Source organism: Sarcophilus harrisii, chromosome 4 (assembly GCF_902635505.1).
Source record: "Sarcophilus harrisii chromosome 4, mSarHar1.11, whole genome shotgun sequence".
Classification (NCBI taxonomy): Eukaryota; Metazoa; Chordata; class Mammalia; order Dasyuromorphia; family Dasyuridae; genus Sarcophilus; species Sarcophilus harrisii.
In genome coordinates this window covers 315,134,844-315,206,932 of record NC_045429.1, presented here as the reverse complement: position 1 = coordinate 315,206,932, position 72,089 = coordinate 315,134,844, and positions in this window count along the sequence as shown.

Below are 72,089 nucleotides of genomic sequence, written 5' to 3'. Positions count from 1 at the left end.
TAAATTCCAGTATCATCCTATAACATATAATATCAAATACAAAATCTGCTGATTGCCATTTCTAACCCTGTCTCCCTTTTACCTTTTTAGTTTGCTTACTTATTACTTAACCACATGTTTTTTGTTTCGATTAAAGCTTTTTGTTTTGAAAACATAAGCATGAATAATTTTTCTACATTGACCTTTGCAAAACCTTATGTTCCAAATTATTACTCCCCTTTTCCCCACCCTGTCCCTTAGATGGCAAGTAATCCAATATATATTAAACATGTGCAATTCTTTTCTACATATTTCTGCAATTATCATGGTGCATAAGAAAAATCAGGTCAAAAAGGGAAAGAAAATGAAGAAGATAACAAAATGCAAGCAAACAACAACAAAGAGTGAAAATACCATGTTATGATCCATACTCAGTTCCCATAGTCCTCTCTCTGGGTGTAAATGCCTCTTTTTTACTTGACATAAAAACAACCACAAACAAATTTTTAAAAAATAACTAAAATCTTGGCATTTGGTTTCATCACTTTGTAGCAAATGAAGTATGGAAGTAATCAGGAAATGGAAATCATAAGAGAGCTAATAAAATTTATCTGTTTATATTCCTACATGGGAAGATGATACTTATAACTCATAAAAACTTTATTTTCATAGACAGTTAGAAAAATATATATTTTCAGAGAACACATGTGTGAATTGAGTATGAAGAGCTAATATCTAAAAAAATATGAAATCAAGGAGTGAGAGAGGAATGTATCTGGAAAAAGGGAAAGGGAGAAGTGGAAAGAAGTAAGTTATATGAAATTTTTTTTAAAGTAAGAAAAAGTATTTGAATTAAGGGGAAGAGCAGACAGGTAAAGAGTGTGAGTGAACCTTACTTTCACCATAATTGGCTCTAAATGGAAATAACATACACATTGAATATGAGTGTAGAAAATCTATTTTATCCTGAAGGAAAGTAGAAGGGGGGAAGGGTGACAGAAGAGAGGCATATTGAGGCAGGCCAGAAGCTGTAATGTCTGGACTAACCCTCTGGAGGACCTCAGGATCAGCCTGAGACCTTGGTCTTAGTGGAGGAATGAAGGAGGCAGGAAAGCCACCACATGGCTAGTCCAAGATGGAGTCTGGAGCCTGATGTCTTCTCTATGGCTTAGAGCTGCTGCTGAGTGCTGCTGCTGAGAGAATGTGGTGTGAGAGAGAATCTTCTGTGTCTGTGACTCCCTTAAATATTCCAGCATGATTATGTCACTACCTCACACGTGAGCATGTGCCAACTTGTCAGGAGAGCCATTTACATCACCATATTACCTTAAGTATATGTACTTCACTAGAGTGAACACATCAATAGCTAGAGAATTATTATTTCATTAACCATACTGAGTCCTAAGTAAATGTTTTTAGAGTTCCAGCCCTCTCCAAGAAGCAAAACCCTTTTTTAAAATATGTATACATGTTTATACAATTATGGTGCTACACAAGAAAAATCAAATTGAAAATGAAAAAATAAAGATAAAAAAAAACAAAATGCAAAAAAACAACAAAAAGAGTGAAAATGGTATGTTTTGATCCACACTCAGTTCCCACAGTCTTCTCTTCCTAAGTATAGATGGATCTCTTTATCACAAGACCGCTGGAACTAGCCTTAATCATCTCATTGTTGAAGAAAGCCATATTCATCAGAATTGATCATCATATAATCTTGTTTCTGTATACAGTGATGTCATCAGTTCATATAAGTCTCTCCAGGCCTCTCTGAATCATTCTCCTAATCATTTCTTATAGAACAATAATATAACATAATATTCATATACCATAACTTATTTAGCCGTTCTCCAAATGATGGGCATCCACGCAGTTCCAGTTTCTTGAGACTACAAAAAGAACTCCTAGAAACATTTCTGTTTATATGGGAACCTTTCTCTCCTTTATGATCTTTTTGGGATATAATAGATCAAAGCGTATACACATTTGACAGCTGTTAGGGTATACTTCCAAACTGCTCTCCAGAATGGTTGGATCAGTTCCTAACACCAACAACAATGTATTAGTGTCCCAGTTTTCCCACATCCCTTTCAACATTCATCATTATTTTTTCCTGTTATCTTATTTATGCCCTAATACATGGTTCATTTTTGTATAGGTTCCATGTACTGCCAAAAAATATATATTCCTTGCTGTCTCCATTCAATGTTCTCCTAAGGTCTATCATACTTAACTTTTCTTAAATTCTATTTATCTCCTTAACTTCTTTCTTATTTATTTAGTGGTTTGATTAATCTAGTTTTAAGAGAGCAAGTTTGAGATGCCCCACTAGTATATTTTTGCTTTCTAATTCTTCTTCCAGATCTCTTAACTTCTCTACAAATTTGGAATCTATACCACTTGGTGCCTAAATGTTTACTGATGATATTACTTCATTATCTTTGGACTTCTAAGTAAATACTTAAGTACCTCCTTATGTCTTTTAATTAGATCTATTTTTGCTTTTGTTATCAGTATTACTACCCCTGCTTTTTTTTTTTTTTTTACTTCAGCTGAAGCAAAATAAATTCTGTTCCAGCCTTTTACTTTTATTCTAAATATATCACTCTGCTTTAAATGAGTTTCTTGTAAACAACAAATTGTAGGATTCTGGTTTTTAATCCTGTCTGCTATCTGCTTCCATTTTATGGGAGTGTTCATCCCATTCACATTCACAGCTACAATTACTAACTCTGTATTTCCAAGCAATTTGTTTTTCCCAGTTGTAGTTTCTCTTTTCTTTCCCCCTTTCCCTCCTCCCCATCTTCTGACTACCCCTCCTTCAAACAACCCTCCCCATCTTTTTCTTTCTTACATATGCTCTCCCTTCTATTAGCCTCCCCCTATCCTTTCCCCTCCTACTTCCCTATAGAGTAAGACAAGCTTCTCTATAAAGCTGAATGTGTCTGTCTTTGAGCCAAATCTGATGAGAGTAAGATTCACACAAGGCTCATTCCCCTCCCTTCTTGTCATCAATTGTAGTAGGTCTTTTATTTATTTATTTATTTATTTTTTTTTGCTTCTTTATGAGATGTAATTTATCCCATTTTAACTCCATTTTTCTCTTCTTCCAGTAAAAACTCCTCCTCTCCTCTAGTTTTTTTTATATCATCAAAATAAAATCAAATTATACCTGCACCCTCTACCAATCATAACAGATACATATATCAATAGTTGAACATATCCTCTTCCCATATAGGGATATATGCATTTTAAGTTTTTTTAAACACTATTTTTCTTTCCTTTTTACCTTTTTATGCTTCTGTTGAGTTCTGTGTTTGAAGACCAAATTTTCTATTCAGCTCTGGTCTTTTCATCAGAAATAAATGAAATTCACCTGTTTTATTGAATGCCTCTTTTTCCCCCTGTTGCTCAGTTTTGCTGAATAGTTGATACTTGGCTGTAATCCAACTTCCTTTGCCTTTTGGAATATCAGATTCTAGGTCCTTCAATACTTTAAAGTGGAAGCTGCTAGATTTTGGACAATTCTGATTGTGGCTCCTCAATATTTGAATTCTTTCCTTCTGGCTCCTTGCAATATTTTCTCTTTGATTTGATTATTCGGAAATATATCTACAATATTCCTTGGAGTTTTAGTTTAGTTTTTTTTTTGTTTTTTCCAGGAAGTGATCAGTGAATTCTTTTAATGGCTACTTTACCCTCTGGTTCTAGGACATCATGGCAGCTTTCCTTGATGATTTTCTGAAAGATAACATCTTGCTTCTTCTTCTTTTTTTTTCTTGATGGTTTTTAGGAAGTCTAATAATTCTTAGATTTTCTCTCCTAGATCTTTTTTCCAGTTCAGTTGTTTTTCCAATGAGGTATTTTACATTTTATTCTATTTTTTCATTTTATTTGACTAGTTCTTATTGTCTCATTAAGTCATTCATTTCCATTTGTTCAGTTCTAATTTTTAGTGAATTATTTTCTTCAGTTACCTTTTTTTTTTTTTTTTTTTTTTTTTTGTATTAGACCAATTGAATTTTTAAATAAGTAGTTTTGTTCTTTGGATTTTCTTTCCATGTCGCAAATTCTGTTTTTCAAGGAATTGTTTTCTTTTTCCATTTTGTCAAAAACATTTTTGTAAGGAGTTATATGCCTTTCCCATTTCATTAAATCTATTTTGTCAGGATTTTTCTTCAGATAATTTATATTTTCTTTTCCAAATGCTCTTGCAACATTCTCATTTCCTCTCCCCATTTTTCTTCTAACTCTTTTAAGATCATTTTTTAATTTCTCCAAGAGAGCCTTATGCGATGGGGACCACCCTTTGGGGCTTCACCTAGAGATGTTCTGTTTTAGTGTCCTCAGGATTTGAGAGTTTTTCTTCTCTTTCCCATAAAAACTATGTATGGTCAGAGTTCTTTTTTATTTTTGCTCATTTTTTTTAAATTGAGTCCTGCTTTTAGGGAAAATGGGAGATTTTCCAAGTTTCCTCTACAGGTGACTGTGCTGAGTCAGTGCTGAATAATTTCTGTTGCTGGGTGGGCATGACCAGGTCATGATATTTTTGGGTTTAGGGCTCACTATTTACTTTTGTGTGTGTGTGTGTGTGTGTGTGTGTGTGTGTGTGTGTTGGATGTCTTACAACTTCTCTGTTGATCTACTGGCTTGCCACCAGGACAGAGTAGCCAGCATTGTTGTAGATTCTTCCTCATAGATTCTCAGGTGCAAGGAGGCCACATTATCCTGCAGGGGTCTCTTGCATTGCCTGTGCTCATGTTTCTGCATGTTTGCCTGAACTCAGCCCGCCTCCCTCCATGCTCAATTGAAACAGAACTTTTCTGAAGATCTTTCAAATTATCTTCTATGGGAAATTTATTATACTCGAAACATTTGTGGGTTCTGTCATTCGAAAACCAGTTCAGAGGCTTAATTTGATGTCAATTTGAGGGATATGGAGAGAGCTCGTAAAAAGACATGTTTCCTGTCTGCCATCTTGGTTTTGTCTCCAGGGATAGAATTTATTATGTAAAGAAAATAGGGGCAGTATTCATTTTCTCAAGGATAAAACTAAATTAGATTTAATCAAGGGAGAATAATAGTAAAACTATACTATATTTCTGACATTAATTAATATTATTTTAGACTATATAAAATAACTAAACAATATAAAATTGGAATACTGCTTTGATATAGGAAATTGTGAGTTGGTGGAATTAGAAAAATATTGAAAAACTTGGACTTATGAAAGAAGATTATCTACTATCAGAGATACAGAGGAAATACAAACAGTATGGTTTACACAAATGCACATGCATGTATATATGTATAATTGTGTATGATTGTAAATATTTATGTATATGAATGTATATATGTACATATGTATTTTTATGTATATATTTGTCTACACATGCCAGTGTATATGTTTATGTATATATATATATATATATAATATACATATATACATATGTGTTGTGCATAATTGTAGCTTTCTTGGAGGGAAAATTAGGAAGGAAAAGAATAAGTAAAAAATGCACTGTAGCAAATAAAAGAAAATATATAAGGAAACACTCTGAACCCAATGTGTAATATTTATTATAGAAATTTTCTTGAAATGATACTTTTTTGCTTTATTTTTTGAATTTTCTTTTTTTCTTGCTGTGTCTGATAGCTTTTTTCTTTTCCTATTTTATATTTAAGTTTAAAATAAAGAAAATAAATTGCCAACAGAGTGCTTACAGATTTATATATTTAATTAAATAATTGTTATTTACCTTTTAGAGACAGTATTTATGTTTGCTGACCCTTCCTTGAAGTTCTTCCATTTAAGATATTTTCAAATATAGATAAATCTGAAACAGAGATTAAAAAGCATAAGAAGTTACTTTAATGCTTCACAGAGGGAATAAAAATTAAAAATATCAGGGACCACTCCCAGAATAAATAAGGGACAACAAAACTACTTGAGAAATGTAGTTGATGCCAATGATGTATATTATAAAATGCATTACATATACTATAAATGTATATAGTAAATGTATAAATGTTTACAGTATGCTATCATACAGGATAGATTCTTTATCTTTTATTACCAAGAGTAAATTGCAATATTTTCAGAGCTACTTTAAAAAATTCTGCTTTATTTGTGCATGTATGTCACAGCTGAATTTTAATGAGAACCAGCTATCATTCCTTAGAAAGGGGGACAAAAGTTCCATTCTGAATTCCCTTAGGTTTACTAAGCAGTTTCTGGAAACTTATCTTTCAAATCCCTTTAAAATCACCCCCCCAAAATAAACATTGTTTTTACTAGAGAAAATGCCCACTTGCCAGTATGTAGGCTACTATATCAGAATAACCTGGCAAATATGTGATAAACTGAAAACTTAATTCTTTTTCAATCAGTACTAAAGCAGACATACCATACATTAACTAAGTTTAGATGCTTGTCCCATCTTACAGATGTGGTGAGGGAAAGCCATCAAACTAAGATTGACAACAATTTTTCAAGTTGATGATCATTATCAGGAGTTAAATTGAAGATGAAATGAATTCTGAGTTAAAATAAATATCCAAGTTGAATATAAGGAAAGAATAGAGCAAAAGACAGTTTGCATTTTCCTTGGCATAATATTTAACATTTGAGTAGTCAACAGTTCCTCTCATCAAATATTTACTGTATAAGTCTAGAAGTAAGTTCAGGCAATGGGTATTTATTCTGATCTGTTTGGGGAAAGACAAATTTCCCATGCTAATTTGGGATCTTTATTCACAATTTGGATCTTTATGGTATCATTTTGGGCAAGTTTTCAAATTGCTTTTCATCGGTTTGGTTGTCAGAAGTGCTAGTTCTGACCTTTGTTGATAATAAAGCTGCCCTCTCTATACCATAAGATCTATTTGAGCTGTCGATGTTATTCAGTCATGTCTAACTCTTCATAAATCCATTTGGAGTTTTCTTGTCCAAAATATTATAATTATTTGCCATTTTCTTTTTCAAAATGGGGAAGTCAAGGCAAACAGTGGTATGTGATTTTTTTTTTTTTAGGGTCACACAGCTTGTAACCATCTGAGGCTGAATTTGAACTCAGTTTCTTTTGACACCTGCTCTGATGATCTATTTCCTCTGTCACTTAGCTGAACTGGCTTAGTTCTAGGATCTTAGGACCATTGAAACCAAATCTCTCATTTTATGATGAAGAAAATGAATCTGAAGGGTCACATAACTTATAAGTAATCAAGCCGATCCTATTCAGACATCCAGTCTCTTTCCTGACTCCAAATCTCACATCCTACTTACTAAATGAACAAATTTAAGCTAGTTAAAATTAAGATAAAGGTAATGATGAGTTTTTCTCCCAGTTATCCATGTTTTAACTGAGATAGTGTCCACCATAGTAGTAAGCTAAACAGAAAATATTCAGTGGAGACAGTATTAAGATTTGGAGACTACAGGAATAGATAAGTGACAATGTATGACTATTTCCTAAATTTCATGATGAGCAAACATAACATTCAAGCTCTCTTCATTATAATACATCTGATGGGCATATATTAAAACATTCCTATAAATACAAAAGGGAAATAAATCTTATTGAGAACATATACACATATGTATCCAAACCCAATTCCTCTGAAAGTCCTTTTAGCTAATTAAACATTTCATTTTAAAGACACTAATTTTCATAGTTCATCTTTGGTAAGCCCCAATAGGCTGCATTCTTTTAATCAATATAGCATTATATAAAAACCATATATGTGGATACATGACATTCTTCTCATTAGACAGTGGTGGCCATTTCTTTTGTCTTATTCAGAGCCCTTACTAGTAGTTTTGATGTCTAGTACAAATAACACAAAAAGCATTTAAGATAAGATTTCTGCATGAAACATTCAAACATTGTTATGTATAAGGTGAAAATAACAAAAGTGTAATTAAGATAAATTGAGCTGATCATAAGAGAGAGCAAGAATAGAAGTGACATTAATTATCTGAAGTATTATGATATCATGATCAAAATTCTTGAGATGATTCCTTAGTAAATTCATATAGCACATACTGAAAATAAAAATACAAGATGACGTGATAATCATACTCATGTTACTTCTTCTTCCTTAGCTTAAATAATTTCATTTTTCCTCAGAGCAAAATTCTCTAGGAAAGGGGTAGTTAGGTGGCACAATGGATAGAGCACCAGCCCTGAAGTCATGAAGACCTGAGTTCAAATCTGGTCTCAGACCTTAACACTTCCTAGCTGTGTGACCCTGGGCAAGTCATTTAATGCCAATTGCCTGGGTGGGTGGTGGGGGGAGGAAACAAATTAAGAAAATTCTTCATTCAGGAGGAGTTAGTTTTTTCATCACCAAGCATCATAGATTCTTCAGCTCTATTTCCTTTCTAATTCTCATTTTGTAGATATGTAGAATTCATGTTCTTCTTGGTTCACAAAAGTATTATGATACCAAACATTTATAGCAAAAAGAGTCCAATCCATCTTCACTTTCCAAAGTATTTATTGCATTTATTTACAGCAGCCAGTGTCTTATTATATCTACTTTTATACCAGACAATCTAACAATAAATAAGAGACATAACTTTGATTTCATTATTTGATATGTCAAAAATTAACATATTACTATTTTACACTCAATAATTCTTATGAAATATCTTAGATCCAAACACTCACACATTCAAGCATACAATCACACACACACACACACACACACACACACACACACACACACCATTGGTTATTATGACATTTATTTGGGAATAAAAGAAAGACATGCATCATATTTCATGAAAAAGCAATAAAAAGAAGTGACATCATATGAGAAAAGGATTATCTATGACTGATAGGGAAAAGCTTTCTATTTTACCTCATAAATTAAAACTAGACAGGATAATGTGTAAATATAGCAAAAAGTAAAAACAAAATAAGATTTTAGTTTAGATATCTGCCCAATAATTAGAGCTATCAAAAATATAATAAATATATTATTAGAAGTGAATGAGTTTCCACTCAATTGAGATATTCAAAGACTACATTGCAACACTTGTTGAATAAATTTCATGAGTATGATTTGATCTAGATGGATTCCTTTTAACCTTTCAACTCTCAAATTATCTTATTCTATGCTATTTCAATGACTCCTGAAGGAGAAAACATGATAATATATGCTCTTTTTAACTCTAACAACTATTGAAGGTAAGTTAGTTTGGACCATGAAAATTGTGTTTAAAATGAAGAAACATTTTAAATATTGGCAAATGTTGCCTTTTTGCAACAGGATAGATGAAACCTGGCCTGAAATTTCTTTTGTGAAAAGACAATTTTTGGGATCCAAGATGGTGGAATGAAGTCATGAAGCTGCTTGAGCTCTCCCAGTTTCCCTCAAAAACCATATAAAACCAAGCCTCTAAACCAATTTTGATGAAATGAAACAACTCTCCAGCTCAAGACAGACTGAAGAAAAAAAAAAAAACTTCAAAAAAGATCATTCTCACTGGGGTGAAAACTGTTCAGGCCAGATCCCAGTAAATCAACAACTAAGACTCTCAGTCGTGGCTCAGTAGAAAAGCAAATCAATAGGGCAGCTACCAGATCCAGCTCAAACGGCAAACTCTGAGAAAGCAGGATGTTTCCTGAACAGAAAAGACAAAGCTTCCCCTACAAACACAAGGGGCTCCTGTGCTCAAAACCAAGACTCATAACTGCACAAAAAGTTTGTAACAGTGCCACTTTTATCCCAGGAGCAGAGCTCCACCTTAGAAGTTAAAAAAAAAAAAAAAAAAAAAAAAAAGAGAGGAAATGTCAAAAGAAAAGGAAAGAAAATTAGGAAGAAGCATAAAAGAACCTTAATCATAGAAAAATACTATGATGACAGAGCAGACCAAAACACAAAAACAGATGAGGACAGAAAGTCCACAGAAAAAATGTCTAAAAATGAGGTAAATTGGTCTCAAGCCCAAAAAGGCTTATTGGAAATAATCATAAAAGACTTCAAAAGGCAAGTAAGACAGGTAGAACAAAAAATGAGAAAAGACATGAGGTATGCATGAAAAATTCAAGTTTAGAAAAGGAAAGAAAAAAAAACAAATAAAAAACCCTTAAAAAGTAGAATAAACCAAAAAGAGATACAAAAATTAACTGAAGAAAATTACATTAAAAACTAGAATGCAAATGGAAGCTAATGACTTTGTGACCCAACAAGAATCAGCAAAAAAATGGAAAAGAATGAAAAAAAAGAAAAAAAAAGAATTATCTTATTGACAAAACAGACAACCTGGAAAATAGATCCAGAAGAGACAATTTAAAAATTAGTATCCTACCTGAAGGCCATGACCAAAAAAAGAGCTTGGATAGCATTGTACAGGAGATCATTAAGGAAAACTACCCCAATATTCTAGAAACAGAAGAGGAAATACTCATTAAAAGCATCCATTATTACAAAACTCCAAAATTAATGAACTCTCTAAGAAAAAAATCTCCAGGGCCAGATGGATTCATAAGTGAATTCTACCAAGCATTTAAAAAATGATTAATTCCAATACTATGTAAACTATTTGCAAAAATAGGTGAAGAAGGAGTACCTCCAAATTCTGTTTATGACACAAATATGACACTGATACCTAAACCAGGAAAAAACAAAACAGAAAGAAAATTACAGAGCAGATGTCCATCAGTTGGAGAATGTCTGAATAAATTGTGGTATATGAAAATTATGGAATATTACTGTTCTGTAAGAAATGACCAACAGGATGATTTCAGAAAGGCCTGGAGAGACTTACACGAACTGATGCTGAGTGAAATGAGCAGGACCAGGAGATCATTATATACTTCAACAACAATACTAGATGATGACCAGTTCTGATGGATCAGGCCATCCTCAGCAACGAGATCAATGAAATCATTTCTAATGGAGCAGTAATGAACTGAACTAGCTATACCCAGAAAAAGAACTCTGGGAGATGACTAAAAACCATTACATTGAATTCCCAATCCCTATTTATGCACACCTTCATTTTTGATTTCCTTCACAAGCTAATTGTACAATATTTCAGAGTCTGATTCTTTTTGTACAGCAAAATAATGTTTTGGTCATGTATACTTATTGTGTATCTAATTTATATTTTAATATAAAAAAATTGGAACAAGAGGTTTGGCAATCGTTAATGCTGTAAAGTTACCCATGTATATATCCTGTAAATAAAAGGCTATTAAATAAAAAAAAAAAAAGAAAATTACAGAGCAATCTCCCTAATGAATATTGATGCAAAAAATTTTAAATAAGATATTAGCAAAGAGATTACAGCCAGATATCAGCAGGATAATACATTCTGACCAAATAGTATTTATCCTAGGAATGCAGGATTGGATCAATACCAGGAAAACTATTACCATAATCGACCATATCAATAACAAAACCAACAAAAATCATATGATTATCTCAGTAAATGCAGGGAAAACACAACACCTATTCCTATTAAAAAGTTCATTAATGACTTGTTCAACTTCTTTTTCTAAAATGGTACCATTTAAGTATTTTATTTCCCCTTCTATTATTCCATGCAATTTATATTTTGTAAATATTCATCCATTTTGGTTAGATTATCATACTTGCTTCCAAAGAATTGTGCAAAATAGCTCCTAATTATTGCTTTAATTTCTTTTTTCATTGTGTTGAATTCATTCCTTTCATTTTTGATGTTGGTGATTTGGGTTTTTTCTTTTCTTTTTTGATCAGATTAATCAAAGGTTAATCTATTTTGTTAGTTTTCCCATAAAATCACTTTTAGTTTTAGTTGTTAGTTTAATAGTTTTCTTAATGTCTATTTTATTAATCTATCCTTTGAGTTTCAAAATTTCTAATTTGGTATTTAATTGGGGGTTTTAATATGTTCTTTCTCTAGCTTTTTAGTTACATACTTAATTCATTAATCTCTCCTCTCTCTATTTTATTTGGAGATATAAATTTTCCCCCAAGGACTGCTTTGCCTGTATCACAGAGATTTTGGTATGTTGTCTCATTATTATCATTTTCTTGGATGAAATTATAGATTGTTTCTGTGATTTGTTGTTTGACCCACTCATTCTTTAGAATTTGATTATTTAATTTTCAATTGGCATTTAGTCTATCTTTCCCTGGATCTTTATTGAAGATAACTTTTATTGCATCGTGGTCTAAAAGAAAGTACTTACTATTTCTGCCATTTTGCATTTCATTGTGAGATTCTACTGCCTTAACACATGGTCAATTTTTGTGTAGGTGCCATGTACTGCTGAGAAAAAAGATGCATTTCTTTCTGTCCCTATTCAATTTTCTCTAGAGATCTATCATATCTAGGTTTTCTAGGATTCTAATAACTTCTCTAGTTTACTTTTATTTATTTTGTGGTTAGATTTTTTTTCTGGAGGGGTGGAGCCAAGATGGCAGAGAAGGCACACGTGACTTTCTAAGCTCTTCTCTTACCCTCTTTATCAATATTATATCAAGCCTCAAAAATAGTCTTGACTGCTACAATTCATAAAGATAAGAAGTATAACAACTCACCAGCCAAAGAAAATCTGCAGTCTTGCCAAAAAAGGTTTGTTCCAGGGCTGCGGGGAGATCAGCATAGACTGGGAGAGAAATTAGGTTCTGAGGAGAGTCTCAAACCGAAAGTGAAAGCACAGATCTCAGCACAAGCTCGCAGCCGCAACCCGCAGTGTGGGTTTTTCCTTGGGTCAGTTGCGAACCTGCAAGGCAGGAGGGCACAGCCCAGGTTAACCTCTAATCTGCGCAGTGGGGAGCTCGCCTTGGGGCCATAGAGCTTTTGCAGGGTCGATTTGCAATCAGGCAGAGACGTTGGGGCAGAGACTTGGAGCAGAGACTGCCGGGCAGTAGTCCAGTAGAATCGGAGGTTTGCTGTCAGCTGCTAATACCCACAGCCCCACAAGAGGCTCTGGCCTGGGGCAGTGACACTTTCACTCCTTAGTCTCTAGCCTAGGGCAATCGCTAACCCACACAGCCCTACTGGGCACTTTGATAGCTTGGCCAGTGCTGAATCCACCTCCTGTTGGGGGAAGGGAAAACTCTCACTCAGAGCACTCTCATACCTTGGAGCCAGAAACCAGTTTACATCTCTCCTGTTCTGCAGAGGAAGCTGGTAACCCCCTTGCCTAGGAGGCATGCCCTAAAGGCTTTAAAACATGAATAAAAAGATGAAAAGAACCATCGACAGCTTCTATACAGAAAAAGAGCAGGTCAGCAAACCTGAAGAGACAGCAAAGAGCAAACATCCACCAGACTGTCCTCTTTTACATGATGTTCTCATAGAAGAGACCATTAAAAGTCTCAAAAGAGAGTTAGAAGATAAATGGGGAAAGGAAAGAAAAGCCTTACAAGAGAGCAACAACTTCCTGAAATACGAATTGAAAAAGAAAAAAATCAGGAAAGAAGAATTGTGAATTGAAAAAATAAAGAACTACAAGAAAGTAGGATTTTGGAATTGAAAAGACAAAGAACCTGGAAATAGGATATGTGGAATTGAAAAAGAAAATAATTCACTAAAAAAAATTAGTAAATGGAAAAATTTCCAGACCAAAACAATACATTTAAAAACCCAATTGACATAACAGAAAGAAGAAAAAAAAAGCTAATGAAGAAAATAATTATTTAAAAAATTAGAATGAACAATAGAAACTAATGATTCATTGAGCACAAGAATCAGTCACAAAAAAAAAAGGACAAACTGAAAACCATGAATTATCTATTAAAATGACAGACTTAGAAAATAGATCTAGGAGAGCTAATCTGAGGATTATTGGACTTTTCTGAAAAAATGAAAAAAGAGCCAATACTATTTTACAAGAAACACCAAAGAGAACTGCCCAGATGAATAGAACAGAAGGTAAAATAGGATTGAAAGAATTCACGAATACCTTCTGAAAAAACCCAAAAAAAAACCCCAAGGAATATTGTGGCCAAATTCGAACATCAGATTGAGGAAAAATTTTAAAGAGCCAAAAAACAAAAAACAAAACAAAAAAATTTAAATACCGAGGTGCCACAATAAGGATCACCCAAGATCTGGCTACCCCACATTAAAGGACCGGAAGGGCCGGAATTGAATTCCAAAAGGCAAAAGAACTTAGATGCAGCAAGAATAAACACCCAGCTTTGAGCATTTTCTTCCAGGGAAGAAGATGGAATTTAATGAAACAAATGAATTCCATTTGTTTCTAAGGAAAACCAGAACTACACAAAAATTTGATTCCACCATAGAACTCAAGGGATGCAGAAAAGGTAAAATAACTTTAGAATTGTATTTCGTTTGGATATACAAAAAGAATAAGTATAATTTGATTTTAGATATGACATAAAAAAGGGAAGAATATGGAAAAGGGAGATGGGAAAAGGTGGGAAGGAGGGAAAAAAAAGAGGGAAACCACATCCCCAAAGAGGCAAAGGAAACTTACTGATCTGAGGGAATTTAGAGAGGGGGGAGGAACATTTGTGAATCTTCCTCATCAGAGTTTCAAAGAAAATAATTACATTTGTTTTAGAGAAAATTCTCTTGCCTCATTAAAAAGGGGAGAGGAAAAGGAAAAGAAAAGAGAATAAAAAAGGGGAAAGATTCAAAGGGGGGAGGGAGGATTCTAAAGAGGGTAAGATTTGATACAAGGGGGAATAAGTCAAAAGGGGAAAGAGGGTTGGGGAGGCAAGAAAAAAAGCATAAGCTGGGGTTATTAGGGATGGCAGGAAAACAGATTTGAATTCTACCGAAATGTGGGAATGGAGAACCACCCCAAAAGAGGAGGCAGATAGCAGACTGATCAAAGTCAGAACCCTACAATATGTTGTTTACAAGAAACACATTTAAAGCAGGAAACAAAGAGTGGTAAAAGGCTAGAGCAAAATCTATTATACTTCAGGTGAAGTCAAAAAACCAGGGGTAGCCATCCTTATCTCAGATCAAGCAAAAGCAAAAATTGATCTAATTGAAAGAGATAAGGAAGGAAACTACATCCTGCTAAAGGGTAGCATAAACAACGAAGCAATATCAATATTAAACATATATGCACCAAGTGGTATGGCATTCACCTTCTTAAAGGAGAAGTTAAGAGAGTTGCAAGAAGAAATAGACAACAAAACTGTAATAGTGGGAGATCTCAACCTTGCACTCTCAGAATTAGACAGATTAAACCACAAAACAAATAAGAAAGAAATTAAAGAAGTAAATAGAATATTAGAAAAATTAGGTATGTTAGATCTTTGGAAAAAATTGAATGGAGATAGAAAGGAATATACTTTCTTCTCAGCAGTTCATGGAACCAATTGAAAAATTGACCATATATTAGGACATAAAGACCTCAAAATTAAATGCAAGAATGCAGAAATAGTAAATACTTTCTTTTCAGATCATGATGCAATAAAAACTACATTCAACAAAAAGTTAGGGATAAATAGACCAAAAAGTAATTGGAAACTAAACAATCTCATCTTAAAGAAGGATTGGGTGAAGCAGCAAATTATAGATACAATTAATAATTTCACTCAAGATAATGACAATGATGAGACGTCATACCAAAATTTGTGGGATGCAGCCAAAGCGGTAATAAGAGGGAATTTTATATCCTTAGAGGCTTACTTGAATAAAACAGAGAAAGAAAAGATCAATGAATTGGGCTTACAACTAAAAAAACCAAAAAAAGACCAAATTAAAAACCCCCAATCAAATATTAAATTTGAAATTCTAAAATTAAAAGGAGAAATTAAAAATATCGAAAGTAAGAAAAAAACTATTGAACTAATTAATAAAACTAAGAGTTGCTTCTATGAAAAAGCCAATAAAATAGATAAGCCTTTGGTAAATCTTGTTAGAAAAAGGAGGGAGGAAAATGAAATTAGTAGTCTAAAAAATGAAAAGGGAGAACTTTCCACCAATGAAGAGGAAATTAGAGAAATAATAAGGAATTATTTTGCTCAACTTTATGCCAATAAATTTGATAACCTAAGTGAAATGGATGACTACCTCCAAAAATATAGATTTCCCAGACTAACAGAGGAGGAAGTAAATGGCTTGAATAGTCCCATTTCAGAAAAAGAAATAGAACAGGCAATTAAACAACTCCCTAAGAAAAAATCCCCAGGACCAGATGGATTTACATGTGAATTTTACCAAACATTTAAAGAACAATTGGCCCCAATGCTATATCAATTATTTCATAAAATAGGGAATGAAGGAGTCCTGCCAAATTCCTTCTATGACACAGAAATGGTACTGATACCTAACCAGGTAGGTTGAAAACAGACAAAGAAAATTATAGGCCAATCTCCCTAATGAATGTTGATGCTAAAATCTTTAAGATATTAGCAAAAAGACTACAGAAAATCATCTCCAGGATAATACACTATGATCAAGTAGGATTTATACCAGGAATGCAGGGCTGGTTCAATATTAGGAAAACTATCAATATAATTGGCCATGTTAATAACCAAATTAACAAAAACTCTTAGTTTTAATAAAGATAATAAAGATGACAATATAATAATAATAAGAGTAGGCAACTCTTAGTTTTAATAATAACTCTTAGGTTATATTAGGTTATTATTATTATTATTATATTATAACCTAATATAACCTAATAATATAACTCTAATAATAACTCTAATAATATCTTAATAATAATAAGAGTAGGCAATGAGGAAACCAAATTATCACTCTTTGCTGATGATATGATGGTATACTTAGAGAACTCCAGAGATTCTACTAAATAGTTATTAGAAATAATCCACAACTTTAGCAAAGTTGTTGGTTATAAAATAAACCGACATAAGTCATCAGCATTCTTATATATCACTAACAAAATCCAACAGTCAGAGTTACAAAGAGAAATTCCATTTAAAGTAACTACTGATAATATAAAATATTTAGGAATCTATCTGCCAAGGGAAAATCAGAAACTTTATGAGCAAAAATTACTAGACCACTTTTCACACAAATTAAGTCTGATCTCAACCAATTGAAAATATTAAATGCTCTTTGGATAGGGCGAGCAAATATAATAAAGATGACAATATTACATAAACTAATCTATTTATTTAGGCGCTATACCAATCAGACTCCCAAAAACTATTTTAATGACCTAGAAAAATAATAAAAAATTCATATGGAAAACAAAAGGTCAAGAATTTTAAGGAATTAATGAAAAAAATCAAATGAAGGTGATTAGCTGTACCAGATCTAAAAATTTATTATAGAGCAGCAGTTACCAAAACCATTTGGTATTGGCTAAGAAATAGATTAGTTGATCAGTGGAATAGGTTAGGTTCAAGGGATAAAACAGTCAACAAATATAGCAACCTAGTCTTTTGATAAACCCAAAGACCCCAGCTTTGGGGATAAGAACTTACTGTTTGATAAAAATTGCTGGGAAAATTGGAAACTAATATGGCAGAAACGAGGCATTGATCCACACTTAACACAGTACACCAAGATAAGGTCAAAATGGGTTCATGACCTAGGCATAAAGAATGAAATTATTAATAAATTAGAGGAACACAGGATAATTTACCTCTCAGACCTGTGGAAGGGGAAGGACTTTATGAGACCTGTGGAAGGGGAAGGACTTTATGACCAAAGAAGAACTAGAGATCATTACTGATCACAAAATAGAAAATTTTGATTATAAACTAATGCAGACAAGATTAGAAGGGAAGCAATAAACTGGGAAAATATTTTTACAGTCAAAGGTTCTGATAAAGGCCTCATTTCCAAAATATATTGAGAATTAACTCTAATTTATAAAAATCAAGTCATTCTCCAATTGAAAAATGGTCAAAGGATATGAACAGACAATTCTCAGATGAAGAAATTGAAACTATTTATAGTCATATGAAAAGTTGCTCCAAGTCATTATTAATCAGAGAAATGCAAATTAAGACAACTCTAAGATACCATTACACACCTGTCAGATTGGCTAAGATGACAGGAAAAAAAATAATGATTAATGTTGGAGGGGATTTGGGAAAACTGGGACATTGATGCATTGTTGGTGGAGTTGTGAACGAATCCAACCATTCTGGAGAATAGTTTGGAACTATGCTCAAAAAGTTATCAAACTGCGCATACCCTTTGATCCAGCAGTGTTACTACTGGGCTTATATCCCAAAGAGGTTATAAAGAAGAGAAAGGGACCTGTATGTGCATGAATGTTTGTGGCAGTCCTCTTTGTAGTGGCTAGAAACTGGAAACTGAATGGATGCCCATCAGTTGGAGAATGGCTGAATAAATTGTGGTATATGAATATTATGGAATATTATTGTTCTGTAAGAAATGACCAACAGGATGATTTCAGAAAGGCCTGGAGAGACTTACACAACCTGATGCTGAGTGAAATGAGCAGGACCAGGAGATCATTATATACTTCAACAACAATACTATATGATGACCAGTTCTGATGGACCTGGCCATTCTCAAGCAATGAGATCAGCCTAATCATTTCCAATGGAGCAGTAATGAACTGAACCAGCTACACCCAGAGAAAGAACTCTGGGAGATGACTAAAAACCATTACATTGAACTCCCAGTCCCTATATTTATGCCCACCTGCATTTTTGATTTCCTTCACAAGCTAATTGTACAATATTTCAGAGTCTGATTATCTTTGTACAGCAAAATAATGGTTTCGTCATGTATACTTATTGTGTATCTAATTTATATTTTAATATTTTTAACATCTACTGGTCATCCTGCCATCTGGGGGAAGGGTAGGGGGGCAAGAGGTGAATAATTGGAACAAGAGGTTTGGCAATTGTTAATGCTGTAAAGTTACCCATGCATATAACCTGTAAATAAAATGCTATTAAATTTAAAAAAAAAGATTTTTTTTTCTGATTTTAAAAGGGAAGGTTGATGAACAATTTTGCTGTCTATTTCTTCCTATAGATGGCTTAATTTTTTTTTTCTAGGAATTTGCCTGCTCTACCATTGGACTAATATAATAAAAATGACAATTCTGCCTAAATTGGTCTACTTGTTCAGTGCCATACCAATCAAATGGCCAAAACATTTTTTGGTAGAACTAAAAAAAAAATAATAATAACAAAATTAATCTGGTAGAATAAAAGGTCAAGAATATCAAGGGGATTATTTAAAAAAAATACAAAGAATACCTTAGCTTAGCAAAACCAAATCTAAAACTATTTTATAAAGCAGCAGTAATAAAAAAAAAAAAAAAAAAAAACAAAAAAAAACTATTTGGTCCTGGCTAAGATATAGAGTGATGGATCAATGGAACAGATTATATACACATGACAATAATCAAGGTTTATAGCAATCTAGTATTTGATAAATCCCCAGACTCTAGCTTCTGAAATCAGAATTCACCATTTGACAGAAATTTCTGGGAAACTGGGAAATAGTATGTCAGGAAATCAGAACAGACTTACATCTCACACCCCATACCAAAATAAGCAGAAAATGGATACATGATTTGGACATAAAGGATAATACCAAAAACAAATTAGGAGAATAAAGGAAAAAAAAATTACTTATCACATCTTTGGAGAAGGGAGGAATCTTTGACTAAAAATGAACTAAAGAACATTATGAAAGACAAAATGAACAATTTTGATTACACTAAATTAAAAAGGATTTGCACAAATAAAACCAACATAAACAAGATTAAAAGGGAAGTACAAAGCTGGGGGAAAAAATCTTTACAGCCAGTATTTCTGATAAAGGTCTCATTTCTGAAATATATAGAGAACTTTGTCAAATTTATAAGAATACAAGCCATTCCCCAATTGATGAACAGATAATTTTCAAATGATGAAATTAAAGCCATTCTTATATGAAAAATGCTCTAAATCACCACTGATTAGAGAAATGTAAATTAAAACAACTCAAAGGTACCACTTCACACCTTTGAGATTAGGTAAAATAACAGGAAAAGATAATGATATATATTGGAGGGGATGTGAGAAAACTGGGACACTAATGTTTTGTTGTGGTGGAATTGTGAAATGATTCAACCATTCTGGAGAGCAATCTGGAACTAAGAACTATAAAACTGTGCATACTCTTTGACCCAGCAGTTCCATTACTGGGTCTGTATCTCAAGACCATATAGGAGGGGAAAAGATCCTCATGTGCAAAAATTATTTTAGCAGCTTTTTTGTGATAGCTAAAAATTGGAAAAACAGTGGATGCCCATCAATTGGAGAATGTCTGAACAAGCTGTGGTACATGTAGGTAATAGAATATTATTGTTCATTAAAAAATGATAAACAAGCTGATTATAGAAAGGCCTGGAAAGATTTACATGAACTGATGCTGAGCAAAATGAGCAGAAACAGGAATGCATTGTACACAATAACAGCAAGAATGTGCAGTGATTAAAAATGAAAGGCTTGGCTCTTCCCAGTGGTTCAGTATTCCAAAGCAATCCCAATAATCTTTGGACAGAAAATGTCATCTGTATCCAGAAAAAGATCTAAGGAGACTGAATGTAAATCAGCACATGCTATGTTCAGTTCTTTTTCTGTTTTTGTTTGTTTGTTTGTTTTTAATCTCTCCCATAATTTTTCTCTTTTTTTGCTCTGTTTTTTTCTTCCAACATGATGTAATATGTATTAAAATAAATAAACTTAATAAGTTTATTTGTATTATTGTAATACATTAAAAAGAAAATTTTGATAAATGCCCATACAGGTGTGTGGTAGCCATCTCTCATCCTATATCTGTTGCAGCAATAAAGCAAAGATGACTTGAAAATATCTGCAATTTGAAAGGACTTTATAGAACTCTTAGGTAAAGAAAACAATTGCTATAGTAAGGTCAGGGGGAAAAAAATATTGTTTTTGAAAGGTAGTAGTTCTCTAATATCAGTGACACAAATCCAAAGAGGCACTATGGGAATGAAGTCAAAAGGACAGAAAGACTCTAGAGGTTATAATCTTTATTATTAAGGTCTCTAAAATGATAAGGAAAGTTGTTGTTAGTTTGGAGAATTATATTTAGAAGAGATTCAGCATGACAGAACAGAGAGCTTCATTTATTGTCAAAAAATACCTGCTTTCATTCTTTCTTTTTGGTTCAGATTAGGTTGTGTGAAAAACATAAAGGTATTTAATCTCTCAATAATCTAGGTTAACTTTAAGACTGCAAAGTGGAGAAGAGTTGGTAATTTATATAAGTGGAAAGAGTTTCCACATCAGGAATTTCCCCTATTCATAAAATCAGTAAGGACTCACATCCCATTTGTACAGAAATTATTTTATTAGATTTAGTACAATCTATCAGAGAAAACTAGACTTAGACTCAGGAAAAACTGGATATAATTTCTAACTTCAACACTGTTAATGATAGTGAAGTACTTTATCTTAAGTCTTAGTATTTTATCTGTAAATTGGAAATAATAGTAGTAGTAGTACCTGTCCTATGCAGTTGATATGAATGGCTTTTGAGATTAAAAAAAAAAAAAATTAAGAAGAAAGAAAATACCAAATAATTTTTCTACTAGTGTACCAATGGAAGTATTATAGAACATTATATGACTATTGAAGAGATATAAATGCTGAAGCTAATAAAATAAAATCTTCATAGACAACTTTATTTAATATTTTACACTGAATGTTAAATTTTAACACATTTTAGGAAGGATCCAGATCATGAATCTCTCTCTCTCTCTCTCTCTCTCTCTCTCTCTCTCTCTCTCTCTCTCTCTCTCTCTCTCTCTCTCTCTCTCTCTTTCTCTCTCTCTCTCCTTCTTTCTTTTTCTCTTTCTCCCTCCCTCTCCCTTTGATTCTCTTTGTCTCTCTGGCTTTCTCTCTTCTTTCCTGCCTTTATTATCACTGTCATCATCATCATTAATCATTTTTATGCATTATACATTTTAAAAGTGACCTTGAAGCAACATATACTCCCTAATTGAAAGTTTTTTTTTTAAAGTGAATATTCCCAGAGCTTCATTTTTCTAAAAAGTTTATTTCATAACCAAAGCTGTGAAATGTCATGATCTCTCTCACCTTCAGACTGGCTTTCTCATCTTTTAAAAATATATATTTCTTTGCCCAATCTGGAGCTCTATCAATCCCTTTAGAACATCAAAATCATTCCCTCTTCAAACCATAAATCACAAACACTCCATCTTCTTGTGACTTATAGGACTTCAACTTCCATAGCAATACTAGTTCATTATTGTTTCATTTGCTCACTGAGTTCTATGACAAAATGATTGCCCTTCATGGATTCATAAATCTTGCAGTGCTGATTCCTCTCAATATCCAACAGGAAGAAGAAATAATTAAAAATCAAAACCTAAGAGCTTCAAAATTTTCTTTACACTTCTTTAAGGGGGGTTCATGTGTAAACACATACCCATTTTTTTGTGTGTGTGTGTGTGTGTATATTAACATATGCATGCGTGTTATGCCAAAATGACTTCAGAAGTACAAATGCTTCAAAGAAAAAAAAATTTCAATGGCTAAGATTTTGAAATAATATGTTTCTTATTCAAATTCATTATAATCACAATTTTTTTTTATACTGAAATGTCAAACACATGATCTGTAGACTTCATTTGGCCCATACCATTCTTAAGTACAGTTTGAACAAGAATTGTAATTAGAAAATATTTAATAAAATAAATAAAAATACAATAAACCATAGATAATATTAATAAAGGTTTTTTAAGTTAATATGTGTATAACAAGGAGTAAGTCTTAGCTGTACCTAGATTTCTGAAGATTGGGTTGTCTGGTATCCAGAACATGAAGTTAAGAAGAGTATAAAATTTAATATGTAGCCATATGTTATTTTTTCTCTCAAAATATATATGGATACAGATACATACAGAAACTACCATACACAATTCATAGTGACCTGCCTTGTGAAATTATGCTTTATGTTATTCAAAATTCATTAAAAAATAACAAATGTATAAGAACTCCAATTAATGAAATTTTCAAATGATTTTTGTATGATAGTATCATTTATACTTATGAAATTATTGAACATTAAAAGTATAAAATTTTGAGGACATTCTGGATATACATGTATACACACATATAACTAGTTAGATTAGTGTGTGTGTGTGTGTGTGTGCGTGTGTGTGTGTGTGTTTCTTTGAGATACAGATTTACTTGCAGTATTTTTTGGTCAAAGGATATGCAGTTTTATGACCTTTTTTGGTATAATTCCAAATTGTCCTCCAGATTGATCAGATTAATTCACAGCTCTACCATCAGTGCATTGATGTCTCCTTTTTCCCATATCTCTTCCAGTATTTGTCATTTTCCTTTTCTGTCATGTTATTAGTTCTTAACAAAAATAGTTATAATAAGAAGTTATCACACAGCAGTGGTCCTCACCATTAGGGCTGTATCCAGATGAATTCCTCTCTATTTCTATTCTTTAATTAGCTATTTAGAATTTTCCCTACCTTTACGAGCAGGATTCTCAGAAGATATTTTGTTGCTATATACTTTGTTTATGGAAGCAGCATGCTTTGGGAACCAAAATTGTTTTAAGTGGTGATAGAGAATGATGGAATAATAAATTTAGAATTGGAGGGGATTTTATTGGTCATCTAATCAAACCCCTTCTTTTTACAGATAAAGAAACTGAGTCACATAAAACTAAGTGCTTTTTCTAACACAGTAAATAACAGTCAGTATTCAAATCCAGATTATTGAATACCACACCTAGTACTCTTTCTATTGTACCACAATGCCCAAAGGGAAAGTAATCTGGACTTCCATTTGTCTTTATTCATGCACATTTATGCCTAAATGATTTTTATATCAGATGCCCCAAAATCTTTTTTTTTCATTTTCCTACAGAAAGAGAAAGCAACATGGAAGGTAAACTATTCTAAAGTTGTTATATTTCTAACTCTAGAGAGGTTTTAGACCTACAGAGGAATCAATTAATTGGAAAAGCAACCAATTTTACTCACTTATTCTAAAATTTTCCTCCTAATGTTTAATCTCTCTAAATTCTCATCATGGTATCTGTTTTTAAATTTTCTCTTTCCTCACTCTAAAAAGAGGAAGTGGAAGTTGGAATTAGAATAAAAGTAAAAGATCAAAAGTTTCTGCCTAATTTGAATAGCGTTCATCACTCTCCAAATTAAGAATAAAAAGTGACATTCTAGCAAGTACCTTATCAGCAAGATTACCCAACAGAGGTCATAGAAATAAATAATTAATCTGCAATTCTAGGGAAACTACTCAACAATGAAGATACTAATTGGTGCCAACAGGAAGGAGATGGTCACATAGGAAGGACTGAATCTATGCCAAAGAGGTTGATCATTGCTGCCAAAAATATTCATAAAGGTGCGTAGAATTGATTAATAAAGGTGGTATAACAATGGAAAAGTCATTACCCTTGGTTGGTAGAAATTGGTAGAAGAATAAACTACCTCCTGCTCAGGTAAGATGCTGAGGAGTCAATGAATAAGCACTATGTAATCATCCTTCCGGATTTCTTTTTTACTTCATAAAGGGGTTAGTGAATTGAAATCCCTGAGAAACTGCTTTTCAGTTTTTACACGCACAAAAGTGGTGGAGGGAGGAATCTGCCCTTGAATACCTAATTTATGGAATTTATGTAAGGCTTAATGAGGTAATATATATAAAGCCTTAAAATATTATTTTATACCATTCATTATTAGAGAGCAATGAGCATTTATCCAGTGGGCAAAAATTCTTTTGTATGCTAGGAAGCACCTTAAACAAAATCTAGTCAAATTCTTTCAGTTTCAAGGTGAGGAAACTGAGCCCTAGAGAGAAATGACTTGGCTGAATTTACACCGTAAGTGATAGTGTCTTTGCTTTCTTTGGAAAAAGAAAGAATATTAGGAAATTTCTGGGAATTAATCAATGTAATTTTTTTAAAGAAAACATATAAGCAAAAAAATTGTGTTCATTCTAAAAACACATGCACACAAAACTAAGCTACATTTTGTCAAGAAAATTCTAATTTAATAGGAGAATTAAAACAAATAGATACATATCTATGCTTTCTTTCTGGAATACACAACCTCCCAATATGCGGTTTCAAATTGTGTCCTTTCAGATGGTTTCCACAACTCTTCCAGGTTCAAGGTTCTTTGTGAATCCAGTCTTCTAAAACTATGTTATGTGTTTGCCTTTAGTAATAAGCCTTACCACATAATCAGCTCAAAGTAAAGGTATATATTAATAGTGACATAGTAAGAAAAACATATGCAAAATATCTCCATAAATATATGAGAATAGTGGATACATACATTAAGTATACTATGCTTGATGACAATGGATATGTCCAAAGTGACTTCCACATCTGGCTCAGCAGTACCCTGATGTCTTTCCCCTTCTGTTGTTCTCATACTCATACTCATCTTCTCCCCTCCCTAATCTTGCCAAATGAAGTAATATATTGAACAGAACTCCCAACACCTTCACCTCTCATTCCATCATTTCATTAATGTTTAATTCTCTGTTATCCCTTTGGGGTTTACTTGGCAAACACACTGGAAGAGTTTGCTATTTCCTTTTTCAGTTCATTTTACAAATGAGGAAACTGAGACAAGCAAAGTAAGTTGATTTGCCCAGGGTCACATAGCTACTAAGTATCAGAGGCTGGATATGAAGTGAGGTCTTCCTAAATCAAGATCTGACACTATCCACTATACCATCTAATTGCATCTCTATAGTACAATTCAATTTTACCATTTTGTGGATAGATTATCTGAGCCTGTTTTTTTTGAGCATGTCATCTCATTTAAGTGTAATGGACCAGAACTCTGTATTTGAAACAAGGATTCTTACAAGGTGTTAACTCAGTGGAATTGATAAGACAATGTTTATCTAGTTTAGCATGGTGATTAATAGTTCTCTAGTTCAGTATGATTGAATTAATCTTACAACAAATAATGGTTCCCTAGTGACATAATGATTGGCTTATACTCAGTATGATGAATGGATTTAATTGTAATAGAGTATTTAAGAGGTCAGAGTCAGACCTAGAGAGGACTCAGAGACAGACTCAAAGAAGACAGAAGACTGGAGGCTCTCCACTGAAATCAAGTCCCATCTGAAGGCCCTCCAGAAAGCTAGCCAGGCCCCAAGTGAAGGAGACAGACTGTGAAGGAGATAATAAAGAATTTAAACTTTATCCCTGACTATTCTCATGATTAATATTCAGCTGAAACAAAGGCTGGTCCCAAGACCTACAGAAAGTTAACCAGAACATTACATTTAAGGAGTTTAGTCCTTCTTCTATATCTGTACCTTTTCTTGACTGTTAGAGAAATCTCTCTTCTTGGTGCTGACTTATTTTTTAAATGACATTTTCTTGCTGGTCCTTCAGACGGACAATGGATAATTGACCTATAATTCCATCAGGGTTGTGGAAAAACAATTGTGATTCTCTTGATATTTGTAAATTCATAAGAAGTCTGGGCTTATAAAACACTCTTTAAAAAAATAAAGTCAAAACAAAGCCAACATGGCAGAGTAGAGGAAAGCTATTTTGAGGGTATCCCAATATTCCCCTCCAAACGAACTTAAAATAAAAATTCAAACTCCAAAATCTGGCATTGCAGAACTCACAAAATGTCAGAGTGAGACATTATTCTAGCCCAAGATAACTCAAGATTCAGAAGGAGAGATCTGTGACATGGAGTTGGAGACTGGCCCAGAACACATATGAGCAAGACACTCGTGGTGGGATCATGTGGTGGCAACTGAAGTAGTAGCAACTTTGGATACTCTCATACTAGATGTAGTAAGAAATTGTGTAAGTGATTAGAAAGAGATTATAGGAAAACTCTGTGCTAATATTGGTAGCATCATGAGAAACTGTTGGTCAAATGCACTGTCTATATATCCTGTGGGTCAAAGTTCAAGGACAGAGAGGATCACTTTGTCAAAAGGAAGTAGAAATTCAGAGAAACAATATTGCTAGTAGTCAAAAAAGGGATCAGGGAGATTTTAGTATCTAGTCGCAAGGGAATTAGTATACTGAGGAAGAATATCAATTCCAATTCCAAGGGACTAGATGCTCTTCCTGGGTAAAAACCAAAGAATAAATCAGGAAATCAGTGACCCAGTTAAACACCAAAATTGAAAACCTTAAAGATAAAAGGAAAGAGAAATGAAATTGAAAGTTAAAAAAATGAAATCATACATAAAACCAGCAGGTGGTTTTGTGAAACAATAAAATAAAACAATTAGTTAATTTAATTCTGTAAAAGAAAAGAACAAATTCCCTGTATCACAATGAAAAAAGGTAAATTCATCATTAATGAAGATGTAATGAAAATAATTGTTAGGCTTTATTTTGCCATATTATATGACAGTAAAGCTGTAAATCTAAGTGAAATGGATGAATATTTTTTAAATAAGTCAATTACCCAGATGAACAGAAGAAGAAATAGAATATTTAGATGAGGCTATCTAAGGAAAAGAAGTTACACATACCATTAATAAACTCTCTAAGAAAAAAGCCTCAGCACCAAAAAATAGAAAGAGAAATTCATTCCAAATTGGGAGTCTACCTGCCAAAACTAACTCAAGAACTTTATAAACATATTTATAACATACTTTTCAAATAAAAATGGATTTAAACAACTGGAGAAGTGTTCATTGCTCAACAATAAAAATGGTAATTCTATGCAGCTAAATTTGCTTATTTAGTGTCTTACCAATCCACCTATCAAATAATTATTTTATAAATATAAAAAAAATAGTAAATTTAGCTGGGAAAACCAAACGTCAAGAATATCATGGGTATAAATAGAAAAAGGAAAAGAATGAAAGAAAAGCATGAATGAAAGCAATCTAATAGTCCTAAATTTATATTAAAACATGGTAATCATCAAAACACTCAGGTATTGGCTAAGGAATAGAATGGTGGACCAATGGAATAGATTAGGCAAATAATACACAGTAGTAAATGACCATAGTAATGTAGTTCCTGACAAATGGAAAAGTCCAAAATTTAAAATTCACTACATAACAAAAATTGCTGAGGAAACAAGAAAGCAAGTTAAAAGAAACTATAGGTCAATATTTTACACTGTATAGATTCAGTTAAAATGAATAGGTAATTAGACGTAAATTTAGACATGATATCATAAGTAAATTAGAAAAACATGGGAATATGTAACTATCTAATCTATGAGTTTATGACCAAACAATTGATAGAGAGATTCACAGGAAGAAAATTGACAATTTTGATTACATGAAATTAAAATGTTTTTGCCCAAACAAAATGGATATAGACAAAATTAGAAGGAAAATGGGAAACTATAAAAGTATATAAAATTTCTGTGATAAATACCTTATTTCTCAAATATGTAGGAAAGTGAAGAAAATTTATTTAAAAATTAAAAACAAGCCTTGCCTAGATAATAAATAGTCAAAGAATATGACAAAGCAATTTTCAAATAGAAATCACAGTCATGAATTACTACTTAATGGAGAAATGCAAATTAAAACAATTCCAAAGAGAGTTGCAAGAAGAAATAGACAGCAAAACTATAATAGTGGGAGTCTCAACCTTGCACTCTCAGAATTAGATAAATCAAACCACAAAACAAATAAGAAAGAAATTAAAGAGGTAAATAGAATATGAGAAAAATTAGGTATGATAGATCCTTGGAGAAAACTGAATGGAAACAGAAAGGAATATACTTTCTTCTCAACAGTTCATGGAACCTATACAAAAGTTGACCGTATATTAGGACATAAAAACCTCAAATTTTAATGCAGGAAGGCAGAAATAGTAAATGCTTTCTTTTCAGATCATGATGCAATAAAAACTACATTCAACAAAAAGTTAGGGATAAATAGAACAAAAAGTAATTGAAAACTAAATAATCTCATCTTAAAGAAGGATTGGGTGAAACGGTGAAATATAGACACAATTAATAATTTCACTCAAGATAATGACAACGATGAGACATCATACCAAAATTTGTGGGATGGAGCCAAAGTGATAATAAGGGGAAATTTTATATCCTTAGATGTGAAGATCGCGTATTTTAAAATCAGCAGGAGTCCGGAGTTCAGGTTAGGGGAAAATTGTCAGTCTTTATTCTCAGTGAAGAAGGATCGGAGGTGGAAGAGAATCGGCTATAGCAATGTGTGCAGCTGAGTCAAGAAGCTAGCTAGACCCGCAGCCACACGACCAGCAGCTAGGAGAATTGAAGCCAGGCCCAATTTCTACCAGCTTCTCTTCCTGTTCCTCTCTCTGCCTCCACCCACCAAAATCGTCATTTCCTGTACAACACATCAGGACTTGCACAGAGAGTGGGCAGGGACCATTCTTTATCCAATCATGTATTTAATGAGTAGGTCCAATTACTATTTAGCCTCATGTACTTGGGACCTCAGTGCATCAACTCAAACTTCAGCCCATTACACTTAGAGGCTTACTTGATTAAAATGGAGACAGAGAAGATCAATAAATTGGGCTTGCAACTTAAAAAAGTAGGAAAAGACTAAATTAAAAATTCTCAATCAAATACTAAACTTCAAATTCTAAAATTAAAAGGAGAAATTAATAATACTGAAAGTAAAAAAAAAAAAACAATTGAACTAATAAATAAAACTAAGAGTTGGTTTTATGAAAAAAAACCAATAAAATTGATAGACCTTTGGTAAATGTGATTAGGAAAAGGAGAGAGGAAAATCAAATTAGTAGTCTTAAAAATGAAAAGGGAGAACTTTCCACCAATGAAGATGAAATTAAAAAATAATGAGTTCGTTGAACTTTATAAAAATTTGATAACCTAAATAAATGGATGACTACCTCCAAAAATGAGGTTTCCCAGTTAATAGGAAGGAAGTAAATTGCAAAAATTCCCATTTCAGAAAAAGAAATAAAACAAGCATTAATCAACTCCCTAAAAAAAACCCAGGACCAGAGGGGATTTAATGAATTTCAAACATTTAAAGAACAATTAGCTACAATGCTATAAAACTTTTGAAAAATAGGGGTGAAATCCTACCAAACTCCTTTTTAGCACAGACTGGTATGATACCTAAACCAGATATTGAAAATAAAAGAAAATTATGAAATCCCTAATGAATATTGTGTAAAATCTTAAATAAGATATTGAAAAGACTCGAAAATCATCTCGGATAATACACTATGATCAAGTGGTTTATACCAGGAATGCAGGGCTGGTTCAATATTAGGAAAACTATCAAATATAATTGGCCATTTAATTAAAAATTAACAAAAACTATATGATCATCTCAATAGATGCAGAAAAAGCATTTGATAAATCCAACATCCATTCCTATTAAAAACACTTGAGTATGGAATAAATGGACTTTCCTTAAAATAACTGCATCTATTTAAAACCATTATAAGCATCATATTAATGGGGACAAACTGAAACCATTCCCAATAAGATCAGGAGGAAACAAGGTTGCCCCTATCACCATTATATTCAATATTTATTAAAATCTAGCTTTGGCAATAAGGCTGAAAAGAGATTAAAGGAATAAGAATAGGCAAGAGGAAACCAAATTATCCCTTTGCTGACAATATGATGGTATATTAAGAACGATTCTACTAAAAATGTTATTAAAAAATCCACAACTTTAGCAAAGTTGCTGGTTATAAAGGGGCGGACCAAGATGGCGGAGAAGACACCGCGACTTTCAAGCTCTTCTTTACCCTCTTTATCAATATTATATCGGGCCTCAAAAATAGTCGTTCCCGTAAAGATAAAAGTAGAACAACTCACCGGCCGAAGAAAATCGCAGTCTCCCAAAAGGTTGGTTCGGGGCCAGGGGAGATCCGGCAGCGGGGAGAAATTAGGTTCGAGGAGAGTCTCAAACGGAGGTGAAAGCACAGATCTCAGCATAAGCCACAGCCCCAACCCACAGTGGGGCTTTTCCTTGGGGCAGTTGTGATCCTGCAAGCAGGAGGACCAGCCCGGGGTTGCCCAATCTGCGCAGTGGGGCCGGCTTGAGGCCATAGAGTTTTCAGGGCCGATTTGCATCAGGCAGAGACACTGGGCAGAGTTTGGGGCGGTCTGCTGTCAGCTGCAAAACAGTCCCACAGGAGGCCCGGCCTGGGGCAGTACCTTTCCCTTTAGTCTTGGCCGAGGGCAATCCAACCCACTCAGCCCTACTAAGCCGTTTGATAGCTCGGCCAGTGCTGAACACTTCCTGTTGGGGGAAGGGAAAACTCCACTCAGGAACTCCCATACCTCGGGCGGAATCGGTTTAAATCTTTCCCTGCTCTGAAGGGCTGTAACCCCCTTGCCAGGAGACCACCAAAGGCTTTAAAAAAATAAAAAGATGAAAAGAAACAGCTTCTATGCAGAAAAAGAGGTCAAACCTGAAGACCTCAAACACAAAAATGCATCAGACTATCCTCCTTTACATAATGCTCTCATAAAGAGACCATTAAAAGCTCAAAAGAGTTAGAAGATAAATGGGGGAAAGGAAGAAGCCTTACAAGAGGCAAAACCCAAATACTTGGAAAAGTTAAAAAATTCCCGGGAATTGAAAATTGGTGAATTGGAAAAATAAAAAACGGAAAGTAATGGGAATTGGAAAAATAAAGAATTCACTAAAATAGGATCCTAATTGGAAAAAGACAAAGAACACCAAAAAGTAGGATCAATTGGAAAAAGAAAAAATTCAAAAAAAAAAATTAGTGAAATGGAAAAAAAATTCCGCCCAAAACAATACATTCAAAACCAATTGGAATATACAGAAAAAGTAAAAAAAAGCTAATGAAGAAAATAATTTTTAAAATTAAACTGAACAAATTGAAACTAATGATGATTGAGACAGCAAGAATCAGTCAAGCAAAAACAAAAAAATGACAAACTGGAAAAACCATGAATTATCTCATAAAACAACAGACTTGGAAAATGATCTGGGAGATAATCTGAGGATTGGGACTTTCCAAAACATGATGAAAAAAAGGCCTAGATTTTTTTACGAAAATCATCAAAGAGAACTGCCCAGATGTAATAGAATCAGAAGGTAAAAAGCCATTGAAAGAATTATGAACACCTTCTGAAAGAAACCCCTAAAATAAAACCCCAAAGGAATATTGTGGCAAAATTTCAGAATATCAGTTAAGGAAAAAATTTTAAAGCAGCCAAAAAAAAAAAAACATTTAAATACTGAGGTGCCAAAAGGATCACCCAAGATCTGGCTGCCCCTACATTAAAGGAAAAGAAGGCCTAGAATATGAATTCCAAAGGCACAAGAACTTGGGATCAGCCAAGAATAAACTGCCCACTAACTGAGCCTTCAGGGAAGAAGTGGAATTTAATGAAACTAATTCCATTTGTTTCTGAAAAAAACCAAATTAAACAAAAAATTTACCCAAAATGAACCAAGACAGCGAAAAGGTTTTTTGAAATTGATTTCTGTTGGGAAACCTTAAATTTGGCAAAAGGGGTTGGAAGGGATGATCGGGTGGGAAAGGAATGAAACCAATTGAAAACTGAAACATATCGGGGAATTTAGGAGGGGAGGAACATTGTGAATCTTCTCCATCAGAGTTGGCCAAAAAAATAATTGACATTTGTTTTGAAAATTCCCCTCGCCCATTAAAAACGGGGAGGGAAAAGGAAAAAAAAAGAATAAGGGGGAAGGGGAAAGACCAAAGGGGAGGAGGTTATAAAGGGATAAGATCGGATACAAAGGGGACATGTTTTAAAAGGGGAAAAGAGGGTTGGGGAGGGCAAAGAATAAGTAAAACAACTGGGGTTATTAGGATGGCAGGAAATACGTTTGAATTCAACCGAAAATGTAATGGGTGAACCCCCAAAGAGGACAGATACGACTGGATCAAAAGTCAGAACCCACAAATTTGTTTACAAAAACACATTTAAAGCAGGTATTATAGAGTAAAGGTAAAAAGGCGGCAAAATCTTTATCTTCGGTGAAGGCAAAAAAAGAGGGGTAGCCATCCTTATCCAAGCAAAAGTAAAAATGTCTAATTAAAGAGATGGAAAACTACATCCTCAAAGGGTACAAAACAACAAGAATATCAATTTAAACATATATGCACCAAGTGGTATGGCCTACCCAAAGGAAAGTTAAGAGTTAAGAAAAATAGACAACAAAACTTAATAGTAGGAGATCCAACCTTACCTGGGAATTAGACAAATCAAACCAGAAAACAAATAAGAAAAAATTAAAAGTAAATAGAATATTGAAAATTAGGTATTTTGGATCTTTGGAGAAAAATTAATGGAATAGAAGGGAATATATTTCTTCTCCATTCATGGAACCTATTCAAAAATTGACCATATATTGGACATAAAGACCTAAAATTAAATGCAAGAAAGCGAAATATAAAATTTCTTTTCAGATCATGATGCAATAAAACTACATTCAAAAAAATTGGAAATAGACCAAAAAGTAATTGGAAACTAAAAACTATCAAAGTGATTTAAAGGCAAAATTATGATACAATTAATAATTTCATAAGAAATGACAATGATGGACATCATACCAAAATTTGTGGACAGCCAAAGCGGTAATAAGAGGGAATTTTATATCCTTGAGCTTCTTGAATAAAACAAGAAAGAAAGATTAATGAATTGGGCTTGCAACTAAAAACTAAAAAGCCAAATTAAAAACCCCAATCAAATACTAAATTAAATTTAAAATTAAAAGGAGAAATTAAAATATTGAAATAAAAAAATCTTTGAACTAATTAATAAAACTAAGAGTTGGTCTATGAAAAAGCCAATAAAATAGATGTTTGGTAAATCTGATTAGAAAAGGAGGGAAAATGAAATTAGTAGTCTTAAAATGAAAAGGGAGAACTTTCCACCAAGAAAGGTTGGAAAAATAATTATTTTGTCAACCATAATAAATTTGATAACCTAAGTGAAATGGATGACACCTCCAAAAATATGACTTCCCAGACTAACAAGGAGGAAGTAAATTGTTGAATAGTCCCATTCAGAAAAAGAAAAGAACAGGCAAAAACAATCCCTAAAAAAAAATCCCAGGACCAGATGGATTTACATGTAATTTTACCAAACATTTAAAGAACAATTGGCTGTATATAAATTATTTGATAAAATAGGGAATGAAGGAGTCCTACCAAATTTTCCCTTAACGACATGGTACTGATACCAAACCAGGTATGAAAACGAAAAGAAAATTATAGACCAATTCCCTAATGAATATTGATGCAAAATCTTAAATAAGATATTACAAAAGACTGAAAATCATCTCCAAGATAATACACTATGATCAAAGGTTTATACCAAATGGGGTGGTTCTATTAGGAAACTATCAATATAAAGTTAATAACCAAAAACAAAAAACTTATATCATCTCAATAGATGCAGAAAAAGCATTTGATAAAATCCAACATATTCCTTTAAAAACATTAAAAGGGAATAAATGGATTTCTTAAAATAATCAGCAGCATCTATTTAAAACCATCATCTCATATGTAATGGAGCAAACCAACCATTCCCAATAAGTTCTGGGTAAACAAGGTTGCCCACTATCACGTTACTATTTAATATTGTATTAGAAACACTAGCATGCAAAAACTGAGAAAAGATTGGAATAAGAATAAAAATGAGGAAGCCAAATTATCACCTTTGCCGATGACAGATGGTATAGAGAACCCCAAATTCTGCTAAAGTTATTAAAATAATAACAACTTTAGCAAAGTTGCTGGTTAAAAAAAACCCATAAGTCATCAAATTCTTTATATCCTAAAAAATCCAAATCAGAGTTACAAAGAAATTCATTTAAAGTAACTACTGATTATAAAATATTTAGGAATCTATCTGCCAAGGGAAAATCAGAAACTTTATAGCAAAATTACAGACCACTTTTCCACAAAGTCGTTAACCAATTGGGAAAAATATTAAATGCTCTTTAATAATAAATTAGAGGAGCAAATATAATAAAGATGACAATATTTAAACTAATCTATTTATTTAGCCTAACCAATTAGACTAAAAAACTATTTTAAACCTGAAAAATAACAACAAAGTTCATATGGAAAACAAAAGGTCAAAATTTCAAATTAATGAAAAAAAAAATCAAATGATGGTGGCTTAGATGGTACCAGATCTAAAATTATATTATAGAGCAGCAGTTACCAAAAACTTTGGATTGGCAAGGGAAAGATTATTGATCAGTGGAAAGATTGGTTCAAGGGAAAAACAGTCAAAAATATAGCAACCTAGTCTTTGAAAACCCAAAGATCCCAGCTTTTTGGGATAAGAACTTACTTTTGATAAAATTGCTGGGAAAATTGGAAACAATATGGCAGAAACAGGCATTGATCCATATAACCCGTACCAAATAAGGTCAAAATGGGTTCATGACCTGGGCATAAAGAATGAAATTATTAATAAATTGAGGAACATGGGACGTTTACCTCTCAGATTGTGGAAGGGGAAGGTCAGCCAAAACAGAACTAGAGATCATTACTGATCACAAAATAGAAAATTTCGATTATACCAAACTGAAAAGTTTTTGTAAAACAAAACTAATGCAGAAAGATTAGAAGAACAATAAACTGGGAAAAATTTTTTACAGTCAAGGTTCGATAAAGGCCCATTTTCCAAAATATATAAGAATTAACTCTTTTATAAAAATCAAGCCATTCTCCAATTGAAAAATGGTCAAAGGATATGAAAGACAATTCTCAGATGAAGAAATTGAAACTATTTCTAGTCATAAAAAGATGCTTCAAGTCATTATTAATCAGAGAAATCAAATTAAGACAACTCTCGTACCATTAACACCTGTCAGATTGGCTATGATGACAGGAAAAAATAATGATGATTGTTGGAGGGGATGCGGGAATACTGGGACATTGATGCATTTGTTTGGAGTTGTGAACAAATAACCATTCTGGAATAGTTTGGAACTATGCTCAAAAGTTATCAAACTGTCTCCCTTTGATCCACAGTGTTACTACTGGGCTTATATAAAGAGATTATAAAAGGAAAGGACCTGTATTTGCATGAATGTTTGTAGTCCTCTTTGTAGTGGCAAAAACTGGAAACTGAATGGATGTCCATAGTTGGAAATGGCTGTAAATTGTGGTATATGAATAGGAAATTATTTTCTGTAAGAAATGACCAACAGGATGATTTCAGAAAGGCCTGGAGACCCGAACGATGCTGAGGAAATGAGCGGGACCGGAGTTTATCTTCAACAAAATACATATGATGACCAGTTCGATGGACTGGCCATCCTCCAAAAGATCAACCAAATCATTTCCAATGGAGAGTAATAACTGAACCAGCAGCCCAGAAAAGAACTTGGAGATGACTAAAACCATTAATTGAATTCCCAATCCCCTTATTCATGCCCACCTGCATTTTTTGATTTTTACAAGCTAATTGTACAATATTTCGAGTCTGATTCTTTTGTGAAAATAACGTTTGTCTTATCTTTTGTGTATCTAATTTATATTTTAATATATTTAACATCATGGTCATCCTGCCATCTGGGGAGGTGGTGGGGGGTAAGAGGTGAAAAATTGGAACAAGAAGTTTGGCAATTGTTAATGCTGTAAAGTTACCCATATATATATAACCTGTAAATAAAAGGCTATTAAATTAAAATAAATAAATAAATAAATAAATAAATTTTAAAAATAAATAAATAAATAATAAAGTACAATGCCAGAATCTATTAAAAATACATGTCATATGAGACAAAAGTCCCATATGATGCCTTCTATTAAATATGATTAAGTATGTTTCTTGTAATACTGTAGCAAGTAGAATGAAAATAATAATAAGAAAAACCTTTAAGCAGGAATGAAAACAATCCCAGAACCAAAATAAGGAATAGGGATGATTAATTGCTAAAAATCAATCAATAAACATTTATTAATATTTTATTATTATTATTGTTATAATGTATTAATGTTATTAAGCACCTTCTATGTGTCAGGCTTTGTGCTCAGCACTGGAGATAGAAGGACAGGTGAAAGGTTGTCTATGCTTTTACTTGCTCACAGGCTGGCTGGAGGTGAAACCACACAAATAACTATGTACAAAAAAGAGAAATATATATAAAAAAAACAACAAATAATATTTCTGTGTTCTAGGCTATAGATATAATTATATAAGTAGATAGATATAAATATATGAAGAAATAATGACTATTAAAAGTCATTAATAATAGTAGATTGATGGATGGATAGACATAGATATTTATATCTATATATATAGACATATGAAGAAACAATTATAATTAATATCCCAGAGCCTTATGTTATAAATTGAGACTGAGATAATATCATTTATTCATTTAAGAAATATTTATTAAATGTCTGTCTCAAAGGGGAATAGTGCAATATAATGCAGAGGAAAGAACTTCAGATTAAGATTTGCCTCCTGAAGCTTAGGGTATTAAGCGATTCATGATGCAGGTTTAGTTCAATTAAGAGACCTCATTTAGTTCATGTTCTTCTCTCTTTCCTTTTGTCCTTCCTTATGTATTGTTCTTCTTAAAGAATAAACAGTATGCAAACTAAAAGATGTCCAATTTAGACACTTTGGAGCCTGTTGAGCCTGTGGATATTTTTAGACTTTTGTGTTTCAACATTGGAAGAAACATTGTGTCATCACTGCTTTCTTCACATTGTATGACACAGTCTCTCCACAAAGTAGCCAAGAAGCATCCTGTTGAGCTTATTCTGGGCTCTGGAACAAAATGTAACTGGACATACCCCTGTGATTAGTGGAATACGGTGAAGGAGAAGAAATGTCATTTCGTCTGGTGTATCTATTAGTCTCCTGTTGCTAGGGAGGGATCTTCAACTTGTGGCTAAAGTAGGAGACTGGAAGTAATGACTCATGAATCCTATTCCTAACTCTCTTGCTGACTCACTTTATTACCTTGGACAAGTCCCTTTACCTTTTTCAGACTCACTTCTACTACTTGATGAGTTATACTGGGTTTCATTAGCCTTTTATTAAATTCTATTTCTAGTATTTGTTTGTTTTTTTGTTTTTATTTTTTGCTGATGCAATTGGGGTCAAATGACTTGCCCAGGGTCACCCAGCTAGGAGGTGTTAAGTGTCTGAGGCCAGATTTGAATTCAGGTCCTCCTGACTTCAGGGATGGTGCGCTATCCATTCTGCCACCTAGCTGCCCCCTCTAAAGTGTATTTTAATCTCACAGGAGAGAGATATTTTAGAAGTTATTCTTTCTATTAAGGACATCACCCTTTCTATCTCTTAGATTTATAATGTCTGCATAATCCCTGACCCTATCACATTATCCCACTCAATAAAACTAATTAGTGATAAAATCTTACAGTTTCTGTGCTACAACATCCTTTGCATTTTCCTTTCTCTCAGTAGTCACATAGCTACAGCTTATTGTAAAGTCCAATAAAGTCATCTATACTATGATTATGCTCCTTGATTTAAGTTTCTCTCCTTTTTTATTCATCCTTCACAAAGTTAATAAATTTATTTTTCTTAATTATATTTTGGCTTATGTTAATTCTTCTATTTGGATTTTAATTCCACCTAATGTTTCTAATTTCTTTACAGATTATGCTTTCCTACAATTTTGGTTTATAAAACTAGTCCTTTGTTTGTTTGTTTTTGTTTGTTTTGTTTTGTTTTTGTTTTTTCTTACAGTCTCCATAGTTTTCTATTGACACCCTTTTGCCTAGATGCTCTCACTGATGCATCATAAAATCACGTATTTCCTTCAATTGACTGTTAAAGAATTAATTCTACATGGAATCTCGATTGCTCCCATCACACACTGTTCTCCTTTTCTTTCCCCTTCATGTTTGAGGGGTTGGAACAGAGAGGAAGAGGAGAAAGAGAGGAGAGAGAGAGAGAGACCATTTCGTTAGATTGTCTCCTTGACCATAGTCTTCTTGCTTATAGGGACATATGTGCACACACATGCATGTACACATGCACACATGCACACACACACTCATGCACACATGCACACACACATACACAATTCTATAAATGCCTTTCTCCTTACTAGTTTTTTCCTGCCTGTGTAAAGGAAAGAGATGTCTTTGTATCTTTCTTCTTCCATCTATCTCTCTTCTTTCCTGCCCAAAAACCTCTACCTGTCTCCTGGAGTGATCTGGCCTGCCTGAGAGGGAAAGAAGGAAGAAAATTCAATTCCAATTTTTCTTTCCATTGCCATCCTCTCCAAAATTGCCTAATACCTATAAGGACTCCATTCTAAGGTCAGACTCCTAAGGAGTGTTTCTAATTTACCTGAACTCTTTCCTCATGATAAGGAAAAGAAAAAAAAAAAAAAAACAGAACAGAACAAACAAAAAACCTTTCCCACTTGGTCATATTTTCCCCATCCCACTGTTTCTGAATTCCTGATCATCATTATTCAAATCTTACTTACTGACACTACTGACTTATCCCTTATGTTCATTCACCTAAATCTAACCTCCCACAATGTCCTACTCTAAAATTGATCATCTCTTTCACTATATTCTCTGGCTTGCCTATGCCATAAAAAACAAACTTGCCCTCAACATAATTCCCCCTCACACACACACACCCTTTCATACATTTTTATCTTCATGCTTTCACTGAGACTTTATTCTTTTTTTTTTAATAGCCTTTTATTTACAGATTATATGTATGGGTAACTTTACAGCATTAACAATTGCCAAACCTCTTGTTCCAATTTTTCACCTCTTACCCCCCTCCCTCTCCCCCAGATGGCAGGATGACCAGTAGATGTTAAATATATTAAAATATAAATTAGATACACAATAAGTATACATGACCAAACCGTTATTTTCCTGTACAAAAAGAATCAGACTCTGAAATATTGTACAATTAGCTTGTGAAGGAAATCAAAAATGCAGGTGGGCATAAATAGAGGGATTGGGAATTCAATGTAATGGTTTTTAGAGACTTTATTCTTTATTAATAACAAATATTCTTTGGCTTTCCCTTTCTAATACTGATTGCACTTTCATTTTTCCAACTCACTGGAAGAAGTGAAGAGGTGGGAGTTCTCACCTGCCTTTGATATTTCCAGGTTATTTCTCTTGCATCTTTAATCAGTCACTTCTGTTTCTATGAAATTTACATAATTTAAATCTACCCTTCAGTCAAAATTATTTCTCTCTTAACTACTTTTACTTTCACATTAGGGAACTCTGAAAAATATATTGATCTTACGCAAATACCCTAAATTTTTAATTCTTTAACTTACTTCCAGTGAATTCACAAAAGAAAACAAAACACAATTTATCCCTCCCCACCTTTTTGTATGTATCATTATTAACACTTTATCAATCAAAATTTTAGCTTTAGCCTAAAATATTTCTCTGTAAATAGCTCTCAAAATATGTGCATACTCTGTGTTGGCCCTTTGTATTCAAGAAATATAAGCTATATTAGACTATTGTTTCAACTAAAACTCTTAGGATGAGAGAATAGGCATAATAGCTAATGACTTCCTGGATTTCTACAGGGAGCATTTTCAAATTACACTTGAATCCAGCTTTTTCCTCTCTATTGTTTGGTTTCTATTTATCTTATGTATAGCTTATTTGTAAAAAGGTGTTTGCCTATTTTCTTCCCTATTAAATCCCAAGGACATTTGCCATTTATTCTATTTTAGCAACATATCTGGCATATAGTAGGTACTTAAATGTTTATCAACTCATGAATTGACTTTTGATCATTTCTGTTGTTGTCAGAGCTAGTAGGCAGTCTTAAAAAAATTGTCATATATCTCTAAAGGAAACCCAAAAAATGAAATGGATAGCCTTATTTAGTGAAACTTTCAGATTTTGAAATAGTAGGTTTTAAAATAGTAGACTTAAAAATTTTGCAATTCATTGTAGGTGGCATGAAGGTCCTGAAAAGTATTGGATAGCCCCAAATCTGGATGTGATGAATAGGGAAGTACTCTAATTTCTTCTATAAGTTCTGAATATAAATGTTTGAATAACTAAAGTAAATTAATCAAATAAATAAATAAATTGCATTTTATGTGCAAATTTATAATAATGTTTTTATTTTGATATTTAACATACTGATAATCTAATTTCAATTTAATTCACTTCAACAAGAACTTAGGTATTCAGCAATTACTATATGCAGGGAAAATATGCTAGATACTGGGAATATAAAATGAGATATGAAACAATCCCTATTTTATTGCATGTATATATGTGTTACATAAGTAATTTTTTCTAACTTTGTGAAAGAATGTAGGTCATATATCTAAAGCAGTGGTGAGACCTATTTTCTATTAAAAGAGAATGATACATTCACATATATAAATCAACTGAAGAATACCATGACCAACCAGTTATCAAGACGCCCAATGATAAAGCATATGATTCAACTTTTAATAAAGAGGTGATGCTCTGAAATGAAGAATAATACATATTTTTAGATGGGGCCACTAAGAGAATTTGTTTTGCTTGAATGTATATTCATTGAAATATTTTTCCTTCTGATTCGAGAGCTCAGGAAAGAGTAAAGAAAAAAAAAACCTTTAAAATGCAATTTATTTAAAAATCAAGTGCTGGAACAGAATTCTTTTTTGAAAACTTTGTTTTCATATTTATTTTTGTATGCACATATACATAAATACATACATATATATACACACGCAAATATAAATATACACATATAAATCCCATCTGATTTTTAAGTTAAGGATAGAGAACACAAAAATTATTCAAAGAAAGATTCTAAATACATATTGTTAGTTAAAGATATGGGCAGAGTTGTTGAGTAAGGAAGAACACAAAACAAAGAATGGGGTAGATGAAGAAAGAAAGAGAAGAATAAGAATGGGAGGAAGGGACATCAATAGGAAAAATACAGAATAGGCTTAGACAATCATAGAAAAAAAGAATTGTTACAGAGAGAAGCAGAGAGAGTGAGAAGAAAGTTGAAGAGGAGATAAATCTCATTTGGATTATAATTAGAGTGATTTTTCTTGCTTAATCTAAATGTTTAGATTGATTCTAGATTCTAGATTCTAGATTCTAGAAGAATAATCTAGATGTTTAGAGATAAAGAAGACCTTATTGGTTATCCAATCTGATTTTCTCTACCCAGCTACTAAAGAAAATAAAATAACAGACTATTAGGCCTTAGGTTCCAAATTCAGGCTTTTCATGAGTCCCTCCTTTCAAAATATCACAATTCTTCAGAATTAGCTTTGTAGCAAAAAAAAAAAAAAATCATTATTTCATGACCTCTGTCTCCCAGAGCTCCCCCCCCCACAAAAAAAAAAAAAAAAGACTTGGAGAATCACTCCAGCATTATATTCTCATGGATACTGCATCAGCAGCAATATCTGCTAATAATGAACTTGTCTTTTAATCATGACACTGATTTCTGCAATATTTCAATGCAGGTAAGAAGTTTTCAAAATACTAAAAGATTGCATAAAATAATTAAAAAAAAAAAACAACATTTCAGGACTGTCTTCCACAAGTCATTCCAGTGCCCATTCCCAGAAGCAGAGAAATTGGTGGAGTAAACAAATTCCTTCTTTCCTTCCTTCCTTTTCCTTCTTTCTGTCCACCTAGGGTATGTTCCTAGTATGAGTCATCAAAGGTAAAAGTGGATTTCCTCCCCTTCTTCTGTCTCCCAACCCAACAACAAGCCCCTGGATCAGATGGCCCACCCTAAGTAGGGAATTACATAATACCAAAGACACATGCATATATGTATAGATACACAAATAATCAAAACATAGATTTATGTTGTTGTTCCCCTGGATAATTTGGATGATTATTTTAAATTTCAATTTTATTTTGTTTGTATGAATCCAGTCTGAAAGAGTGACTCTGATAACCTAAATATATTTCAGGGCTACTATCTATCATCATATTCTAGATGGACTTATTCTAAAATAAAAAGATGCATGAGAATAAACACTATCTTCATGTAGTCACCCCCAATTGACAGTACATTCATGAAACAATATTTCTACTTAATAATTTTTTGAGTGAAAGGTAGATTTTATATATATATATATATATATATGTGTGTGTGTGTGTGTGTGTATGTATATGTATATGTGTGTAGTCTTATATTGCATACAGTCTCTCTTCTTACCCATAGCATCTGCAGTTGATCCCATGGCAGCCAGGACTCTCTTCTCCTCCTAAAAAAAATAGTCATGGATGACCAGTCAACAAACACAAACTAATCACACCTGCATAACACTCATAGATGTGGCACAGCTCATCTCACTGAAGCATACATAGTAATCCTGAAATGGTTTAGGAAAATTCTTTGGTGGAAAGAAGAAAAAAAAAACCTTAGAGAAAAATGGGAAGGGGAATTATTTTTTTTTCTTTCACTTCTGTTCCACTCTTTTTTTTTCACTTTCATGATTAGAAATTGATTGTAGCATTTAACTTCTACCCATCATTTAGTCCTCCATAATAAATTCCCTGTTACTAACTTCATACTGAAATTCTGGAAATAACATTTACCAATCAAATGGTGGTTGTCAAAGTCAAAGTGAAGACAGAAAAAAAAAAAAAGACAAAAAAGGTCTCTGATTCTAAATAGTAAATAAGAAGGAAGTAGAAAGGAAAGTTGATATTGTTTAACTGTTTGAAACAGTTATAGTATATGAGTAGTTTTTATCATCTGACATTCTTTTTTTAAGGAAAGAATTTACTTAATTCCATTTTTACTAAGCCAATTTAAAACTATCTAAAGCCTATCAAATCATGCACTGCTTTCTAATATTCAATATAGTCTGTTTTAGAATTTCAAGATTTTCCAGACACTGTCAAACATTCTAGTTTTTTTAAAAAATGATGCTTAGTTTCATGTTGGACTGAATGAATTTGAGGGAAAAAAGAAAAAAAAGGAAAAGAAAAGATTGTAGGACCTTTTTTTTATTTCCATTGTGAACTAATAATACCATCTCTAAATCGTTTTGTCCCCTCTCCCCAACTTCTCTGCCTTGCTTGGCTCAGGAGAGCAACTAGCACATTTATTTTTTCTCTCCGTGGGAATGTTCAGAACCATGGGTGGCCTCTCTTGAAATCTAATGTTTAAAATAAACCTGGGAAGGAACTATGATGCTTTCTTGACTGAAGAAATAAAAAAGGGAGAGAACATCTGTTCTCTTCCATGGAGTATAAAAATTTAGTAAGTTTTAACTGAGGAGTTAATTTTCCTCTCCTTTCCCTCCTGTCTTTTTTCCTCTCACTAATCCAAAGTAGGCAGGAAGAAGGTTCATGAAAACTAAAAATTATTTTCCATTAAATCATTTTCTCTTCTTCACAGCAGTAAGCAACTTTAAAATGGCACCATCCAATCCAGTATCAGAAAACCGTCTTTTCCGAGGTCCATGGGAAACAAATTCTCCTCTTGTATGTCATGGCATCATCTCTCTGATGTCAATGCCTTCTTCAAGGTACCAATGAGAATTTGTCAATTAGGCAACACAGCTCTTTTTTTCCTTCCCTTCTTCCCTCCCTTCCTTCTTCCCTCTCTCTTTTCCTTCCTCACTTTCTCCCTTCTTTACATCCTTCCTTCTCCCCTCCCTTTCTTCTCCCTCCTGCCCTCCTTCCCTTCCTTCCTTCTTTCCTTCCTTCCTTTCTTTCTTCTTTCCTTCCTTCCTTCCTTCCTTCCTTCCTTCCTTCCTTCCTTCCTTCCTTCCTTCCTTCCTTTCTTCCTTCCTTCCTTTCTTCTTTCCTTCCTCCCTCCCTCCCTCCCTTCCTTTCTTCCTTCTGTCCACCTAGGGTATCATACCCTTATCTGCAAGTGCTCCATCCAAAGAAATGATTTTTAAAAAAAAATTAATCTAATTTAATTAATACCAAAAATCTTGGGGTTTACCAGATAGATTTCTTTCTTAAGAACCAAGTCTTAGACCCAAATCACTCCAGGTCTCATTAATTGGTCAATAATAACGTCTAGGCCAAATTCTAACTGGTCATTGTTTGGGGGCTGATTGAATCAACGTGAATGTAAATACCAATTGTTTCTGTTTCGGTCAAAAAACTTAAGGGTCTTCTCCTCCTAGATTGAACAAGTAAAAGAAGTCATTCTTTATCTCAATTCTTACTTTGCCTTTATCACTGAATGGGCCTTTTCTCAATCAAACTGAAATCTCTTAAAATCTTAGTTTAAAAAGGTCAACATCTCTCACTGCATCTAGGGCCATCTCCAGTGCTCCTGATGTATATCTTGCCATTGAATCCAGGTAGTACTGAGGGAGAAAGTGAGCCTTGGTGACTTTGTACAAATCACCCTCACTTAAAACCAACTCACTCGCATATCATAGCATAAGCTCCCTGAAGTCATGGTCCTTTTTGATAATGAAGGACAAATAACAACAACAGCCTAGGCTCAATTTCTTTAAAAGATATTGAAAGCATCTTTGAGACTTAATTGATTTAGAGACCTAAAAATCAGCTTCTTGGTAACCTAAATACAATATTCAGCACATGAAAAGTCTGGAGTTGCTCTCTTACACACTTAATGCAGAAGCTTATCTGGATGAACACAATGGCTAGAAAGTCATGCTCACCTGAATCAATGCTGTATCTTAGCCATAATTAAGTGAATTTCATTTTATCAATTTAGTTTGGATTTTCTTATATAATGAGTCCTTTTTCTCTTTACTTTATTTTGATTGATATATATCCTCATTGATTTTTTCCCCTTTCATTCTCAAACAAAATTGATGGGCATCCCCTCAATTTTCGATTCTTTGCCACCACAAAAAGAACTGCTACAAGTAATCTTCCTTTTATGAGTATGTTTGTTTGTTTTAATCTCTTAGGGATACAAACCTAGTAGTGGTCTTAGTAGATCATAGGGTAGGCATAGTTTTATAGCCTCTTAGGCATAGTTCCACAGTGATTCCCAGAATACTTGGTTAAGTTTACAATTCCACTAACAGTCCCCTAGTATTTCAATTTTCCCACTTCCCCTCCAACATTTATCATTTTCCTTTTTTTTTTTTTTTTTTTTTTTGGTCATATTAGAAAATCTGATAGATGTGAGGGGGTAACTTCTAGTTATTTTAATTTGCATTTTTGTATTCAATAATGATTCAAATAATTTTTTTCATAGACTCTAGATACCTTTAATTTCTTCATCTGAAAACTGACGGTTCATATCCTTTGGCAATTTATCAACTGAGAATATTTTCTATTCTTACAATTTTGATTCAGTTCTCTATACTTGAGAAATGTCCTCTCCCCATTTTTGTGCCTTTTAATTGATCACTTAAGCTCTCCTCTCTCATGTAAAAGACTCACCCTTAGATAGACTGTTATAAGGTTTATTCCATAAAATTTGGGGCTTGTCTCTCAAGGATCAGTACTATTTGGATTCTGCTTTAAAGATATACTCCCTTATGATTTTAAAAATAAATACTTTAAGAATCCTTCCATACTTATGGTTTTTGTTTTTCTTTAATCACAGAAGTGTTTTTCTCTTTTTAAATTTTTCCCTTTTTTTCCCCTTAGGGCAATTTTTCATTACTTGTACCTTCCTTAATTGATTTGTTTGAATACTTTTTCTGAATTTATATTGTCTAAGATGTTTGTGAGGAAGAGGAAGAAGTAAAGTGAGTAGGACAGAAAGGGAGAAAAAGAAGAGGCATAGGCAGGGAAAAGAAAAGAGAAGGGAAGAGAAAAGGAAGGAAAGGGAATGGAAAAGAAAGGAGAAATATCTCTTATTCTCTACCTCTTCCAAATTCTAAATTTATCAAAGCTGTGGTCACACTATTTTATGATATTGATGTTGACTATGAAATAAGCTTACTTTCTTCCTTTATCTGGAAGAAGCCCATTCAGCTATTATCATCTATAACCAAGATAGAAAGGGTTCTATCCTGTTTATATAGGGTGATGTGAGGTTGGAACTCTTTATCAGCCTCTTTAGCCTATCAATCCAAGTTTTGAGCATCTTTAAAATAACTTTTGAGATCTTGATTAGCATACTTTTAGACAGGCCTGGAATTTAATAAGTCAGATGCATTTTATCTGATGCCTTATTGATCCCTCCCTCTGACCTACTAACCTCTTCCCTGGTTCTCTCCTTTCCTGTATAGATTCTGCTTCTGCTTCCCTGAGGCCTTAAAATCTGTGTACTCCAAAATGTAAGCTGCTCATTCATTTATGACTGTGCATTGTAACTGATTAAACCCATGAAACTATTTTCATGTAAATAAAATAAGACCCCTTTATAATCTGTCATAGATACATGACTTGATTTCTTCAGGTTGATTGAATTGTAACCAAAACTCTATTATGCTATTTTTATAATGTTCTTTACAATTGTGTTCTGTAAATCTATTGTTCTCCCAAATCTATTATATATTATCACTACTAGTGCTTATTTTACCTCTTCAATTTGTCTGTAACTTCTCTTAAACAAAGATACCTTTTATCAAAGAGAAAGCTTTTGTGAATTTGTCACATATGTCTTGAACATTTTATTTCAAATGAGGAATTGTTTCTTGGACCTCAATAATATTGTTATGCTCTTTTAATTAAGTTTTCAGGGAAAAAAAGGTACCTTTATTCTAGGATCATCAGTAGGTACTCATGATTTTCTTTCTTAGACTCTTGGCTCTTCTGACCAGCATTTTCTACTCCAAACAAAAAATAAGGTCTTCCCAGGAAAGATATGCTATTAGGCTTTTTAAAAATTCTTTCTGACATGTAAAATGATCCCCTCAGTTAGAGATCTCACTCTAATTTTAGGATGTTTTTCTGTTGTTTTTTCCCCACTTTTCTTCTCTGTAGGCATCTATCAACCAAATTATACTTACTTGCCTAAGGGATTTAGGGTCTCAGACTTTAAACTCTGGGTCTTTCTTGTCTGTCCAGGTAAATGTGTGAGCAAAAATCCCCAAAAACAAACCAAAAAAAAACCTTACCTATGAGCTGGACAACTGCTAATTCTTCAGCTATATACTTTTACTTTTTGTCTGTGAATGTAGACAAAACAGTGTTAGTAAAAAAGAATAGTTGAGTAGGAATACCTTTGTTTGAAGGTCACATCAAAACCTTATCATCCAAGTCCTACCACTCTAACTAAGGCATTAATCTCTCTGGGCCTTTGTAAAATGAATGAAGTTAGATTCTTACATCTAAATCTGATTCTTTGAAAGTTTGATGGAACTTCTTATTCCATATTTTTATGTAAATGTGTCTACTAACTGTCTGGGTATTGGTTTTAATGAATGCAGCAAAAATGGCTATGTTTTTTAAAGCATTTTAAGATTTTCAAAGTTATATAATCATATATACACATGCATATTTCTATATGTATACATGTATGTATGTATATGTATGTATGTATGTATATATATATAAGAAATATTATCTCATGAGCTGGATGGAGTTATGCCTGTTTAATATTCATAAATGATAGTAGTACATCAATGCTGCTAACAAAAGGATCCCTTACACATTCACTTGTCACTTATATCCTCTAAGTATTGACATTCAAAGTTTGAAAGATTATTTTGCCCTAAGTTCCTGCATATAATTTAAAGAAAAGGAAAAGGAGGCAAAAGGAGGTAATATGATTAGCCTGAAATCACAAATCAAGAGAACTCAATCTTCTGTCTCAGGTTTCAAAGCTACTTGTACAGAATTGCAAAATTATAAGAGTAACATTTGCCAAATATTTGCTTTAGCAAATAATAGATATTAACAGTTAAATAAAAGTTTATAGAAGCCCCACAAAATCTTTCAGTTTAAAAATAAATAAACAACAACAAAACAACTTGCTTATCTAGAATGATGCAATTTGATTATTTAAATTATGTATAGTCATCAGATTATTCAGCTATGAGTTTTTTTTTTTGTTGTTTTTTTTTTTTTTTTTTTTTTACTAATAGTTTACAAAGGGATGTATTCTGTGTCCAAGGAAGACTAACTCCTGTCATATAAGAGCTTCTTGAGCATGCATTTTTTGTCTACCTGTCACTCAGCTCATATCTGTGACTCTAAGAAGCTGTAGCATATGCAGTGGCCATACCTTGTCAAAGTTGGGATAGAGCTAAACCAGATTGAGAGTAACCAAGAAGCTTCAAACCCATCTGTGAGTTAGGGGAATGTTTACTCCAAGCATGTAAAGATTTCTCCTGACAGAATGGGCAGATGAGAACAATTTGTTTCATCAACTATGAAGGAAGCTGAAGCAATTACTGTGGAGTACTTAGGGCTCAGTCAGACATCAGAGCTGCCAAGGTTATCTGCACTATCCTGATTTTGTCTTGCAAGTGAAGTTCAAAGACTCTGGAAGAGAGTGAGGTTGATGATTTTGTGCAACTCTATTCCACTTAAATCTACCTCACACAAGTCAAAACATTACCCCATGATCTCACTGATCCTCTTCAAAAATGAAGAATGAACAATAACAGGATGTATAAAATACTTCATCTATCAATCTTTTTTGTTGGTGCTCATTTCACCTGTTGGTAAGGTTATACTTAAGATTCTGAAAGCTAGGCTTCTGTAATAAGTGAAAATTGCCAGAAACATATATGAAGTTTTTTTTTTTTTTTTAAAGAAAGAGGACCTAGAGATCAAATAGCTAACATTTTATGGATTATGGAGAAAGCAAGGAAGTTATAAAATATATAGTGCCTCATTGACTACATGTAACCTTTTGACCATATACATCCAAAATATGACCAATCCTCAAAGAGATGAGAGTATCAGATTAACCTATTTGTCTCCTGAAGAATCTGCAACTCAAGAAGCAAGTTACTACAAAACATGAAACAACTATTTGGTTTAGGATCGGAAAAGGAGTAAATACAAAATTGTATATTGTCATTATTTAACTTATGTGTAGATTATGTTAAGTGCCAGCCTGGATGAATCAAAATCTAGAATTAAATTTTCCAGGAGAAATATCAACAATTTTAGATATACAGATGATACTGCTCTTATGGCAGAAAGTAAAGGAAAAAATAAGAAGCCTTTTGATGAGGATAAAAGAGGAGAATGGAAAAGCTGACTTCAATCTTAACATAAAAAAACAAACAAAATTATAGCAACTAGTCCCATCACTTCCTGAAAAATAGAGGGAAAAGAAATAGAAGTAATGTCAGATTTTATATTTTTGGGCTCAGAGATCACAGTATAGATATTCAATTATTCAATGAAATTAACTCTATCCACTGGAAAGTCAAATAATGACTTGGCCACATGAAAAGAATATAGGATTCTTTGGAAAAGTCCCTGATAGTGGGAAAGATTGAAGGCAAAAGGAAAAGAGGACAATAGAGAATGGCATGACTAAATACTATCATGAAAACAATGAACTTGAAGACTGTAATATAGAAGGGCCTGGCATGATATATGGTCCATGGGGTCATAAAGAATCAGACACTACTGAAAGAATAAACAACAAAGCAATCATAATCCACTACGATATGGTTAACAGTCTTTGAGGCCATAGTATTAAAAATGTTTTTGATGCTTTTCTATGACCAAAACTACATAAAATCATGTGAAAAAGAAAGCAGTTAATTATTTTTGACTTATGGACACAATTAACATTTTTTTTTCAATATGTATGATTTATTCAATAATAGAGATTCAAGTTCCATTCCTGTTTGGGTAGTCAAAGATTGGTTATAGCTAACATTCATGTGGAATTTTTTTTTCCCACAGTAGCAGCAACAAGTAGAAGGTAAAAAGATGACAGCTATGGAAGGGGCAATGACCAATAGCAGCAAAGAGTATCACATGACAGCTATCAGGGATGTAATGAAGCAATCAGAACACTATGTTCCTATCTAGCTGGTCTTGCCATTGTTGCTCATATTTGACTTTTTGACTTTAGAATGTCCTCATCTCCACTTTATAGAATTCCTCATTAATGAAGACATAAATGCCTGGAACTCTCTCCCGCTGCTTCATCTACTGAGCACCTTGGCTTCCTTTAAGTCCCACTAAATTCCCATCTCTATAGAAAGCCTGTCTCAATCATTTTTAATCCCAGTGCTTCCCTCTGGTAACTTTTCATATATATATATATATATTTTTTTTCTTTACAGTTTGCTTTGTATATATTTGTTTGCATCTTGCCTCCCTCACTAGAGCATGAGCTCTTTGAAGAAAGGGACTGACTTTTTCTTCCTTTTTTTTTTTTTTAAAGCCCATCATTTATTGCACTGCTAATTAAATAGGAAGTGCTTAATAAATATTTATCAATTGATTAATTGACTGATAACATATAAGTATTTGGTAGTCTCAGAGGGAACATACTAATCTTTTTTGGATTATTGCATTTTATTTCAGATATTTGCTCTTTCTTTTTTTGTTGTTTTAATATTTTTATTTTCCCCAATTATAGGTAAAACAATATTTTACATCTGTTTTTTTTTAATTCTGAGTTTCAATTTCTCTCCCCCTCCATTGAGAAGGCATATATGAAATTATGCAAACCACTTCCCTAAAATTCATGTTTAAAGAAAAAAATAGATCTCCCCCCAAAAAAAAGTCCTCAAGAAAAATAGTTAAAAAATATGCTTCAGACACAATCAGTCCTATCTTTGGTTATGAATAGCATTTTTTATCATAAATCCTTTAGAACAGTCTTGGATCATTGTATTGCTGAGAAAAGTGAAGTCATTCACAAGTGATCATCCCATAAAATTACTATTACTTTGAACACAGTACATTTCACTTTGTTTAAGTTCATGGATAACTTTCCAGGTTTTTTCTGAGAGCAACCTGCTCATCATTTCTTATAGGGCAATAGTATTCCATCATAATCACATACCATAATTTATTCAGCTATGTCTTAACTAATAGGCATTCCCTTAGTTTTCAATTTTTTTGCTCTGAGAAAAGAGCAGCTATAAATATTTTTACGTGTCTTTTTTTCTTTTTAAAATTTCTATTTCCTCTGTCTTTTATCAAAACAATGAATATTTTGCTTCCTACTATATGCTTTTTCATTACTTCACTATTTCATTTCTCCTTCCACTGGGATATGTCCTTCAGTCTTTTACATGGAGTTATTGTGTTGCTTTCATTTTCAGTTATCTTCAATATTCTCTGCTTAAAAAGTTTCTCAGCAAAACTTTTTCATTAGCTCTTCATGCTCTTAATATGACAAGTAAAATATTGTCATTTGCTTCTCAATGATAGATCAATAATTATCAACTCCCTCCAAATTAAGAGAGTATTATCCATATTAACTGGCATGCCAAATTAATATTCTTCTATACCACTATCTTTGAATATAATATGTAAATAAAACTGCCATGTTTCCCCATGCTCAGGAAAATGTTTTAGAGGTCAAGTTTAGTATTCCTTAGTTGAACTACTAAGTATATTCACAACCTCTTATTGAAATAGTTTTACTTTCTCTAACAACTGGCATGTAAATCAGATGTTTTTATTCTTTGATATGGCATTTTTTAGATGAGCTTCAGTGTGGACTGTTCTTCTAGTAGTTGGATCACTCAGATCATTCTATGCCTTTTCTCTCACATTGTGCTATTCCTTTTTTCTATTAACATCAATAGTAGGAGTCACACATTTGAATGGTGATTCTCCTTTTGTTAATAATACTACTGACATTACCAAATTCCATTTCAATTTAGGCCAGAGTATCATTCCAATGTTTTGCCCTCATTATGGTGATACAAGATTTTAGGTTTTTCTGTCTTCAGAGATTTCACAAATTAAAAATATATATATATATATATATGTTCTGATACTTTATACCCAACTATGTGGTTTTCTTTAGCTCAGATGTTTGATAGTCTTTTAATAGTACCGCAAAATGGCCAGTTCAGATTTTTACTAATTCTTCACCAGAAAAAAGAGGTACTTGTTCTAAGAAAATTCCTAATTTGGGTCTATGACAATTTTTTGATATAAAATACAAAAAAAGTCAGTATAGTGTGAGCTCATTGTTGGTTGTACAATAAGTTGTTCCAACTGTTCTGGGAAGCAATTTAGAACTATACCTCCCAAAGCCACAAAATTGTGCCTATACTTTGACTCACTGATACCACTAATGGAATTATGCCCTCAAAAGGTCAAAAGAAAGAGGGAAAGGATCTATATGCATAAAAGTACTCATTGCAACATTTTTACTAAAGCAAAAAACTGGGGGGTGGGGTGAGTGTCCTTCAAATGGAAAGCTAATAAATAAAGTGTGGTAAATGAATGGAATGGGATATTATTTTTAAAAATGAGAAAACCTAATGAGACATATAAATAGATACAAAGTAAAGTAGGAAAAAAAACTAGTAGTATAATTTATATTACTACAGAATTGTAAAGGAAAGTGAATTTGGAAAACTTGATAACTCTGATAAACAAAATGATTAATCAAGAATTCAAAAGACTGATGAGGACATTTGGTTCTTTTCTCTGGCAGAGAAGTTCTATTCTAGAAGTGAAAAATGAGAACAACCATTTTTCAGATTTGGTCAATATATGAATTCATTTTGCTTAACTATCAAAATGTATATATTTAGTTTGACATAGAACCTTTATTTGGGGATATGGGAAGTTATGGTGAGAAATAAGTAGTTGGTGCAAGTGATAGAAAAAAATACCAGTTAAATTTAAAAATATGCTGATAAGAGCAATAGAGCATTCATAGACTGAATCAGATGAGTAAGGCAGTATTAGTACTATCGGGTTATATTTAAGAAGTACTTTAAACAAAACAAAATATATGTAACAGATTTATGGCTTCATACAATCTTTTTTCTGTTCTCCTTATGTTAATATATTTATACTAACTGATGTTTTAAATTCATAATGAAAATAAAATATAACAAATGGAATAGAACACGGAGATTTCAAGTTAATTCATGTTTAGTGGAGAGAGAAGAAAAGTCTATGTCATGTACTGAGAGAGAACTAAGATTGCTTCTTTTCAGAGGAAACTTTATTATAAATGTGAAAGGCAAGAATCTTTGAAAGACTACATTTAACTGCAATTAAAGAAATTCTCTGAGAATTAGAGAGTTAACTATTATCTCATAGAGTTTAAAGAGCATTTAAAGAGAAACAGTGAGCTCTAGCTGACAGCTTATTTCTTTTATTTCTGAAGAATCTAAAAATGAATCTGAACTTACCCTTTCTCACACTTGATACACTGTTAAAATATTTGTACATGTTGTTCGTATAATATTTGTAAACTGTTAGCACAGTATATGAAACATAATGGGGACTCAATAAATGTTTGTTACCTTTTATCCTCTCCTTAATAAAAATTAAGGTCTCTAACATTAATGTTTATCTAAATCTATGGAATTAGAGTAGGAAACAGAAAAAAAAAATATGGGGGAAGATTACATCTTTTCCTCTTTAAATCACAATAGGTTCTCTCATTTAATTAATTTGTTAAACATATTTTATTTATAAATATTTATGAAATAGTATGAATGGAACATGGACTCTTGAGTGTCTTTTAATCTGGACAGAGAAATAATTAATAAATGGTACCTATAGCAGACTGAAGATTCATGGTTGATATGTTTGTCCCTATTAGGTTCAGGGAGGTGTTACTCTAACCTTGTAACACACATCCTCACTCTACTCCATAGGATTATTACAGGTGGATTAACAAAATCCTTGCTAAAAAGTAACTTTGCCATGCTAATGACTGTCCTAAATAAAAATCTTATGTTCAAAAAACTCAAACACTTTAAAGTTTTTGCGTGAATGGAGTCTAACATCTCTAGATATGTGTTAACATGACCCAGACTGTGGTAATTTATGCCAGCTAGAGATTCTAAGTGAGAGCATGAGCCAGAAGAATGAGTAATATTCTTCAGAATACGCAACTTGGAATTAAGTTCCAAAGCCAAAGGCAGGGATGATTACAATCCTCATCTGACATTTATGTTACATCTTATATATATATAAATATAATTCATATATACATAAAATTCATATGTATTTATATTATATATTTATACACACACATACACACATATATAATCTGGGGTGATGTCTATAATATAAAGAAAAAGTGAGTGAAAATTTGACAACTAGAATACTGAAGAAAAATATTCCCCCACTCTCTGCCACACCTTCCCCCTTAATCACCTTAAGATCTTTTCAGAAACTTAGTGATTTCAGCATATGTTTTAAATCCTGCTTTTAGCCTACTTAGATATAGGCAGAACATAGTCAAGTAAAATGAAAATGGAGCTGAATAAGTCCTGACCTTATGGCAAGAATTTAGTCCCATGTCATATTTTCTTATTGACCACTCTAGCCCAATCTTAACCTTACTCAACTTTATTTAATCCAGTAATACTAAAGTCTGCAGAGCCATAGTTCTACTCTATGACTGTTACTTTGAAGAACAGAGGAATGGTTATACAAATATGAGCCAAGATGGATAATTGAGGAAAAAATATTTCTCTCTTCAATCTTAGATTCTCTTTAACTCAGGATTTTAATTATTTCTTTGTTGTGGTGATGCCCTTGACGGATATGGATTACAACCCATTAACATCTTAAATAGTACAGTTTTTCTTCCCATATCATGACATATCCCATTATTGTTTCAATATATTGAGGGTTGGAATAAGAAATTAAATGGGAATTTTGTGTAAACCCCAGAATAAATTCAAAGGTCAGCAGAAAAAAGTTTTGAAACTCAGAAATGCATAAAATCTATGGATAGTATTGTATAATTTAAAAACATTCTATCTTATAATGTCATAATAATCCAGACTTCTCTGGTAAGAAGGAAAGGTTAAATAACATTATTTGGATTTTCCAGATCACAGGGGTGCTGTATTCTTAACCCCTATGATGTGGAGGGGAAACGTATAATAGGCAGCATTTATTTAGTGCTTTAAAATTCCAAATTGCTTTGTAAAGAGTATCTCTTTTTATCTTCATGACACTCCTGGGAGATAGGTGCTATAATAATGACTATTTTACAAATGAGGAAAACTGAAGAAGGTAGCAGTTTAATGAGTTGCCCAGGGCCACACACCCAGGCTAGATTTGAGCTTAGGTCTCTATCTCTCTGTCTCTGTCTCTGTTTCTGCCTCTCTTTTTCACACACATACACATATAAGTGTGTATATGTATATATGTGTGTATGCATTGTGTATGTATATGTACATAGTAAAAAAGGAATGGGACAATCTGGCCTCTCTAATCTCCCTTTAATTTTGTGTTTGAATTGTTCTTCACTAAAAAGTACATATCTCAGAGAAAGTTACTAAGGTACTAAGTACTAAAGTATCAAAGGTACTAAGCAATTTGGCTAGGTCAAGTCTAATGTAACTCAGGAGCCCAGTCATATGGGCAACAGAAAAAAGGAAGGACACTCATTCTGCTACAAGAGTGCCAGTGAGAGAGGGGTGACCCCATCTTATTTACTGACAAACTTAGTCACCTTATCCATTTTTTTTCAGTTAGCACTTTCTGAAGCAAATTCACAAACACATTTATGATTATTTCCCTCCTTTTTGAAGATATAACAAATCTGATTTTTTAACACCAGATTTACACCCCCAACAAAAGCTGCAGATATTACAGCATGAAATTTATCTAATACCTTTATTTTTCTCATTAAGTCAGATCACTGAATTTGTGCATTCAAGCTTAGAGCTCAGTGGTCTTGAACTATGCTTTGGGGGTATTATTGCAGTATACAACTTAAGTTTTAAAAGCAAATAAAGGAAATATGCAACAAATGAATAGGGAACTCCTCATAATTATAGAGTCAACAAAACCAGCAAAGCACCTAATCAAGAGTGTTAAATGTGCTAATGTTGAGAACTGCTTGCATATAAATATACACATATGTGCATATGTATGTAAACATGTGTGTATGTGTATATATATATATATATATATATACACACACACACAGGGAGGGAGAGAGAGAGAAACACAGAGAGAAAAACAGAGAGACAGACAAAGAAAGACAGAGAGATGGAAAGAAATAGGATGAGAGACAGAGACAGAAACTTGAGGAATTAAATGTGTGTGTGTATGTGTGTTTATATAAACTGTGTATAAAAAAGATTTTATATATATTTATATACATATACACTTTTATATATATATACATATATATATATAATATACACATATGAAAGCACACAACTACACACATATACCAATGCTATTGTTCTGACACTCTCTAAGTCTAGTAGTAATGTCCTCCAATGACAATTTTTTTTTCTTTTTTTTTTTTTTCTTTTTTTTGGTAAACAAAGCCTAGTCTTTAAATCTTTGCAAAGTAGTTGGAATTCTTGAATCATTGTTCCATGGTCTAAGTCTTAAAAACCCAAGTTTACCTCCAACATAAGTCACTTAAATAAGTGCTACAAATTAATATGATCAGATATTTGAGTAAGGCCAGTTGATTTGATTCAAGACCATTGCCCTGTATGATTTCTGTGACATCAGAATTTTGATTTTCTAGGATTGTGTTTAGAGAACTTAGTAGCTAAAAAAAAAAAACTTTCATTAAACTCTATATTTTATAGTTCACATTAGGGCAAAATGCCCCTGCCATGATCTTATTCATATCAAGAACAGACATGAAGGGGCAAGAGAAGGAGGAAGAGTCTAAGGGAACAATATCGCAAGGCATGCATTCCCAATGAACATTTGTAGTATCAACATTGTCCAGTTGTTTTTCTTTTATGAGTCATCATTACTGTGTCTCTAGAAATTCAGTCAACTCAATTATCCATGACTAGATTAGTCACACATATTGTACACCAAAAAAGAAACAACTGTGATTTAGCTTTCTATGTGATAATTACTGTGTTAGATTTTGCCTTAATCATCAAATTTTAACCTTAAATTGATATCACTTAGGTAAATTATTTTATCTTTCAATATTCGGCAACCAGCAAAATATTTGGCAGAAAATAGGCACTTAGTAAATGCTTAATTAATTGAATTTAATTCCCCCACTTCTATATGTATTGCATCTATATCTGGGATCATGACATAGCTCGACTATACATGTAATAGATTAGGTCGTTTATTTTTCTTCTCTGAGATTCTATTTCCTTGTTTTTAAAATGGAAGTTAGGATTAGATCCTGTCCGTGATCCTCTAAAACTCCAAATACTATGATTTCATGGATCTAAATCTGCATCTTAAAGTTATACAAAACCACTATCTACTTCTAGTTGAAATTAGGGTCTCATTAGCTTAATCACACAACATAATATCATCTGGACAAAATGGAAAATTAAAATTCATATAATGAACAGGCATGATCTCTAGAAAGATACCTTTTTTTTTTTTTTTTTCTTTTAAGTGTAAGTTTCCATGCTTAGTTTGTGTTTTGGTTTAATAGGGAAGAACTCCATGGCAGTATGTTGCTTTAGTGGTTGGAATATGACATAAAGTGAAAACCATAAGTTCAAAGTGTCTGGCTACTTACTGGAATCCCACCTCCCAAGAGCTGGCATCATTGGAGTATGAGATTACTGATCCATGTTAATGCTTAAAGTAAATACTTTTTTTTTTTTTTTTTTTTTTTTTTTTTGCTGAGCATAGGGTGGTCAGTATATTCTACTCCCTAACAAAACTGTACAAAACCAAATAAAGATCCAAATTATGAGCTTTAAAAAAATACATATACAGATGGATAGGGTCAGGTCAGTTGTGCCACAGTTTTTGCCATATTCCTTAGCACTATTCTAAAATAGCATAGACAGAGACATGTTTGTTTTTCTTCATTTCCTTCAAATGAACATTGGTAGTATCAACATTGTCCAGTTGTTTTTCTTTTATTAGTCATCATTACTTTGCCTCTAGAATCCAGTCAAGTCTTTAACTATGGGTAAATTAGTCATTTACACATATTGTACATTTTATCTTCACATATAGAATGTAAGTTGCTTGATGACAGAAGCTGTTTGACTTTTTCTTGTATGGCTAATGCCTAATACAGTGCATGACATGAAATAATTAATTTTTTTATGACCATACAATATCTAGTACAGTGCAGACTAGGCTCTTAATACATGTATGTTGGATGATTGTACACATGTAATCTAATCTTTATCAGATTACTTGCTGTTTTAGGGGCAGGGGGATAGAGGGATGGAAGGAGAAAAATTTAGAACTTAAAATTTACGAAAATGAAAGCTGAAAACTGACTATAATTGGAAAAATAAAATACAATTAAGTGACTTTTTTCTAAAAACTGCATTTTGATTCATTAATTTGTGAATTATATATTATAAAGACTGATTACTTCCCTTCTTCTGCATAGAAGGCTTTTAGATAAGTCTTTGCATCATCATTGTTCATTCATGAATATCAAACATTTTAATATTGTGTTGGCAACATGAGAACATATGAAGGGTCTATGATTTTGTCACTGTGAGGAACTCCCTCACTTGGGAAAGCTACCAAATTAAGTCATAATTAATCTATGCAGTGCTGAAAAGTTATGACTGATTCAAAGATATATTTAAAGATATGGTTAATAAATGTGAGAAGTGCAACATGAATCAGGTTTTCCTGATTCACTCTAGCCACTACTTGTAACTGAACAAAATATAATCATTAAAATAAAGCTTCAACAAATAAAAATATCATGAAAAAAGGGTTATTCACCCTTCTGCTTCTCTCCATAAATAGGGAAAAGAGAGTTCTAGTAGTAAATGACTTCCAATTGTTAAAAAGCAGTCTACTGAGAAATAGGTTCAACTGAAATGAAATGAGCCACTTGAAGACAAAAGAAAGTTAATTTATCTATCTCTCTGTCTGTCTGTCTGTCTATCTAGATTTTTAGTTTATGGAAAAAATAAGCATTTTCATAAGATAGGGCAAAAAAAGCTTACTTGGTCATAACTTTGATAGGATATTCACAAAATATATCAAGTTTATTACGTTGAACCCAAATTCCCTATATATGATTGACTATAGCGGTGTAAGTCAGAATTGTGGGGGAAAAGCTGCTTTTGTATTTAAGCCATTAGGAAGTTACATTAGTGGCTAGTCTTAGTTTGTCAAGGAAGTGCCTTGACATCAATTTTATTATCATTTTAGTGAAAAAAAAATAGAGTTGTCTATGTGATATGTACTTTAATAAGAATTATCTCTACTTTAATAGGAATTGTCTCTACTCTATGTCATCCCTTGGCTAAAGGTCCTAATGGAGTTCTAAAGGATGTTCCATAAGTTTATGATTTAAGGATTATTTTTGGACAACTAACCTAGAGGAAGTATTAAAGGGAAGAAAAGGGAAAGCAAACAAACAAACAAAAAACAAAACAAGCCTCTCAAAGTAGTCATACAGAATATGGAGTGGAATGAAGACCACAGATCCCTATTCAGAAGAACTGAGTCCTGGATATAAATAATTTTCTTTATGTAGTGAATACTATCACATCTTTGTAACCCAATTGATTCTTCTAATGTAAATCAGTGACTTTAGTAAGAGAAGCACCAGGCACATAAGGACAACAGCATGATGACATTTCTGGCAGTGCCAGTGGTCTTCATCATCAGTCAGGGTTTTATAAAGAAGCTCAGTGGCCATTAATCCTTTTCATGGAATTTGCCTTGGTGTAAAAGTCAATGCCAAAACTCACACAATAGAGCCTACACACAATATTTCTCACTCACTAACCGCCCACTAGGCACTCTCACTATAGGAACTCTCTCTACCAACATACTCTATTAACTATATAACTCATGTGTGTATGAAACATTAATATATATATATATATATGATTTAGATCATAGATTTACAACTGGTAAATGTTAGAAGTAGAAATTGAAAGAGGTCTTTCTGCCTCTGAGTCAAGCATGCCATTAAAATAAATCTACAAAAAAAAATTATGAAAATGGGGATTATTCATTCTTCTGCTTCCCTCCACAAGCATAGATAAGAGAGAATTGCTTATAGAGTTGCTTTCCTGGTAGTCCTTTTGAGGGGTAGACAGATATCAAACCTTTGCCCTTCTAGATGTCTTTGCTTAGGGATATTCACTCTTTGTTCAAGAAGATGGCATAGAAAGTGACATTTCCTTCCTTACAATTTCTCGAAACTCTAACCCTAAGTCATTTTTGAGTAGTTGCTTACTGATCATTCATTAGCATACTGGTAGAAATATGGAAAGGTTCATCTCAGATGATAGTAAGTGCTGTGATGGCCTTGCATACTATGGATGTCTGAGTCAGCTTTTAATTCATTTGAGCAAGTCACTCCCCACTCCACTTTCACTGATACCCACACAACTACCTGCCTGCTACTAGGGCCTGTAAGTTTGACCATTGTCTAGGTTCAAGGCCAGAGGTGGTGGTGGAGATACTCAATAAAAAAGGAGAGATCCCTGGATCAAGGATACATTACTTCAATGTGTCACAGCCCCATTTTGACATAGCCTAAGTACTCTACAGGACAAAAACCCCACTTTGTCAAGAACTTAAAGTACTCCCTTTGCAAAAATCTTAGCAATGTCTATTTTCATAATCTGAGATCTGTTCTAGGATTTAGTAATACTCTTTGCCTGTGGACATTACTATTACTCCCATGCATTATGGCCTAGTGATAATCCTTTTACCTACCTCAGGGTAGGGCCACTACTAAATCGTTAATGGTTGTGTTGAAATCACAAAGTCCACAGTATCACTGTTTTGTATTCTTGTGTAAAATGACTTTAAATCATCTCATCGAAATTGACTTAATTTGTAAAATTAATTGGATTGGTCCTAAAAGAAGTAAGGTACTAAGGGTTTTTTACAAAACCATTCACCATTTACATAGTCTTAAGCTCATTATCAGACAGTGTTTACAAAGAAAACATTGCAAGAAAAAAAGAGAAAAAAGAAAAAAAAAATCAGCAGCATAATGGATTGCAACTCCTGAAATTGTAACAGAAATGAGAGAGAAATGAAGAGTGTTTGTTGCAGTCTTTACCTCCCCTTTTTAAGAGGTTAACTCTGTGACTTAAAGATTTGGTCCATGTTGGGGAAGATTGCAAATCTTTTTAGAATCTAAAACAGGATGATTGATTTGCTCAACATCACATAGCTAGTTATAGAGCTGAAATTTGAATCCAGGTCATTTGATATAAATTTAATGGTTTTGCCACTATGACAGTAATTGACATCACACTACATATCATACTGTGTTGCACACACAATAAACAATTATAATTATAAATGTCTGTCTATTCCATAACTATTTTTTTCTAGCATGTAGATTTTTCTTTGAAAATGCATCTCAATTTCAATCTTATTCTAGAAAATACCAGACAATTCTATTTAGAAGAACAATATTATTTAAAGGATGGTGATCTGATATCTCTGATAATTAGTGCATGTATGTTTAATTGAACAAGTCACTTGACCCCATCAATTTTCACATTTGTAAAGGAAGATTAAATGTAATCTGAGGACTCTTTCAATTCTGTATTTACAACACTAGGTTATTAGAAATGAAAGCATAAGGTATAAAGTTTTGATGAGATCAAAGAGGACTATGGAGTAATAATAAGTTCCTCACCTAACTCTTAATTAGATTAATAGCAAAACTTAGAAAGGCATAGAATAGAAGGGATCCATGTTAGGTTTCTAATAGTTTTTGCATATCTTTATTCCATAGATCATTATAGGTCTCATATATGTATGAATATAATCTAATTTTGCCAGTCTCTGAATTAAGAAAAAAATTAAATTTGTGTCTCATAAGTCATACAGAAGGCAAGTTGAAATCCTTCATCTAAAGAGCCTCAATAATGTGAATTTACATCTGTCCCCTACTTGTTTCCAAGATGGGTATCCATTAGCTAAATATTACCTTCCTTCTTTTTTGCTAAAAAAAATTGAGTAAAATATGATAAAACAATTTTTGATAATTATTAACCTGAATAAATAAGTAATTATGTCTTAGACATAAACGAAACTACTTTCAACCTAACAATAAAGATCACTGTACTTTATTTAGTAGAGGAAAACTGAGAAAACTTAGTCATCAGTGAGTTGTTACTCCATGGGCCCATAATTCCAAATTCTAGCATCAAGAGATTATTCTTTATTGTTAATAATGATAACCGATCCTGACAATGATGGCATTGCTTATTGATAAGTATCTTTCAAGTCTAAAGTCTATGATAAGTTTATTGGTATCATTTGAGCAGTTGTTGGTTTTTATTTCACCATCTTTTAGAGTCTCATTATACTTTTTTTTTGTTGTGTGTGTGTTGTTTTTTTTTTTTTGTTGTTGTTGTTGTTGTTTTTGTTTTTGTGTTTACAATGAAATCATTAGACTTTAAGGAACAATTCTAAAACCTACATAGTAAACTAATCATGATTTTCTACCACTTTATAGGCTACAAAAATCTTGTGATCAGATTCAGTATGATGCAAGGTTCAGTTTGAAGTGTCCAGGAGCTCGCCAATGAGAAGATATTATTTTTGTTATTTTCTGACAGAATCTAGACTGTACTTAAAACACACAGAAACAAATTGCTGGTTTTTGCTAGATTGCTTAGGCTGACAGTATGTCTACTGGAGTCTGTGAAAAGTAGGACTGCTGTTTCTGAATTAATAGACTTTCTTAGCTGTGGGTTGTTCTTGTAGCACTTTCAGCCACTGAATGTGTGTGGGGAAGTAAAGGGAATGAGAATGGGGTGCAAGTAGGGTAGGGTGGAGAGGTACATCCATGCCATTAATTGGTTAAAAACCACTCTTCTGTCTGGTTACAAGGTAGCAGACACCACATAGAGTAAGACCACAATTACTAGTCCTCCATGAGATTATTGCCTTGAGTACTTTCTACATAATTATTCATATTTATCCAAAAACTTATGAAACCTCAAATGAATAAAATTATTTATATGACAACTGTTTTAAAACTAAGAAACAAAGATGTTCAACAGGCATCACCTAGTCCTTTTTTTCCCCTCTAGTTTTGTGTTTCTTAAAATAATAATAATAATTTTGAACTTTACAAACATCATCATAAATGACCATTTACCATATATAAAATAGACAGAAAAAGATTGATCATGAGATGGCACATCTCTATTATATTGTTGTTTGCTTTTAAATACATGATAAATTCAATCATACTACTCCCAAAGATATCCTGCTTGGCTGTGTCTTCTGCTAAACTTCTATTTGCTATATGATATTCAGCTATTTGAAGCTTCAAAATATATTGGTTATTACTAGTAGAGATGAAGGTGGCACACATTCATTGGATCAATAAGCACCATAATGATAATGATGTGTGCCAGATTTCTAAGAAATATTTTAGAGTTATAACAAAGGGCTACTTCAGTTGGAAGTTTTTCCTACATGTAGGGGATTTTTTTCTTTAATACAAGGAACAGAACTAGGATGCTATTAACATCATTGTCAGTGGCTTCTGAGATGCATGGTTCTAAAGAGCTAAGTCTTATTTGTGGCTGAATAAAATGGCATTGAAAGATAGTGGTAATTTTTGCTGTCTGGCTAAATGCTATTGAGACCTCAACAACAAGATAGATCAGTTCTACACGTTTTTATTTATTGTGTGAAATATGCCTACTATTCCATCTCCATCTATTCCAGATAAACTTCATCTTCTTCAGCAAAACTTCCAGGATTAACTCCTTGGAACCAGTGGAACAGCTGACACAGAAACAAGTTGTGAAGACAAATCTGAAACGCAGAACCTCAGATTGCACTGCATAGTATTCTAGGAAATATATATAATAAAATATATATAAAAATCAAGTGGATGAAGAAATTCTATTTCTGAAAATATGATGTGCAAAAATAAATAACTTTGATTTTATTAAGTTAAAAAGGTTTTTGTACAAACAAAACTAATGCAGACAAAATTAGAAGTTCTCTAGTTCAGTGCATGTCCTTAGTACGTAATATCATTCTACAAGATTGACACCTATTGTACAAGATTCACACCTACAATGATGTAATTATAATAGAGTATATAAAAGCCAACAAGGGAAGATAGAGGACTGGAGGCTGGAACATAAGCTCTGGGAATCAGGGAGACATCAAGATAGAATATTCTGGCATATTATAGAAACTTTATTTTAGTTTTTATTTTGAAAATATATGCATATATGGTTTTCAACATTCAGCCTTGCAAACCTTGTATTCCAATTTCTTCTCTCCCTCCCTTCAGCCACTCCCCAGACGACAAGTAATCCAATATATGTTAAACATGCGATTCTTCCGTACGTATTTCTAAAATTATCATTCTGTACAAGAAAAATCAAACCAAAAAAGGAAAAAATAGAATGAGAAAGAAAACAAATTGCAAACAAACAATAACAAAAATTTGAAATACTGTGCTGTGATCCACACTCAGTCTCCACAGTCATCTCTCTGCGTGCAGATGATTCTCTTTGTCATAAGTACATTGGAATTGACCTGAAACACCTCAATGTTGAAAAGAGCCAAGTCCATAAGAACTGAGCATCATTAAATCTTCTTGTTACTGTGTACAGTGTTCTTGATTCTACTTACTTCATAGCATCAGTTCATATCTCTCCAGGTCTCTCTTAAATTATCATGCTGATCATTTCTTATAGAACAATAATATTTAATAATATTCATATACATAACTTATTCAGTCATTCTCCACCTTATGGGCATCCACTCAGTTTTCAGTTTCTTGCCACCATAAAAAGGGATGCTACATTTTTTGCACTGGTGGGTCCCTTTCCCTCCCTTATGATCTCTTTGGAATACAGACATCATAAAGACACTGCTGGATTAAAGGGTATGCACAGTTTGATAGTCCTTTGGGCATAGGAACTTTTCTTTTTATTGATGACCACCTTACAGTATAAGCATAGAAACAGGATTCCTGGATCAAAAGGTATGGGTCGATTTCCAGCCAAGATAGTAGAGAGGACACACACATCTATTTAAGCTCCGTCTTTTTCTCAGAAAAAAAATTTTCATGACAAGGCCTTGGAATTAGTGCTTGACTGAAAAAAAAACACACACACAAAAACACAAATAATTACCAACAGAAGATATCCTTGAAATTCACCAGAAAAGGTCTGTTTTTGCTTTTGAGCAGGGACGGTTAGATCAGGCACAGGCTGAAGGCAGGCAATGAGAGCATGGCAGGCAGTGAGAGTATGGAAGGCAGCTCACACTGAGGAGACCTGAGTGGGGCGGGGTGTGATCTCAGCCATTTCTGCAGGGAGAACTTTACCACAGTGTGGCTACTTTGCCCTGGCAGCAAGCCAGTAGATAAGCAGAGAAACTGTAAACAAACACAGGGGGTAATGACTATAATCCTGAAAAGGTAGGGTCTCTTTGGACCTGGCCACACCCAACCAAACAGACTCAGCACACTCTCAGAGTCTTGGAGTGCAGACACAGTGCAGCCATTGCTGTCCTGGTAGTGCCTCATTGCTGTCCCCTGCAGTCTGTAGAGGAAGCTTGGTAATACCATCCAGCTGCCCCCCTCCCCCCACCAAAAAAAGCAGACTGCATTTGTTTTTTTGTTAGTTTATTTTCTTTGATTCTTCTTTGACAAATTGAGCAAAAAATTAAAATGGACTTTAACTATTGATAGCTTCCATATGGATAGAGAGCAGACTTTAAACCCTGAGGAGACTAAAAACAGATTGTCTCCAGATGAATCCCCAAAAGGGGATATGATCTGATACTCAACATATAAGACTCTCATAGAAGAAATTAAAAAGGCTCTCACAAGAGAGTTAGAAGAAAAATGGGAAAAGGAAAGGGAAGCTTGGCAAGAGGGTCTAGATAAGTCATCCCATTTTATTTAAAGATAGAGTGGATAAAGAAATCAAATCCCTGAAAAACAGAATTAGTGAATTGGAAAAGGTAAACAATTCCAAGGAAAACAGAATTGGTGAATTGGAAAAAGAAAATAGCTTTCTAAAAAATAAAATTTGCAAAATGGAAAAAAATTCCATATAACAAAATAACTCACTTAAAAACTCAATTGGACAATTAGGAAAAAAAATTAAAAAGTGAGTGAAGAAAATAATTCATTAAAAGTCAGAATTGAACAAATGGAATTGAATGACTTGAGGAGACACCAAGAATCCTTCAAACAAAACCAAAAAAAAAATGAAGCAATGGAAAAAATGTCAGATCAATTCTTGGGAAAACAACAGACCTGTAAAACAGATCTAGGAGAGATAATCTGAGAATTATTGGATTTCCTGAAAAATATGATGAAAAAAAGAGCATGGACACTATTTTCCAGGAAATTATCAAAGAGAATTCCCAGAACAAAGGGTAAAATAGACATTGAAAGAATTCCCCAAATACCTACTGAAAGGGACCCTAAAATCAAAACTCCAAGAAATATAGTGGCTAAATTCCAGAAAATACTACAAACTGCTAGAAAAAAATCAATTCAAATATAGAGGAGCTACAATAAGGATTACTCAGGATCTGGCAGCATCCACATTCAATGATCGAAGGGCTTGGAATCCAATATTCCAAAAGGCTAATTAACTCAGTATGTAGCCAAGAATAACTTACCCAGCCAAAATGAGCATTTTTTTCCCCACAGGGAAGAAGATGGACATTCAAGGAAATGGGTGTATTTCATCTATTTCTGATAACAAACTAGAACTAAACAGAAAGTTTCATCTCCAAATATAGGACTCAAGAGAAACCTAAAAAGGTAAAAAGAAATCTTGGGAACTATATTTGTTATAAAGATACATAAAAAAATGCATGTATGATTTGTTCTAGAAACTAGAATGGAAAGGAAATTGTACCAGAAAAAGGATAAAGTGGGGGGTACTACATCTCATGAAGAGGCAAATGAAACCTATTATATCTGAGAGAAAGTTGGGAGATGAACATAGTATGTATCTTACTCTCATCAGAACTGGCTTAAAGAGAAAACTATTAGACATGTTTGATTTATGGAGAAACTTCTCCCACCTCATTGTAAAGTGGGAGGGGAAAAGTGAAAAGGGAAGGAACAAGCTAAGTGAAAGGGAATACAGAAATTGTGAGGAAAAGGGGTAAGAAAGGGGGAGGAACTTTAAGGTGGGGAGAGGGAACCTAAAAGGGGGAGGCTGTGAGAAGCAAGTGGTGCTCACAAGTTTAATACTGGGGAGGGGGGTAGTGGAAGGAAAGGAGAAAAGCATAAGCAGGGGTTAATAAGATGACAAGTAATACAAAATTAGTCATTTTAACCATAAATGTGAATGGGGTAAACTTCCCCATAAAATGTAAGAAGATAGCAGACTGGATTAAAAGCCAGAATCCCACAATATGTTGTTTACAGGAAGCACACTTGAAGCAGGGTGATACATACAAATAAAGGTAAAAGACAGGAGCAGAACTTTCTATGCTTCAGGGGAAGTTAAAAAAAAAAAAAAAGCAGGCATAACCATCCTGATCTCAGATCAAGTAAAAGCAAAAATTGATCTAATTAAAAGAGATAAGTAAGGGCACTATATCTTGCTAAAGGGTAGCATAGAAATTGAAGGAATATCAATATTAAAGATATATGCACCAAGTGGTGTAGCATTTAATTTCTTAAAAGAGAAATTAAGAGAGCTGCAAAAAGAAATAGACAGCAAAACTATAATAGTGGGAGATCTCAACCTTGCACTCTCAGAATTAGATAAATCAAATCACAAAATAAATAAGAAAGAAGTCAAAGAGGTAAATAGAATACTAGAAAAGTTAGATATGATAGATCTTTGGTCTATGGAGACAGAAAGGAGTACACTTTCTTCTCAGAAATTCATGGAACCTATACAAAAATTGACCATATATTAGGAAATAAAAACCTCAAACTCAAATGCAGTAAGGCAGAAATAGTAAATGCATCCTTTTCAGATCATGATGCAATGAAAATTACATTCAGTAAAAAGTCAGGGGAAAATAGACCAAACAATAATTGGAAACTAAATAATCTCATACAAAAGAATGATTGAGTAAAACAGCCAATCATAGACATAATTCACCCAAGAAAATTGGATGAAACTTCACCCAAGAAAATGGCAATAATGAGACAAAATACCAAAATGTAGGGGATGAAGCCAAAGTGGTATAAGGGGAAATTTTATATCTCTAGAGGCCTACTTTCATAAAATAGAGAAAGAGAAGGTCAATGAACTGGGCTTGCAACTAAAAAAGCTAGAAAAAGAACAAATTAAAAACCTCCAGTCAAACACTAAACTTGAAATTCTAAAAATAAAAGGAGAGATTAATAAAATTGAAAATAAAATAAATGATTTAATTAATTAATAAAACTAAGAGTTGGTTCTATGAAAAAAACTAACAAAATAGATAAATCATTAGTAAATCTGATTAAAAAAAGGAAAGAGGAAAATCAAATTGTTAGTCTTAAACATGAAAAGGGAGAACTCACCACTAATGAAGAGGAAATTAGAGCAATAGTTAGGAGTTACTTTGCCCAACTTTATGCCTATAAATTCAATAACTTAAATGAAATGGAAGAATACCTTCAAAAATATAGTTTGCCCAGAATAACAGAGGAAGAAGTAAATTGGTTGAACAGTCCCATCTTAGAAAAAGAAATAGAATCCAGAACCAGATGGATTTACATGTGAATTCTACCAAACATTTAAAGAACAATTAACCCCAATGATATATAAACTATTTGAAAGAATAGGGATTGAAGGAATCCTACCATATTCCTTTTATGACACAAACATAGTACTGATACCTAAACCAGGTAGGTTGAAAACAGAGAAAGAAAATTAGAGACCAATCTCCCTAATGAATATGGAAGCTAAAATCTTAAATAAAATATTAGCAAAAAGATTACAGAAAATCATCCCCAGGATAATACACTATGACCAAGTAGGATTTATACCAGAAATGCAGGGCTGGTTCAATATTAGGAAAACTATTAGCATAATTGACTATATCAATAACCAAACTAACAAAAACCATATGATCATCTCAATAGATGCAGAAAAAGCATTTGACAAAATACAACACCCATTCCTAATAAAAACACTTGAGAGCTTAGGAGTAAATGGACTTTTTCTTAAAATAGTCAGGAACATTTTTTAAAACTGTCAGTAAACATCATATGCAATGGGGAAAAACTGGAATCTTTCCCAGTAAGATCAGGAGTGAATCAAGATTGCCCACTATCAACATTATTATTCAATATTGTATTCGAAATGCTAGCCTTGGCAATAAGAATCGAGAAAGAGATTAAAGGAATTAGAGTAGGTAATGAGGAAACCAAACTATCACTCTTTGCAGATGATATTATGGTATATTTAGAGAACCCAAGATATTCTACTAAAAAGCTATTAGAAATAATTCACAACTTTAACAAAGTTGTGTTAAAAAATAAATCCACATAAATCCTCAGCATTTGTATACATCACCAACAAAATCCAACAGCAAGAGATACAAAAAGAAATTCCATTCAAAATAATTGTCGATAGCATAAAATATTTAGGAATCTATCTACCAAAGGAAAGTCAGGAACTATATGAGCAAAATTACAAAACACTTTTCACACAAATAAAGCCAGATTTAAATAATTGGAAAAATATTAAGTGCTCTTAGATAGGCCAAGTGAATATAATAAAGGTGAAAATACTCCCTAAACTAATCTATTTATTTAGTGCTATACCAATCAGACTCCCAAGATACTATTTTAATGATCTAAAAAAAATAACAACAAAATTCATATGAATGAACAAAAGGTTGAGAATTTCAAGGGAATTAATGGAAAAAATAAATCAAATGAAGGTGGCCTAGTACCTGATCTAAAACTATATTATAAAGCAGCAGTCACCAAAACCATTTGGCATTGACTAAGAAATACATTATTTGATCATTGGAATAGGTTAGGTTCACAAGACAAAATAGTCAATAACTATCGCAATCTAGTGTTTGACAAACCCAAAGATTCGAACATTTGGGATAAGAATGTATTATTTGACAAAAACTGCAGGGAAAACTGGAAATTAGTATAGCAGAAATTAGGCATGGACCCACACTTAACACCATATACCAAGATAAGATTAAAATGGATCTATGATTTAGGCATGAAGAACAAGATCATAAATAAATTAGAGGAACATAGGATAGCTTGCCTCTCAGACTTGTGGAGGAGGAAGGAATTTGTGAGCAAAGAAGAACTAGAGATCATTATTGATCACAAAATAGAAAATTTTGATTATATCAAATTAAAAAGCTTTTATACAAACAAAACTAATGCAAACAAGATTAGAAGGGAAGCAATAAACTGGAAAAACATTTTTACAGTTAAAGGTTCTGATAAAGGCCTGATTTCAAAAATATATAGAGAATTGACTCTAATTTATAAGAAATCAAACCATTTTCCAATTAATAAATGGTCAAACAATATGAACAGACCATTTTCAAATAATGAAATTGAAATTATTTCTAGCCATTTGAAAGGGTGTTCTGAATCACTATTGATCAAAGAAATGCAAATTAAGTCAATCCCACTACACACACACACCTGTCAGATTGGCTAAGAGGACAAGAAAAAAATAATGATGAATGTTGGAAGGGATGCGGGGAAAACTGGGACACTGATACATTGTTGGTGGAGTTGTGAATGAATCCAACCATTCTGAAGAGCAATCTGGAATTATGCCCCAAAAGTTATCAACCCTATGATCCAGCAGTGTTACTACTGGGTTTATATCCCAAAGTGAAACTAAAGAAGGGAAAGGGACCTGTATGCGTCAAAATGTTTGTGGCTGCTCATTTTGCAGTGGCTAGAAACTGGAAAATGAATGGATGCCCATCAATTGGAGAATGGTTGAGTAAATTGTGGTATATGAATAGTATGGAATATTGTTGTTTTGTAAGAAATGACCAGTAGTCACCCTGCCATTGGAGGGGAGTGGGTGGGGGGAAGGAGGGGAAAAATTGGAACAAGAAGTTTGGCAATTGTCAATGGTATAAAGTTACCCATACATATAACCTGTAAATAAAAGGCTATTAAAATAAAAAAAAAATTAAAAAAAAAGAAAAGAAAGGACAAGTAGGATGAATACAGAGAGACTTGGAAAGACTTACATGAACTATGCTGAATGAAATGAGCAAAACCAGGAGATCATTATACACTTCAACAACAATACTGTATGAGGATATATTGTGATGAAAATGGATATCTTTGAAAAAGAGAAGATCTAATTCAGTTCCAATTGATCAATGATGGACAGAATCAGCTACACCCAGA